The sequence below is a fragment of the Peromyscus maniculatus genome, chromosome 2 (genome assembly GCF_049852395.1).
Source record: "Peromyscus maniculatus bairdii isolate BWxNUB_F1_BW_parent chromosome 2, HU_Pman_BW_mat_3.1, whole genome shotgun sequence".
Classification (NCBI taxonomy): Eukaryota; Metazoa; Chordata; class Mammalia; order Rodentia; family Cricetidae; genus Peromyscus; species Peromyscus maniculatus.
In genome coordinates, this window is record NC_134853.1 from 147,330,718 (window position 1) to 147,399,523 (window position 68,806).

General features: G+C 51.8%; 2 protein-coding genes across 7 annotated transcripts in view; one reads left to right on the plus strand and one right to left on the minus strand.

The window, feature by feature from the left end:
* Window positions 1-11,657: 11,657 nt before the first annotated feature.
* Trim62 (tripartite motif containing 62) lies at window positions 11,658-39,795 on the plus strand. 2 transcript variants are annotated; one of them, XM_042271918.2, is made up of 5 exons: window positions 11,658-12,707; window positions 25,352-25,465; window positions 29,427-29,683; window positions 31,199-31,314; window positions 37,495-39,795. In XM_042271918.2, exons 1-5 carry the CDS (start codon window positions 12,300-12,302, stop codon window positions 38,043-38,045), a joined length of 1,446 nt encoding a protein of 481 aa, XP_042127852.1. In that variant the 5' UTR covers window positions 11,658-12,299; the 3' UTR covers window positions 38,046-39,795. The 2 variants fall into 2 exon arrangements, with proteins under 2 accessions (XP_042127852.1, XP_042127853.1); XM_042271919.2 differs by having other exon boundaries at window positions 11,659-12,707; window positions 25,370-25,465.
* A 19,894-nt stretch (window positions 39,796-59,689) lies between these two features.
* Azin2 (antizyme inhibitor 2) overlaps window positions 59,690-68,806 on the minus strand; it is a 35,280-nt gene continuing 26,163 nt past the window's right edge. For 3 of the 5 annotated variants that reach the window (XM_015989121.3, XM_015989123.3, XM_076563458.1), the window contains 2 exons: window positions 62,909-63,123; window positions 59,691-60,019 (listed from right to left, as the gene is read on the minus strand). In XM_015989121.3, coding sequence (XP_015844607.1) covers window positions 59,884-60,019; window positions 62,909-63,123 — 351 coding nt within the window. In that variant the 3' untranslated portion in view covers window positions 59,691-59,883. Of the gene's footprint in view, window positions 60,020-62,908; window positions 63,124-68,806 lie in introns of all 5 variants that reach the window. The other 2 variants (NM_001294180.1, XM_042270645.2) reach the window with 2 other exon arrangements.

Consider the following 68,806-nt stretch of genomic DNA (forward strand, 5'->3'; position numbering starts at 1 on the left):
GGAATTCTGGAGGGAAAACTATCAGTGTTCACTAGGACACAGAAATAAATCCCAGCACTAATTTCAGCTGAGACTCTGAGTAAATCATTGATGAGTATGTAGAACATTATTAAGTATGTAATCGAAAGGTAAAAGAGAGTTCTCAGGGGGGCTGTAGGGGTGGCTCAGCGGCTCGGAGCACTTACTGCTCATTCAGAGGACCTGCGTTCAGTTCCCAGGAGCAGTGTCAGGAAGCTCACAACCACCTGTAACTCTAGCTCCAGGGGATTCTGACATCCTGTTCTAAACCCCATGGGTACCTGAATTTCACACACTCACACACATTCACACCCCCACACCCCCCCACACAGAGATCATACACACATCAAACACACCACACACACCACACACACACACACAGATCACACTCACATCAAACACACCATACACACACACACACACACACACACACACACACACACACACGAAAAAAAATTTTTTTTTTCAAGACAGGGTTTCTCTGTGTAACAGCCCCGGCTGTCCTTGAACTCACAGGGATCTGCCTGCCTCTGTCTCCCAAATGCTGGGTTTAAAGGTGTGCACCACCACGCTCGGCGAAAAATATTTTTTAATCTTTTTTTTTTTAATGTGTGCTCAGTTATCCCACAGGAAGCAGCAGCAGGAACAGATACCATAGAAGGCAAAACGAGAGAAGAGGTTAATGCTAGTGAGTCTGGGAAAACTGCAAAGTGGGTCCAGCGGCTGCCAAGGAAGGCACTGCTGATGCCAGGTTGGAGAGAGGTGTTGCTAGGGCGACGCTCGAGGAACAGGAAGCCAATAGGAATAAGCAAGTCCCCTCTTCTGACCACTGCTTTCCCGGCCTCAAGCATCAGGAAGTGACTGTGGTCCTCTGAGCCAGCTCCAGCATCACACAACAAGGTATAGAAGGCAGATGTGGCATTAAGAGGCAATAGCTTAGCGAACAGAAAGACAGATTTACATAAACGAAGGAATGCTCAAACTTCCAGAACTAGAGGAACAGCTGAAAGGGTCAGAGAAGTGAGTCTGCTGGAAGAAAGACACCACTTAAAGCCTTGAGGGCTGGAGAGATGGCTCAGCAGTTAAGAACGCTGGGCCACACTTCCAGAGGACCAGGGTTCAATTCCCAACACCAGCTCTCTGTGAGTCCAGCTCCAGGGGAGTTGATGGTCTCTTCTGGACTCCACAGTCACTGTATGCATAGGGTGCACACACAGACAATGCAGACAAAACACCCCCACACAGTAAAATAAAAACCAGAGGCCCACCAGTGCTGTGCCCACCCCCAGGATGCTTCCCTCACCCGAGCAAACAGGAGTGAGCCCTGGCATCACCAAGCAGCCTGGCAAGCGGTTCACCAGTGGCTGTCCATTCCAGGATAGGTGGACAGCAGGGGAGGTCGCTGCAGGATCCAGATGGCGGCACTTAACACATCAAGAGCAACATGGATGCCGCCGTCACAGTCAGCAAGATCAGAAAGCCAAGCAAAGGCCCTACCCACAGGAATCTATGGGAGCCTGGAAACCCTGAACCGAGATCAGTGGGCAGTCCCCGGAGCATTGGTGGCCCAAATAGACCAAGAGCATGTGATCTGAAGGCCCGGGGAGCCACCACCATTGAAAATCACAAGATCCAGAGCCCACTGTTTGAAGAAAGGACTAGGTTCTGTTTGTCTTATTACTTTTTTTATTTTGTGTTGTGTTGTTTGAGACCCAGCTCTGGCTGGCCACACGGTCACTATGCACCTGAGGATGGCCTTGAACGCATATTCCTCCTGACTCATTCCTAGAGTCCTGGGATTACAGGCATGCCCCACCGCACCCAGTTTTATGCAGTTCTGGGGGTCAAACATGGGGCTTTGTGTTGCCCACTCTGCCTATTGAGCTACATCCCCAGTCCTCACATTTCTGTTTTTGGTTTGGTTTGGTTTGGTTTGGTTTTTTTTGTTTTGTTTTGTTTTTTTGTTTTTTCATTTTTCGAGACAGGGTTTCTCTGTGTAGTTTTGGTGCCTTTCCTGGATCTCACTCTGTAGCCCAGGCTGGCCTTGAACTCGCAAAGATCCACCTGCCTCTGCCTCCCGAGTGCTGGGATTAAAGGCGTGTGACACCACTGCCAGGCGTCACATTTCTTAATGTATAAAGACAGATTCCCTAATGGTAGGAAGGTCAAATAGAAACATCTAAAATTTGAGGGTCAAGGTGGGGAGGGAGAATGTTCTGGTAAACGTGCTTTCTTTGTTCATCCCAGGCACTTTCAGAAAGGACAAGCCGATCTGCGTCCACTGGGAACAGATGGCGCTGTGCGTGCCATCTTTCCCCAGCTATGTGTTACGGTGACCGGTGACTCTCACTCTGGTTCACTGTGGTGATCACATGCTCACCTGGTCTGACAGAGGGAAGCAGCAAGTGTCGTGGATGCCCTCTAAGACAAAGGCAGGTGTTGTGTGAATTTTCCTGGGTAAACAGGAACAAATAAATGTCAATTTACCCCAGATGGGATACCATGGGCAAAGCAAAGCAAGTAATTCCACTCTGGCGAGGATTGAACCACTGAATTTGTCTGTCGTGTGTGCGTGCATGCGTGTGTGTGTGTGTGTGTGTGTGTGTGTGTGTGTGTGTGTGTGTGTGTTTGTGTGCGCGCACGCGCACGCTCAGAGGAGGATATTGGGTGTCCTGCTTTATCACCGTCCCTCCTATCCCCTTGAGACAGTGTCTCTCACTGAGCCTAGAGCTAGGTCAGCAGCCAGCAAGTCCCAGTGATCTTCCTGTCTCTGTGTCCCACAATGCATTATAGGCACTGGCACAGCCACTGCTAGCTCCCCACATGAGTGCCAAAGATTTGAGATCAGGTCCTCACACCTGCATGGGTTCTCACGCCTGTACAGGTCCTCAGGATTGCACAGTCCTCACGCCTGCACGGGTCCTCAGGATTGCACAGTCCTCATGCCTGCACAGTCCTCACGCCTGCACGGGTCCTCACACCTGCACAGGTCCTCATGCCTGCATGGGTCCTCAGGATTGCACAGTCCTCATGCCTGCACAGTCCTCACACCTGCACGGGTCCTCACGCCTGCACGGGTCCTCAGGATTGCACAGTCCTCATGCCTGCACAGCAAGCACTCTTATGCACTGGGCCATCCCCTCAGGCCCAGTGGACCCAATCTTCTGTCTCTTTAGGGTAATTTTAGTTGCTCTGATTCCAAAATGGCAAAAGCCGTGTGATACTAGGACAGAATGAGAGAATGGGAGACGAAAAACAGCTGGGCTCTGACCCAGCTGCTAGGGACTGAGTGATCCAGGACATTCGGTAACAGCCCTTCTGAGGAAAGACAAACAACCAGGCTCTCTACTTACAACCTAGAAAGATACATTCAGTAGACTTCTAGGTTTTGAAGACAGGATACGCCCCATGTGAAAATGCTGCTCCAATCCATTTACTGTGTACACTGCATGTGATAGAAGTATCCTAGTACATAGAGATCCCCTGTGGGAGACTCCTGGGGTGCTGGGTGAAAGCACTGAGGGATCCAGGGATCAGTTGGTATCTGAAATCCAGTGCTTAGTGTTGCTTTTAATAGACACTGAGCATTTAGCCACAGAGGGACCGACCACGCAACCAGAACTTCCCATCTTAGGTTATGTCTCGTTAGCCCCGCCAAACCAGTCAGGAATGTGCACAGCAATCCAAAGCAGGTTGGAAATGGAGCCTGCAGAACCAGCCACCAAAAACAAGTTGTAGAAGTCAGATCAGCACCCCTGTGTTATCACCTCTGTGTACAGGGGAGCCTGTCCTGCCAGTTCACACCTATGACTGCACCGGGGATTCTTTCTGACCATTTGACCCAAGGAGGAAGTGTCTCTCCTTGGCTTCTGGAGTTTGAGAAGCAGAGGAAGCATGAGTGAATGTGTATTGTCAACATGGGCACAGCCATGTCAAGGTCCAAGGCCTCCTCCTATCCATGGGAATTCATCAAAACCTTCCTGCAACCTGGGGCTAGGCTCTGGGGGATACAGACTCCTCTGGTCCAAGTACGAATGTTGGTAGTGCGTGTGTGCGCGTGCGACAAAGCTAGCAACTGTAACTTTTCATCCCAGATGTTTACAGCTGAGACTGTTCTCCTGCAGACATCTCCTACCAGGACTAGCTAACACCTCCGGACCTATACTGTACATAATAAACTCCCTGAGTTCCCATGTTCCTGCGTAGTTGGTACCACTCCATCAGAGTGGGCACCACCCACCTGACCCCAGTTTTTCTATACATGTGTCTGTGTGTCTGTACATCCTTCATGTCCTTCTTGCTCCACATAGGTTTCAAGTGCCCAGCCATCATGTTGGATGTACTGGAAAGGCTAACTCAATAGATTGGTGGAAGACAAAAAGAGTTCTTGCTGCATTTAGGGTCCCTCTCAGGGACCCTAAAGAATGGTGGTCAGGGAAGATCCCCACCCCCAGAACTTCAAGCAGTGTGTCAATCAAATCGTCAGTTTGATATAGAAAGGAAAGCAGATTAAGGTCAGGACTCCTGGGCAGTTTGAATGGTATAGTCAAGAGTGAAATTTTAAAATTACAGACAAGGTCTAAAGAAGAAGCCCGTGGGTGCATCAGTGGGCAATGATACAGGTGTGTGAAGCTCTGTCTCATTATATTGTCTGCCAGAGACCCCTTGTTTAGTAAGCCCCAAGTATCCGGGTAAATGGAATGACTCATCCAGTGGAGATGAGCCTGCCTCTCTTCTAAACATCCCGGAGTATGCCCAACTGGCTAGTGAACCAAGAAGCCGTAGTGGCAGGAATAGAAGCTGTGTGCAGTCCAACAGCATGGAACCCCTGTCACCAAGCTGATCTAGGTATTGCCACCACCAAGTGTCCAATCTGTCAGAGCAGACACAGGTTGAGCTCTTGCCTCTCTTGGAGAACATCCAACTGCAGATGGTTGATTATAAGGGAGCAGAGTGCCCTGGAAGAACCATGACTCTCCTCGGACTTCATAGACTTGACCAGTTTGGATTACCTCCTCTATTCACAGTGTCTTGGATAGCACCTCTCTCTGAGCTCCCACAGGATGTGGGATTCTCCCAAACATGACTGTAGAAGAAGTGGGCACGTGACTGACACTCAGGTTGTCCTGCTGTATACCACCCACCAGCTGCCATCATAAAACCAAACAACCAACCAACATTGAACCAAGCGCCTGGAGGCAGAAAGCTGAGGCACCACCTAGAAGGAGGGCATGAGTTGTCCTTGATGCCCTTCTGTCCCTTGAGCCCACAGCACCATGGGTGGACTGCATCCCTAACTGGCAGCAGTCTGTAACAGACCCCTGTCACCTTTATGCTAACACCCTGCCTGGTAAATCAACACTCCCTGTCTCCAATGCTTCAGTCTGTTAGGGTGAAGATCCTAGATCTCGGAGGGGAGGGAGAGAAGAGAAGGCCTGTTCACAGCTTAACTCAAGTGGGTTCCATCTGCTCCTTGACAGTTTGGGGCTTCCCACAAACTCTGGGCAAAGAAAGAAGCCCGACACTGGCAATTTAAGTAACCTGTGCTGACCCAGGAGGGGAGAGAAGCAGGATGATGAGTAGTCTAAGCAATGGGGACTAGAGCTTGCCCTACTCGCCGCCCATTCCCCTACTTTCTTTCTCCTTCCCTCCCTCTCTCCCTCCCCCTCCCCCTCCCCCTCTTCTTTCTCTTACATCAGCATGAGCTTCCCTAATGCTGACCTGCAGGTATACAGGCTCATACAGTCCTGTACAGTCATACAGCCCAGCTCTTCTTTCGCCTTTTACTCTGTTGTGAATGACCGCCACCACGGAGAAGCGGTGACAGCCCGTGAACTTTCAATGGCTGTGAAGGAATCTGAGCAAGTGCAAGGGGGGAGGCCATAACAAATTCTGTCACTGCCTTGCCCTTATTGTTCACACCTGGCGGTGTATCCCCAAGAGTGGCAACTCCTAGCCCCGGAACTGCTGAGAGCTAGCTGGCTGTTGCTCACTGGGGTCACGGAATCACACACCTTTAAGATGCTGCCGCGGCACTCCAAGACGGCAAGGGAACACCTCCAGCTCCTGTACCTTTCTGGGGAAATGACTCTGAGATAAGTGTTTTGTACCATTGCCCGGGGCTTCCTGCAGAGCAACTTTCTAGCTGTCTTCTGTGATAAAAATGTGCCTTCCCTACCTCACTTTCCCACTTCACTATTCCAGTTATTTGCGCTCCCCCAAACAGACTGTCTTTACTGGAATCTTTCAATCTCAGCTCTTGGAAGAAACCACACTAAGGCACACTGGTTTAGAGAGAGAATACAAGACTGTTTTTAAAGATCTCCTCTCTCTCTCTCTCTCTCTCTCTCTCTCTCTCTCTCTCTCTCTCTCTCTCTCTCTCTCTGTGTGTGTGTGTGTGTGTGTGAGTGTGTGCGCACATGCATATATCTTCCTTCCGTGTGTGTCTCCTTTCCTCGTGTGTGTGTGTGTGTGTGTGTGTCTCCTTTCCTCATGTGTGTGGTGTGTGTGTTTGTGTGTGTGTCTCCTCTCTTCATGTGTGTGGTGTGTGTGTCTCCTTTCCTCATGTGTGTGGTGTGTGTGTGTCTCCTTTCCTTGTGTGTGTGTTACATGTGATAAAGGATATAATCCAAGTTTATGTCCTTCTGATGGAGGAGTAATGAATATTTAAATTTCCTCCGCTCTTTCCTTGGGTTTGTTTTCATACCGCGGCCCCTGCACATCAGAAGCTATTTTTAATTGGCAATTAGGAGATTATTAGTGAATTCAGTGGAGTCGTGGGCTGGCACACGGCATGGGAGGAGGTGCAGACGATTCTTTCAAGAAGCTGGGCTAGAGGCCGGGCGTTGGTGGCGCACGCCTTTAATCCCAGCACTCGGGAGGCAGAGCCAGGCGGATCTCTGTGAGTTCGAGGCCAGCCTGGGCTACCAAGTGAGCTCCAGGAAAGGCGCAAAGCTACACAGAGAAACCCTGTCTCGAAAAACCAAAAAAAAAAAAAAAAAAAAAAAAAAAAAAAAAAAAAAAAAAAAGAAGCTGGGCTAGAGAAAGGCCAGCAAGGGGTGGTGGCTGGCAGGGGAGACCATGGTGTGGGAATCGGGGAGTGTCCTTTGAGCATGTTTATGGCCTGAGGACAAGCAGCCAGTGACAAGGAAGGAGGCAGAAATGGAGTCAAGAAGGGGAAAATTGAAAGACACAGATCCCAGAGGTGGCCTGGGGAGGGAGTGCGGGGCGTGGGGGTGCAGGGGGTAGGGGTGGGGGGGCAGGGCTGAGGTGGAGGAACTCCTTTTGAACTTCAGGCCAGCTTCACCCTCTGCGGCTGGGGTGAACGAAGATAGAAGTGTGTGGATTCCATCTGTAGGTTCATTTCACACGGCCTCATGGCGCCCAGCACTTCCATGTTTCTATAGACACCTTGAGGGTTGGAAACAGAGAAGTCCCACACAGGGCTTTACTCTCTGTAGCAGTAGGAGGCAAGGTCCCCCACTGAGAAGCAGCAGGGTATCTCCCTGAATTAGAAAGGCCGGAGTAAGGCTTTGGGTAATGGGGAGCCCCACCTCAGAATTACCCTGTGGGGAGGGTTTGGGAACTGGAAGGCCACTTGGAGTCTTACAGAGTGGATAGGCAGACCCCCACAGCTAACTTGGTAGCACTTGCTCCGTAAGATCCTTCTGTCGCCTACTGGATTTGGTTTCACGCAGGCCACTTCGCAGCTCTGAGCAGTTTCCAGCTCTGCAGCTGCAGAGAAAAATGTCAGCTCCAGAGGGCTGCTATGAGATTTTCATAAAAATAATGGCACGAAGCACCCAGATCAGTGCATGGCCCAAGAGGCTCACTTAGACCTTCACCCTCCTCTTCCCCTGCCAATGGCCTGAGCCAGCATTACCTAGATGGAAAGGGACGTGGGTGTTGGTACCTTGCATTGGTAGGTGCTGTTACACATAACTGCTTTAAATACAGCCGCCTCTCACTATTCGTGGTAGTGACGGTCTATAAAGTCAGTGCAAGAACCGACTTTACAAATACTGAGTCATTGCCCTGAGAGGAAACACAGGGCTGCATTCCTGCAAGTCCCTGAGCACATTTTCAGCCATCTATCAATATGTAACTGCATTTTATGCACGTTTCTGTTTAAAGATACTTTAAATATCCAGCCATCCTTCAAGATCTTTGGGGACTCTCACGTTAACCAAAATCCACGGGTGTTCAAATCCATGTGTAATGACATCATATATAACCTATACATGTCTGCCCATAGATTTAAATCATCTCAAGATTGCTTATAGCATCCGACATATGAAAATGCTATGCCATTTTAGACTGTATTGTTAAGAGGGAAATAACAATTTAAAAGCTTGTTTGTGTTTAGCACCAGTGATTTTTTTTTTTTTCAAATATCTTTGATCTACAGTTGGTATCTCAAGTATTGGTTTTCAGGCCAGATTTTAAGAGAAGGTGAATTTGCAAATGTGAACCTTTAACGAGGCTCAATTAAATCCTTATTTTTCTGAATACAAAAAAAGTAGGGCTATATAATGAAAAAGTTAAAGTCTCTCACAATTCCAGCCCACAGCTGAACACACTTAGAATTGCTATGTGGTTCTGCAGAATTTTGGGTCTGAAATTCATGTCTGTGTGTATGCATAAGTCCACATGTGCCCATGTCTAAGTGTCTGCATATATTTGTGGGGTTGTTGTTGTTGTTGTTGTGGTGGTGGTGGTGGTGGTGGTGGTGGTGGTTTTTACTCAACAGTATCTATTGAAGAGCTCCCCCCTCCCCTCCCAAAATTCTTGATGTTATTTCTTAGAAACAAGTGACCTACACTATAGTCAGCTCGGTCTTAGCTCACACCATTCATTCACATCCATGTCAGCGGGTGGTCCCACTCCGCACAGTCATTCAGGATCCCAGGTTCCTTCCATATCTTTGCTCTGTTAGCCCTTTGAAGGATTACTGAAGTCAAGTTCCTGGCATATAAATGGTCCAGTGGACACAGCATGGAAGAGCAAAAGCTCGTTGCCTTAAGGTCTGTTTCTTCTTACAATTCACTGGGAAGAGCTGAGTTACAAAGCCACACTGTGCTGGGAAGGAAGCTGGAAAGTTCAGTTTCTGGCAGACCAGCTACTTCTTCTGATTGCTTCTCTACTACCATTAACAAACAGGAGGAGGACTTTTGATGGACAGCCAGTGATTCTACTCCGCTCCTGTTTTCTGTATCTTGGCACTTTCCTTGGTAAAATGGAGACCATGATCCAAACCAGTTAAGACTGCTTTGAGACTCATATCCAATAATGCTCTGTGTAAGTGTAAGAATGTGTTCTTGTTTTCCCATTGAGCCTGCAAAATGCATAGTGTATTTCAGACCCTAGTAAAAGGCCTGCGTGTATCAGTAAATACACACTGAACAACACAACCTGTTTTATACATCACCAAGCCTTTTTTTTTTTTTTTAATCATTTCTCTCCAGTTGTTTCAATAACTTAGACTCTGCTCTGTTTGGGGGGAAAAAGGGTGGTGGGGGAATATGTGTCGAAGTATCAGTCAGGATTCTTTAGGTTGCCAAGTGAGAGGACCCCATGGATCCTTCACTCTCCCTCAGGCGCTGGCTGCATGCTCAGACTAGGCACGGCACGGCTACTCTAATGCCAAAGCACGGAGAGACTCCTCCCAGAAGTCTCCCCTATCCTGAGTCTTTCTCTCTGGTTTTTCCTTTCCAAGTCAGAAATGACCAATCCATTACTGACAAGAGGGATTGCCACCATCATGATTTGGATCAAATACAACTCCCTCCTGGAACTGGACTGAGGTCTGCCTTCCTGGGATCATATTGGATAGAGAGTCACTCGAACGGAATCCAGCCTCTGAGTGCCAGGAATAGCTGTCTCCTGAGCAACCAACTCGTCTCTCACAAGGTGAAACAGGAGCCAGGTGAGGATGGTGGAGGGCGTACCAACAGAATTAAACATTTCTTTCTTAAATTGTACTTCAGGAAAGTTTAACTCCGGTGAACACACTGGTGGAAGAGGCGGGCACTGGGGAGCTGCGTAGTCATTTCCTTTGCATGAAATGTTCCTTCCAAGAAGGGGAGAGGCTCACAAGACCCCAAAAGTTAAATAAAACTCCCAAGGCTCAAGGAATGCAGACAGGCACAGGATTCACTAAGCCCCTTCCCAAGGGTATAGAAGCCTTAAAGCGACTGACAAGGAGAGGGGACTCTCAGGCGGGCTGCGCTACCCGAACGCTGTGCAGGGGTCCCTAGGGATGCAACTTTCACGAGCTGTCACTCATGCTGGGGTGGGATCCTCAGTGATGCAGCTGCCTTTGAGTCAGCCCCGCTCCTGTAACTAATCCCAATAAACTCACTGGTTCACCATGCCTTAGGTGCCTGTCTGGGGTGAACAAACCCTTGCTCATGTCTCCACAGGAAAGGTCACGCAATGTGCTCTCAATGCTTCCTCTCCACCACCCCCTTTTATCCACCACTAACTTATTAGGTGTCTATATTTTTAATCCCACGGCCTTCTCCTGACCCACAGTCATCAGCGGCCAAACTCGGAGCTGACCTCTGGCAGGCACTCGGACAGCCACCAGCTCCCCGGGACCTAGTCTTCCTAGCCTTTCCTCCCCCCTGCAAGCCTCAGCTTGCTGCTGAGCTCGCCTGTACCACTTGTGCCCAGCGTTGCGTGCATGGGAAAGGGTCCCTGCCTTCACTGTTCTGATGATGTAATGAGCATCCAACACTTCCAGAAACCCAAACCATGACAGGTCATTCCCTGCTTGAAAGCTCAACTTCTTCAGGAAATTCTTTACAAAGACCCCCATGCTTTCTACCTCCCCCAAACCTCTTCTCCATCCCACCCCAACAATACAGAACAGCATGGACATCCCCATGTGCTTCCCTCTCTCTCTGCCTCTCCCTCCCCTTCTCTTTCTCTCTTTCTCTCTCTCTCTCTCTCTCTCTCTCTCTCTCTCTCTCTCTCTCTCTCACACACACACACACACACACACACCTGCTTAGAAATCCCTTACCTCCTCTTTATCTGGCACAAAAGACAAGGTCTCCCATTATACTTTTTCCTTCCCTCCTACACCACACACACACACACACACAAATGTAGCAATGCAGAAGCATTTGATGGATGGCAAGAACCCTTGAGGCCAGACATTAGCCAGGGTTCTCTCCACAATGTTCTACTAAGAGCATTCCTAAGAAAGTGAAGAGGAAATAGGACCTGAGGGCTTAGGTGTGTGGCAGCTTTGAACTTAGCCTAAGCCAACATGGTAAGTCTCCAATTTTTTACCTACAATCTATGCAAACGTTATGTTTTATGCAGACTACACAGCATCGTCTTAACACTCAGTATTGTTTTCCTCAAATCTCGATCATCCAAAAATTGACCGTCCATTGAGATGGTCCTTACTTGGGCGCTGGCCTCTCACTTTTCTGCATTAGCTCTCCTCTTGGCCCCTGCCGCCAGAACCCTAAGCAAACCTGCCAGCTGTGCAGACCCAGAACAAAACAGCTGGTTTCCCTGTCCCTAGTGGCCAGAAGCTCTGTGGAGGCCAGGCGGGATCTGGAGCCTGGAGGCCCCGCCCCTCCCCCGCCCGCCGCGGGGGCGGAGCGGCTTGGGTCCCGCCCGCGGGGGCGGAGAGGGAGCCAGGGCGCCGGGCAGCTCGACTCGGCTGGTTCCGGGTTGAGAGGCTGCGCTGGACCGAAGCGGTGGCCGCTGAGCTGGTGCGGGTAAGGGGCCGCGCGGGGCCGGGATCTGCGGCCAGGGTCGGGCAGCTGAGCGGGCCGGCACCCCTCCTCTGCTCTGCCGGGCAAAGCCGCGGTGCGGCTGGGTCTGGCTGCTCTGTCCCGCAGAATTCCCCATCCCCAGCTCGCCCCGCTCCCAAAGCTGTCCGGGTCCCGGGATTCCAGCCCCACTGTGGCCTCCGCCCCCCTTCGGGATCTCCTTCTCGCAGCATCTATCCTTTGGGACTGTCTGGTCCTCTAGACCCTCCTCGCCTGGAGCCCCTTCCTTGGGACGCCCTCGGCCTCTCTCCTCCAGCGCCCATCGCTGGTGGACATCTAGTATCTCGAAACCGAGCTCCAGGGCTCGCATCCCGGGTGGCCCCCACTCGGCACCGAGCCACCGTGTCCCCAGCATCGCAGACAGCGCCCCCCGCGCTCCCCGGCGCCTGTTTCCCGTGCCCCCGTGGGCCTGGCCCCCGGGTGCCGCCCCCGATCGCGCCGCGCCGGCTGCTGGCCTCTCGGGCTCCGCTCCGCACCGCCCCCGGCGCCATGGCGTGCAGCCTCAAGGACGAGCTGCTGTGTTCCATCTGCCTGAGCATCTACCAGGACCCGGTGAGCCTGGGCTGCGAGCACTACTTCTGCCGCCGCTGCATCACCGAACACTGGGTGCGGCAGGAGGCGCAGGGCGCCCGCGACTGCCCGGAGTGCCGGCGCACGTTCGCCGAGCCCGCGCTGGCGCCCAGTCTCAAGCTGGCCAACATCGTGGAGCGCTACAGCGCCTTCCCGCTGGACGCCATCCTCAACGCGCGCCGCGCCGCGCGACCCTGCCAGGCGCATGACAAGGTCAAGCTCTTCTGCCTCACGGACCGCGCGCTGCTCTGCTTCTTCTGTGATGAGCCCGCGCTGCACGAGCAGCACCAGGTCACCGGCATCGACGATGCCTTCGAGGAGTTGCAGGTGCGTGGCAGGCAGGCGGGGAAGTGGGTGGGGTCAGGGTTCCGCTAGGGCCAAGGGCCCCAAGCCGACTTAATGCCAGAGGGGCGTGGTTGTGGTGAGGGGCGGGGCAGGGGGCGTGGTCCTTGGGCATCTCTATCGAATGGGCTCGAGACGTATCTGGGGTGGGAATCCGTGCCTCGGAGAGAGTGGGGTGGGGATGATGGGTAGAGAGGGAGTCACAGCTGGACCAGATGCTGGCTGAGGCAGAAAGAGAGACATCAGCTCCTCCGGGCTAGGGCAGGACCACTATCACAGCTAGCGCGGGATGGGGGCGGGGGAGAGGATGGGGAATATGCTATTCTAAATGCAGCCACAGTGGCAGGTTTGGGGGCATTGTGGGTGCGGCTTGCTGCTCCAGGTGATCATAGAGATCTAGAGTGAGGACCGGGCCTCGGCTGTGCCATGCAGGTGGGAGTTAAGCTTAAAACATGCAGATTGCCCAGAGGGCAGATTTGGGTGCCAAGTCTTAGGCCAAGGTGTGTGAGGGTCTAAGGTTGGGATCAAGTTCAAATATGGCAAGAACCGTTTTGTATTTAAACCAGAGAAGGGGCGGATTGAGAGTGGAACCAGGAAATGAAAATTCAAGATTTGGAGAATTAGACTCAAAGGTGATAGGGGAAGGTGAAGACAGGCCCCTAGGACTCACCAGGGCCTCTTGATGACCCCTGTTGACATCATCTACATGAAAATCTTTGAGTATTTAATTGAACACAGCCTTTAACTGCAGCTAATCTCCCTTAAACCTCCCTATTGTCACTGACAAGACAGCCAGACCCTTATCAGTGTCTATAAAACTCCCAAGGCTCCACTTACGACATCTTCCCTCCAGAGCTTCCCTCAAGCACCATGCTTGTATAGAAAGAGAAATGCATATCAAGAGAAATACAGATATATACACATGCTGAGACCTACATTTCCCTTCATGTCCTTTATCAATAAGTATGATATTTTATTTATTTTTAATTATTTTATTTTATGTGTATAAGTGTTTTGCCTTTGTGTATGCACACCATGTACTTGTGTGCACCTAAGAGGCCAGGAGAAGGTGTCAGACCCCCTGGAACTGGAGTTACAGATGATTATGAGTCATCAGGGGGTGCTGGGAACCGAACCCAGGTCCTCTGCAAGAGCAGAAGCTCTTAGCTGCTGAGCCACCCTCCAGCCCCAGGTGTGGTGCTTTGTAAGGAAGCTTTCCAAGGCCAGATTACTGGGATCATATTGCATATCTCCCTAGTCTCCCCACTAGAGAATTCTCGGTTTCACATTTGCCTGCTAAAGGCTTGGAGAAATCTTGAGTCTATTTAAGATTAAGTCTATTTAATAAAGTGATTCCCAAGCTTATTTGAATCATTTTTTCAAGCTGACCTATTTCAACCCAGCAATTCTCCTCCCTGGCTTTGGGATACCAATAGTAGACAGTTCCTCAAGGTTTCAACAGCTTTTTCCTTAGTAAGTTTATTGCCCCCCCCCATATGGTGGATGAATGAATAAATGAATGAATGACCAAGCTTGGTCTAATCTGGCCCAAACCAGAGGATTTAGAAGTAGAAGATATTTTTACAAAAAAAAAAAAAATAGCCAGGCAGTGGTAACATATATCTTTAATCTCAGCACTCGGGAGAAAGAGGCAGGCAGATCTCTGAGTTTGAGGCCAGCCTGGTCTACAGAGCAAGTTCCAGGACAGCCAGGGCTACAGAGAAACCCTGTCTCAAAAAAGAAAAAAGAAAGAAAGAAAAAGAAAACATTGTCAGCTAACTTTCAAGTAGCAAGTTCTCCATCCCTCAAGAACTTAATCAGGAAATAATTACCTCCCTCCCCGCCTGGACCTTGCTGTGGCTCATCCGGAAAGAACTTATTCGAAGTGTTGAGCCAGGGTAGGAGGAGCAAGCAGCACACCTTCCCGTCCTTCCTCCTCCTGAGATCTCTCAAGAACTCACACGCTCTCCTGGCCCAACTTCCATCTCCACCTCTCTCACCTGAGAAAGAGACTTGCCTCGATGTCCCCTTGGGACTTAGGCAGATGGTGGCAGAGAAACTTGCCTCCCCTCGCCGCCCGCCGAGAGGCCCCGCCCCACCCCATCTGCCTCTCCTGCCTCCTAGGAAAGCAGGTTCAATAACTATGCCAGAACTGAGAACGGGGCAGCCTCCACCCTCAAGCTCTGCTTCCCCCAGCAGCCAGTGGCCCCTGTGCTGGGGCCCCTACCCCAGAGCTGGCAGAGCCCGAGAGAGCACCTGGTGTGGAACTCACTTGCCAGATGGAGAACTGGTGGGGGGCAGAGGGAAGACTTACCCAAGGTCTTGAAGGCAGAGGAGGCCAGGCTCACACACAGCTGGGGTCTCCAGACCCCCTACCCAGAATTTGGCCTGCAGCAGTTACCTTTATTCTGAATCTTGGAGTGAGAGGATTAATAGCTTTGTCTTTGTCCTCAGGCTGCTCCACCCTGGCCCTGCCATATGCTGCCTGTGTGACCTTAGGAAAATGACTTGTTATCTCTGAGCCTCTGACCCCTTGACCTGCCATACAAAACTGTTCTGTACCCTGGATTCCAGGGGGTGCATCCTGACTGCTGCAGGAGTTCAGTCAGGTCACCTCAGTCGTCTGAGTCTCCAGGTGTCATCGATTACATTCCCAGGGAGGGTGTCGTAAAGGTTAACAGTTCTTGATTCGAAGTGCCTAGAACTGTGGCTGGCACAGTCAGCCAGCATAACTTTTAGACATCTGTACTTATTCTAATGATAATATGTACACAGGAAGTGGGGCAATATGATGTAAAAGGCCAAATATCCCTCATCCTACCTGTGGATAAGCCGGGCTAGAATTACTGTATAGTTGTGTAAAAGTTTCATGCCGGTGTGTGTGTGTGTGTGTGTGTGTGTGTGTGTGTGTGTGTGTGCACACGCGCGTGTGCATGCACCCCTCCCCCCACTGCTGATGAGCACCTGGACCACAGAGCAAAGGAGAGGGATGAGCTCATCTCCAAAGAGTTCGGGGTCCATGAGCCAAGGGCTGCCCACAGCTGTCTTGTAATGCGTCACGTGATCTTCACAACACCTGCTGTGGGTACCGTTGTGATTTATTCCTTTTGTAAATGGAGGCAGGCTTGCAAAGCTAAGTGATGGTGAGTGTCAGGGTCAGGACTTGGGGCCAGTCCACCTGGGCCACGTACAGCCTCTCTGCTGCCTCTGAGGGCCATTCCCTGGCCTCCCCATCCATCATTCAGAATTGTCTCCTGCCCACCCCGCCTGTTTTTGTATCAAGAGCACTTAGCACAAGACCAGACTAGGGACACAGTCTGTTGGTGCCGGCTGACACCCCAGGGCAGGTGGCTGGGATGTCACCCTGATCAAGCAGAGCATCCGGCTCCCTAGCCATCTCAGGTTCCTGACCCCCAGAGAGAGGATCCGATTCATCGGAGCGTCCCTTTCCAGGCCTCATGTGATCACTGGAGCTTTTCCTAAGGCGTGCCTCATGCCAACAAAGGCAGCAGGACCGGGCCTTGGATGGGAGCCTGACAAGCTGGGCACAGTGATGAGAGAGAGAGACAAGAAGTCAGCCCAGGAGGGAAGAGCGGGCTGGGGGGCGGGGGGGCGGCTCAAATCTCGGCTCTGACTTTTTTCTGCTAAGTGGAAAGCATGGACTTTCCTGTCCCCCTTCTGATCTAAGACACCAGAGTCAGAGGAAGACTGTTCACTTTCCGTGTAAAGAGAGCGTCACCGCCTCTCCCAAGGGTGACAGCCACGAAAGCGCTTATTTTGTACCCTGGTCAAGGAGACCGATGAGGTTTTCTGTCCTGGGGAAATGGCCCTCTGCCGTCACATCTCCTGGGAAAGGGCAGGGTTTTGTGCACACAGCAGCCTGCATGAACGTGAGGCTGGCGGCGCCCACACTCCTCTCCATGAAGCTGTCTGGGCAGCCAGGAAGCCTAGTCCAGCTGCACAGAGCTCAGGTCACAGGGTAGAGCTGAGAGTGGAAGTTGCCCGCCCCCCACCCCCAGAATGTTCATTTTCTGGAACAAAACTGTCTGGTGACGAGGTTGATAGTGGCAAAATACAAGTCTGAAGAGTGGAGTGGATTGGGTGTTTGTTTCAGGGTACCTGGTGCTGTGTGGCGGGCACAGTCCCTTGAGATAGCCCTTCCTGTCCCTACATCCAGAGAGGGTCGAGGCTCAGCAGCATTCTTCAGACACTCCCTGAGGCTGGGAGACTGGGAACGTACCCGAGTCTTTCCTATAAGCAGGCGGAAGAGGTGGAAGGCACAGCCTCTTAATCAGCCCTCTGTCTCCTCCGGGAGCAACCAAAAGTACATGAGCTTCGGACACCCTCTGGTCCACTCTCTCCACTTTATAGATAAGAAAATAGGCTTGCCAGAGCCCCGTATCCAGTCAGTCCAAGGCCACAGTCTGGCTGGACACCCCACCTTGAGCTCTGCTGGACACAGGGTGGGCATGAAAGATTTGGAGGTGCGATCAAACTTGGATTCAAGGTTGACTTTAATGTTTTGTCCTGGACTTAATACCTATATGGTTGCTGAGGGTTGGTCCTGTGTTGAACCCAGGACAAAGCTACCTGATCATGGCCCTACCATGGTTCTATGGGTCTGGCCCCCTCCTGAATAGGGAGCTGTTTCCAAGGTCTAGCCAACTCACCGAAGTAATGCAGGCCAGGGAGGGCGTGAGCAGAGGAAAGGAAGACATCCACAGCTATTGCAGAGGGCTGGGCACATACTGAGAAGGAACACACACACACACACACACACACACACACACACACACACACACACACACACTTTTTTGTTTGTTTGTTTTGTTTTTCAAAACAAGGTTTCTCTATGTAGCACTGACTGTCCTAGAACTCGCTCTGCAGACCAGGCTGACCTTGAACTGAGATCCGCCTGCCTCTGCCTCCCGAGTGCTGGGATTAAAGGCGTGCGCCATCACGATCACCAGGCTGTTCCCTCTCTTTTAATACTCACAACCATTGCCCCATGTTACGAATGGGGAAACTGAGGCACAGACACTGTGCTTAGGTCACACCACCAATGAGTCAATTGGAACTTGAATTTGGGCGGTGAATATGGCCGGGGCATGGATATGTGGGCACACATACAGATGGACAGTTGTTGGGGGAGGGCATAAGGATTGGAAAGAAGCTGGACTTGCTTAGGATGGGCCCTGGATGTGGATGTGGCATGGGGGCAGGAGGGATGCTTCAAAGGTTAGAAGTTGATCCTGAAGATGCTGGGGAACCGGAGGCAGGTGTGAGCAGACCGTGTAGCCTGTCAGTTCCACACCTGGAGCTGTGCACGGCCGTCTGTGGGAGGCCAGGGACAGGAGAACAGCTGTATTGCCAGGGACCGTGAGGCTCCAAGGGGCTCAGGGAGGGCTTGCCCTCAAAAATATTGATGCCAGAGAAGAACTCGTGTCTGTCAGGAAGAGCAGGAGCACCCAGGGGAGGGACTGAGCAAGTTGACTCTGGGTAGGACCACAGGCAAGCAGTGTCAGGATTCTGACTCTGAGCTTGTGTGGCCTCCATGGAGATGAGAAGGGTCCCTGAGGCCAGAGTCAAGATGGCTTCTACAGCATCTTTCTCCGCCGCCCCTCCCCCCCCCCCCCCCCCCCCCGAGTCAGGAAGAGAGACAGCTTCATAGTAGAGGAGTCTGGGCCTTTGAGCCCTGGTTCTGTCCTCTCCGTAATCACTTCCTCTGAACTGATCCTTCCGAATAGATGGAGAGCCCCGGGGCCTTCCAGCTGATGACAGAGCTGTACAGCTGTGTGCTTATGTAGTCCTACACAGTACCCCACCCCCATTCCCTATCCTGCGGTGAACTAGCTCTGATGAACTGAGGACTCCAACTCTCCCCAGATGACATCCAAGGCCTCCACTCCAGCCCAGCTGGCCCTAGCCAGCCTTTCCAGTTTGTGACTCTACCCACCTGTCACCTGCCTGACTCTGGCGACTTCCTACACACATCAGGTATACCCTGCCTGACCAGTCCTTACCACTTGGAATGGCCAGGGGAGCCCGGTCACCTGCCTTCTCTGCCCTCCCATCAGAAATGAAGGTGGACTTCAGTGTTCTTGTGATCCAAGGTCCTGTTTCTCTCACTCTTAGGCTGACAATTGCGTGACTTTCCCCGGTGTTGTGTCAGACAGAGGGGCAATGGCAAACCAGAGAAATGTCCGCACCCAGCTTGGTGGACCAATGAGTTTAGGCTCCTTTACTGGAGAATGGGTGAGAGGTTGCTTATAGAAGTGTGGATGGCTCCCAGAGGCACGACATGGAAATAGCGTAGGTGACGAGTCACATAAATGGCTTTGTGGCTTCTCCCTTCTCCCACCTCCTGTACACCCCCAAAGCCGGGGCAGGGTTAACACAACAGAGGGAGCAGGAGGCGCTGGGTGGCTGGACTCTCACGTGAGAGTCCGATGACCCCCCTCCCACTTCTGTGAGGGAGCGCTAACCTCCCAGTCTTGAGCAGACCATCACAGCGTCTCTGGTTTCGAGACGACGGTGGCCATGGCGTGCCTGGAGGACAGGGTTCCACAACCATGACAGCCCACCCTGTGTGGTGGATCATGCCAGGAACCGAGCTGTTTAATGGTCCCAGCAACTCTCCGAGGCCGATGCTGTTACAGCCTCACTTTACAGGTTGGAAACCCAAGACGGCGGAAGGTGCCACCGACCTGGCTAAGTGGTGGCAGCTGTACTGGATCCCAGGCCGACCCCCATGTGAACTCTGCCCTCCCTGACACCTATTCGAGATTTTGCCTCTCCAACTAGCTGCAGACTGACTATTCGATGTCTCTACGGTTAGGGCCTCACGTAACCCTGATGCCCAGTGGCTGCTCTGGATTTTGAGGTACTCGGCAACTCTAAAGTGTTGCTGTTGAATAAAGGGAGTAGAGAGCTCAAGGGTCAGTCTTGAACGTGTTTTTGGAGTCACCCAGAACCTTGGCTCTCTCTTAATAGCTTTGTGACCCTAAGCAAGCTGCCTGGCCTCTCTGGTCGTCAGTTCCTCTCTCTGTAAGATAGAACCTTCTAGACTGTTGCGAGTACTGGGTCACAATGAAATGCCTGTACAGTTCAAACTCAGACCACACTACTCCCAGCTCTGGTGGTTCCAAGCCTCCCTACGGGCAGCTGTGCTCACCGTGTCCTGCCTCTGTGGCTGCTCTGTCACTTAGGAGTTTATTGACAGTTTCCTGTTTGCTAACTGGCCTCTCAACTAGGAGTGAGTTTTCTGGCTTACTCTCCCCTGGCAAGCTGTGTGGCCTTGGGCCAGTCAGTCCCTCAGATTTGTTTCCCGTCCTGGCGAAGGCAGGGGTTGGAGCAGATGGTCCCTCCCACCCCTTCCTGCTTTTGCCATCTCAGGAAGCAGGGAGGGGCCGCCTGGACACAGCCTGGGACGAGGACATGAAGCGGTGACAGGGGCCTCGGATGGAACGCAGTGACAGCATCCCAGGCACCCTGTAAATGCCAGGTTATGTGCCCTGGGGGTCTAAATACATCCTCCTGTTACCTCATTTCACTGTCCCCACCCTGGGACCTATGATGTATCACCATTTTGCAGATGAGGGCCTTGGGTCTCAGAGAGGTTAGAAGACATCACCGGGGACACACAACTGGCAGGTGACTTTCTCACCCACATCTGTCTGATCCGGAGCCGGAGAAGATGCTAGAGTGCCGAGTGGCACAGCTCAGTCTGCCTCCTGCGCCTACCCGTGGGCTCCAGCTTTGGGCTCCCTGGGTTAGCCGTTTCTGAGGCTGGCCCAGAGCTGCCCGCCCAAGTCCCCTGCCTTTCTGTCTCCAGTCCTGGTCTCTGAACAGGTTCACCTAGCAAAAGTCAGAAGCTAGATGTGTCTGGCCCTGGCCTCGGTACTAAGGGTGAGAACAACTCCAGGGCATGGCCCCTGCCCTCAGGAGCCCAAGATCTAGCAAGGGAGACTGATAGGTAACCTCACAGTTAGAATACAGTGTGTGGAGCTTGGGAATGTGGTTCCATTAAGAGAGGACTTACCTAGTATGCGTGAATCTCTGGGTTCGATCCCCTGCACCTCATAAGCTGGATGTGGTGTTGCACACCTGCAGGAGGATCGGAAGTTCAGGGTCATCCTCTGCCCCTTAGTGAGTTTCAGGCCAGCCTGGCCTCTGTGAGACCCTCTCTCAAAGGGAGAAGAATCCATTTGCAACAACCGTGTAAGGATGGGCCCTGCACACAGAGGGGATTGTCCCACAACAGGGGAGGGTTCGGGAGATGGGCTCGCGCAGGACAGATGACCTCTGAGTCACATGAGCATCCTGAACAGAGGCCACACTGAGCAAGGGCTGGGATGCAAACGCCGCACGGTATTTAGGGCTGTCTAATTTAGAACTTTCTGGAACACCGGAGAGTTCTGCATCTGTATTGCTTCATGCAAACTGGCTGCCAGCCCTCAGCGGCTGTTGAGCCCTTGAGATGAGATGAGACCAGCACGGTCAAGAAATTGAATTTTCCACTCCATTTCATCTTCACCCAATGCAAATAGCCGCATGAGGCTGGAGGCTGTCGTGCTGAGCAGGTGCAGGTACAGACCAAGAGATGGCTAGAGATGGCGGGGTTGATGGAGAGGGCTTTGAACGCTGCACCCCCCGCCCCAGGCCTGTGCCCTTCTTCCCAGACTCTGAAGACATCTTGGGGGTTTGGAGAAACGCTCTTATGTCCACTGAAGCTTCTGTGGGGGGCATCGGGCACAGAACAGAGAGGGGTCCTGAGGTTGGAATTCAGAACAGGGATGATGAAGGCAAAGCGGGAGCTGTGGGTGTGGCCATCGGACCAGACTCCACAGCAGGCCTGAGGGCTCTGGCCAGGATGGCGTCAGTGGGTACCCTTCCCCCCACAGAACCACCTCTCCTCAGGAAGGAAAGGCAGGTGTGACGCCCCCAGCACTGTCCCTGAGACCACTGTGGTGAGTTTGTCCTGGTCTCTCCCCAGTTCGCCCTGTCCCTTGTCTCTCTGTCCCCAGCCCTGACAGTGCTGTAGGTGTCCTAGGAGACCTTGGTGTGTATGCGCAGAGAGGTGAAAGGTCTCCACTGCCCCTGGATGGATGTAGGAAGAAGGGCAAGTCAGTTCCTTGGACCCTAGGTTCAAAATCAGTGAGGCGTGTGTCCACATTCCCAGGATGTTCTGAACAATGTGACAAGTGGGGTTTCCAGAACCTTACAGGACCCATGGGGACCACCGTGGGGGAGAATGCGGCACTAAGCCCTTTCCCCAAACATCTGCTTCTTGACAGATTCCCAAGCTAGATTAGACCCCAAGCTGTCAGGGGGCCAAAGGAGCCACATTCTGCACCTCGGTGCAGTAGGCCCGCCCGTCGAGGACTCGGAGGCTCGGGAGCCTTTCAGCTGGTGACTTTTGGAGTCACCGTTGCCTCATACGGAGACGGCTGCTAGAATTCCAGCCATTGTGTCTGTTGAAGCTCTCTGCTCTCACAAAACATGCCACCCCCATATTTTTTGTTACCCCTATTTTCATGGCTGGCTTTATGCTTGTGTACCTTCCTCTGAGTAGACCTCCCCAACCTCGGCGTCTAAATTGGCCTGCCTGGCACACACTCGGCCATCTTCTCTAGAGCATGGACCATGTTGGTCATGCCCTTGCTCGTTGTTTATCTTTCCTGTTTGTTATCAGTCTTTCTCACTGGACTGGAAGATCCCCGCAGGTGGAAAGTGCATCGGCCTTGTTCTCTGTTGTCTCTCCAGACCTCGGGGTCTCCAGACCTCAGGGGTGCCCTTTCCATCGTAGCTGCTCAGTAAACCATTGGAGAACGAGTGAGTGGTGGTAAGCCGAGGAAATTCTGTGTTCTCCATTCCTCCTTCCTAAGTCATCCTGGCCATTTCTCCTGTCGGTGTTTAGTGGACCAGCTGTTTGTCGAGGATCCTCCCTGCTCTGACAAGATGGATAAGTAAGAGGGAGGGGAAAAATAGGAACCAGCTGGGTAGTGGTGGTGCACGCCTTTAATGCCAGTGCTCTGGAGGCCGAAGCAGACAGATCTCTGAGTTCAAGGCCAGCCTGGTCTACAGAGCATGTTCCAGGACAGTCAGGGCTACACAGAGAAACTGCCTCAAAAGGGAAAAAAAAAAAAGGATCCAGTACCTCAGCCTGTCTGGCACTACTTGGCCTAAGCTGACTGGGGTCCCTGGGATTGCACAGGGTCTGTTTTCATGAAAATTCACTGACACGGCCCCTTCCTGGAGCCCCAACCAGTACCAGATAGCCACTGGGTGCAGACCACTGAGGGAGATAAGTAGTCAGGACCTTCATGGAGAACCCAAGGGCTAATATGGGGAAGGTGGAGGGACAGACAGGAGGACACTTGCTTATGATACAGAGGCTAGAGGCTCAGTAAGTGCAGACAGCTGGACTCCATTGGGGACCACCCACCTCCACCCCGATTTGTTTATTTGACAAATAAACAGACCCTGCCATGTGCTCCTACCACTCTGGGCACTGAGGATACAGGAAGCAATAACAGCAAACAAACTGCACAGGATTCCCACTCGTCAAAGTCCGATCGCAACGAGTGAGGCGAGCAATACACACCCAAGCCGTGGACGAGCCTGGTCCCTTCTGTCAAGGAAAGGTACAGCGCAGCCCCCCCAGACTGTGTGAGGGAGCTGCCTCTGCCCGTGGGGGGGTCAGACAAGACTCCAGCCGATAGTGGACGATATTAAGCCTGAGCAAACAGTGAGTGCAAAGTCCCAAGGCTGGAGGGATGAGAGTGTGGCTCCACTGTGGTATGCTCGCCTAGCGGGCCCAAGCTGGGGGTGGGGAGGTGGGGGTCCATCCCTCCACCACCACCGCCACCAAAACAATGTCCCAAGTGTGAGTCAGCTCTAGATGATGGAGGAGAGCCATTTTGGCTGGATGAAGGCGAGAAGGGAGGATGGTGGAGATGGTGGTGGAGGCAAGGGGCAGAGGAGGGAACTGCAAGGTGGAAGCAGATTCCAAATACCTCAGGGGTCTACATAAATAACACCCAATACAATATTCTTTTTCAAACAAAATTAAGGCCAGAAAACCTATAATGAACAAACTATCAATGTTTTAAGCAAGGTCATCATAAGTGTCCTGCTGAGCCAAATGGAACTCCCGGCAGAGGAAAAATCACAACACTGAGCCTGTTTTTTGTCAGAGGGGGAGGCATATTTGTGTGTGTGTGTGTGTGTGTGTGTGTGTGTGTGTGTGTGTGTGTACATGTGTGTGTACATGTGTGTGTATGTGTGTGCGCGCACACGCACATATGGAGGCCAGAGGTCAACCTCACCTGTTGAATCTCAGCAGCAGTCCACCTTTAAAAAAAAAGCTCAATTGTCTTTGTTATTGTTCTTTTCAAGATTTAAATTTTTTATTTTATGTACCTGAGTGTTTGCCTGCATGCATGTCTGTGTACCACATGCCTGTGCGATGGCCACAGAGGCCAGAAGAGGACATCTCATCCCAGAAACAGAAGTGACAGACTGTGGCAAGCCACTTTGTGGGCGCCGGGACTGAACCTGGCGCCTCTGGAAGAGCAGCCAGTGCTCCTCACAGCTGAGCCCTCTTTCCAGCCCTCCACCTTTTTTTTTTTTTTTTTTTTTTTAACAGGATCTCTCATTGGGCTAGGGCTCACCAACTAGGTTGGGCTGGCTAGCCAGTGAGCCCCAGGGATCCCCTTGCCCCATTCCTGGTTCTGGGGTTGCCAGCATGTGCTACCACAGCTAGCTTTGTGCATCAGGGCTGGAGACCAAACTCGGGGCCTCCAGCAGCATGGTGAGCTCTTTCCTGGCTGCTTGTCTCCCGGCTCCCAGTCCTGTTTTCAGTCCGAGAGTGGTGTCTTGTCTGCCTGGATTTGTTGCGGTGCGTCATCTTAGATTCGTCATTGTAGAAATATGTCACCTGGCTTTTTAAGCTTGCCGGCTCCAGCTCACCGTGCTGGCCCTGACCGGTATGCGCAGGCTGTATGTCTGGGGCCAGGTTCTTGACCTCCTCGCACCCTTTTGCCACTTGAAAATGGGGGTAGCAATAGTGCTACAGAAAGGCTGCAGTGACTTAGTGCCAGCAGGGACTGAGAGCAGGGTCCAGCCAGGCAAGCAGAGACCGTAGGCGGTGAGCCGGTGGCGGCGGCGGGCTGTGCTGCCGCCATCTGGGTCCCCACCAGAGCGTCACCCGGATGTCAGCCAGTGGCTAAGGGGCAGGGAGGGTATGCAGAGGTTGTTTGGCATCAGGAGGACCAGAGAGCGAGGTCTGGTGACTCATGACTGTAACCCTAGCTACTTGAGAAGGTAAGGCAGAAGGATTGCCGCAACCTGGGCTGCACAGTGAGTTCTGGGACAGCGTGGTCTACAGAATAAGACCCGATTTCAGAATAAAGAGAGGTCTAGGATATGGCACCATGACTGAGTGTTCTCTCTTGGATTTAGGAAACAAATCAACATACTCAGCAGAGTATAATGGGTGAGCTATAATGGGAGGTGGCCGTTGGGGTTGGGGGGTCAAGGGCAGGATAGGCCCCAGCTGCCAACAGAGCTGGGCTCTCCATCATCGAAGACTGCCCTGGCTGGGTGTGGCCTGCTCCCCCATGCAGGCCCTGTGTGTGTTTCAGAGGGAGCTGAAGGAGCAGCTTCAAGCCCTTCAGGACAGCGAGCGTGAGCACACCGAGGCGCTACAGCTACTTAAGCGACAGCTGGCGGAGACCAAGGTGAGCCTGACCTGTTGTGGGGACGGACGGGGCGGGCAGTGGTGAGGTCGGGCTTTGAAAGATGGATCCTCCTGCCCTCTGAGGAAACCTGGCTTCCGGGTGCGTAAGCGTGGTGGGAGAGAGGCAGGGTGGGCTGGAGTGGAGCTTCTGGGAAAGCGAAGGGGAGTAGGACCCACCCCCAACGCCACAGAGGGCTTTGGTGCCTGAGTGGGGCCATTGCTCTTCAGCTGCGACAGGCATTGGGGTGGGACCAGGAAGCGCTGACAAGGTCTACTCAGTATCTCTTTGTTCTTCCCTTATTAAATGGGCCCACTGCCCAGGAGCCGACTGTGGCATGTCCCCTCCAAGCCACGGCTCCTGTCATCTCCCCTCAAGCACGCAAGCATAGAGATAAGGACTCTAAACCCAGGTGTCGTGAGACACACCTGTAATCCCAGCACCGAGGAGGCTCAACAGAAGGATGTTGAGTCTCAGGCTAGCCTAGGCTACATGGCAAGACCTGGAGAGGATGGGGGGACCTGACTCCAACGCTGAAAAGTAGGGCAAAATTCTGTTCTGTGGTCTCCGGCTACAGGGATGGGGTGGAACCTTTTGTCCCTAACCTGAGAAGAGTGCTTGGGTCCAGTCCTAACACTGGCCATGTGACATTGAGTAAATCGCATTCCTGGGCTTCCTTATCCAAACAGTGGGGACGCTGGCCGGTTCAATCCAGAGCTTCAGGTCTGGGAGGAGAGCTTCACACACGGGGGAACTCTAGGGAACGACTTGGGGCTGACCCTGCTCTACAAGATAAAAGCCACCCCAGCTGGGGCAGAGCCTGGGGGTTACCTGGGCTGGAGAAGCCATTGGTAACCCACATCTGTGTTCCAGCACGGCCACCAACCCGCTGCATGGTCTTGGGAGGGTCATGACATACATTCCTTCAGAGGACATTCCAGAGGGCCTCTGAGCAGGACCCCTCAGTGGGTGACAGATGAGAAACAGCCACGGGGGTGGCGACCTCAGTGCTCCTCACAGCCTTGGTTTCTCTGTCTATCTGGAGGCTCCACACTGCTCCCGTGAGGAGAAACAGATGGAAATCTCTCTGGCTGGGCGGGTGTCTGAGGGTCTGTTCTCCCTACAGCTTCACCTCTCCCCCACACACACACTCCTCCCCTCCAGTGACCTCCTGCCCACCTTCCCTGTCCATCTGTGTGCTGCTGGGGGGCCCGCCTCCCCTCCCTTTCCCCAGCCCGGCTTCCTGTCTGGACGGGTGTATTTATATAAGAAATGCTGATGGAGGCTTTGAGGCCATATTTCACCTGGTGCCTGACTGGTTCCTCTGCAGCGCCTGCCTGCCTGCCCTCCGATGGCCCTGCCTGGGGGCCGTCTGCTCTCCCTCCTCCTCCGACGGTGTTTTCCTTGGTAGGCTCTGAGATGGATGACACATTCTTGGCAGAGTGTTTCTGAAAGGGCCACAGCTGCCCCAGACCCAGTGTGTGTCTGGGAATGTGGTAAGCTGGGCTGCCTTCCCCACCAAGGAGCCAAAATGAAAGGCAGGGCAGCATCGCTCCGCTCGGCCCTAGGATTCGATAGAGTGGTCAGGGAGGGTGGTTGAGCACATTAAAGGCGCTTGCTGCCAAGGCTGACAGCGTAAGTTCAGTCCCCGGGACCCCGTGGTGAAAGGTGAATCCTGAGAGCGGGACTCTCCAAACTTGGCACAGCATCTGATCCGTAGCAAGGAGTTGTAGAAGAAGTGTGTAAACAACAACCATAATAATAAATCTCGTTTGGTAGTGAGAAAGTGCAATCCCACTCTGATCAGAGAGGAAAGTTCAGCCGGGAGAGACGGGCAGACAGGCCTGAGGCCCCATTGTTTGTTTTAGTGGCAAGATGTATGACTTCGTGAAGTTTGGGAAGACCCAACAGGGCTCTGTACAGAACTCCTGGGCTGTCACTCTGATATGCCACTTCCTGGTCCCCTCTCTCTGCCTCTCATCCTCTTTCTCTATCCATCCCTTCTTGTCCTGGGACACTGGACACTCTAGCCTGGAAAGGAAATGGAGTCTGCCTTCAACGCTGTGACATAATCTTAAGCAAGTTCACCCGTCCATCCATTCCTCCCTCCCTCCCTCCCTCTCTCCCTCCCTCCCTCCCTCCCTCCCTCCCTCCCTCCCTCCCTCCCTCCCTCTCCCCTCCATCAGTGATGCTCTCTGACCTCCAGCCTGCACCAGGCCTGGGGATGTACACAAGGACAGGGAACATGCCATTCCTCCCTAGGAAGAGCCCGTGCACTAGCTGGAGAGACATTTTGTGGAGGAGGCAGCAGATAAGAACCCTGGCTACCTAACAGCTGGAAAAGTGAGAGCGCCTCTCGGGGGGGATCCCTCCCCCACCCCACTAGCCTTGGGGAGGCACAGCCTCAGAAACAGAGACAAACCAAGACTATCAGCCGCCACTGGGTGGACAGTGCTACGGGGCAGCTCAGTGGGAGCCAGGCAGGGGAGCCTGGAGCCGGGAGGCCCTGGAAGATGGCTCTAGAGGACACAGGGAGGTGGACCCCATCCTTTCGGCCGCAGCAGCCTGAACCTCCCTGGGTTGGGGCTCCAGGAGGCCCCTGGCAGCCTTTCCCTCCATGCCCAGCCTCTTTTCCTCTCCTTCTTTGTCTTCCCGGGCGGGCCGGGCGTGTTGGGTGGGCATGCGCGGGGAGGCTGGCCTGCTGCCAGCCGTTCTTCCTGCAGGCCAGCAGCCACCACAGGAGAGAACAGGCCCTAATTGAGCCTTTGTGGAGCCTCCCACAGAGCCCCGGGCACTGAACACAGTGGGGTCTCTGACTTTGTGAACTGCCAGCCAGAGGCCCACAAAGTGAAATTGCAGAGGCAGGCCCCACATGCGGCCACATCCTGTGTCGCCTGACTGTCAGCCTTCCTCAAGCTCCCCCCTCTGCCTACCCGCCCCCACTGCCACCGCCATGCCCAACCGATGCTCCCCCCATCCCTGCAGCCCACTCAGAAGCCACCTCTCCGTGTGGACTCCATGGGCATGCCCGTTACAGATCATTCCTTTGCTGTACATCAGCTTTCCCTCTGCGCCTGGGGTTGCACCCCGTTTGATGAACATCTCCACCACACCCCTGCAATGTGGCTTTTGTAACCCCTCTTACAGATGGGGAAACTGGGCTACCCAGAGCTCAGGTAGTTGAGGCCACCACAGCTAGAGACCCAGAGTTGGGACCTTTCTCCAGTCACTCCTCTGCCTCCTCCTGGGTCGCCAGGAAGGGAGAGTCTCTAGGTATGTGCAGACCTCCCTTGGCGGTGGCCTTGTTCCTAGAGTGAGCACCAAGATGTGCCCAGTCTCTGCTTGTTTATGAAGGTCTCTGGCCTCCATGATCCCCTTGCATTATCCTTTGAAACCTATAGATGAGGTGTTTAAAATACAGACCCTGGCACATGCCTTTAATCCCAGCACTCGCGAGGCAGAGCCAGGCGGATCTCTATGAGTTCGAGGCCAGCCTGGGCTACAGAGTGAGATCCAGGACAGGCTCCAAAGCTACACAGAGAAACCGTGTTTCAAAAAACCAAAAAAAAAAAAAAAAAAAGAAAAAAAAAAAGAAAAATACAGACCACTAAATCCCGGGCTGGGCACATAGACATGCCCCATGTAGCTTTTCCCATCCCTCCTTCGCTCGTGCGGGGAATCTGGGCAGTATCGCCCATTCCAGCCTCTCAGCCTCGTTGACTCCGCTGTACCACTTCATTCGTCTCCTGAGGGACCCCCATAGAACTGCGAGCCCTTCTGTCCTGGCCAGGTCCCGTCTCATCACCTTGCTTCTCTGCGTGCGGTACCCAGCCTGCACACAAGGCCCCCTCCCCCGTTTTTGTGTCAAAGCCGCCCCCTCCCTCACTGGCAACTGACCACAGTGAGATCCACACTGGGTCCCACCTACGCTTCCCCATAACCCCTGATGGTCATCCCCCCACAGTCCTCCACCAAGAGCCTGCGGACCACCATCGGGGAGGCCTTTGAGCGGCTGCACAGACTTCTCCGCGAGCGGCAGAAGGCCATGCTGGAGGAGCTGGAGGCTGACACCGCCCGCACGCTGACGGACATAGAGCAGAAGGTCCAGCGCTACAGCCAGCAACTGCGGAAGGTCCAAGAGGGGGCCCAGATCCTGCAGGAGCGGCTGGCCGAGACGGACCGGCACACCTTCCTGGCCGGAGTGGCCTCCCTGTCTGAGAGGTAAGAGCCACCTGGCTCCAGCCTCCCCCGAGTGCCTCTCCCAACCCAACCGAGGCAGTGAGGGGGGTCATGGGAATGGGGCTGCCAGCAGATAGTTCATCCAATCATATTTTCATCATCGTTTATAGGAATCTGCCATAGATAAGCCAGAGCCCAGGCTAAAGGCCTTCCATGTCCATACTATTCTGTATATAATATATTCTGTCTAAGCTGGGTGTGCGTGGTGGCTGGCGCTTGTAATCACAACCCTGGGGATATTAAGGCAGGAGGTTTGTGACAAGTTTGGGGCCAGCCTGGGCTACAGAGTGAAATCTTATCTCAGAACAGTACCGATATTGTAACAGCATAAGCAACATTTGTTGGTGTTTATAGTCATTCAACACACTTTTGTGCTGTGTGTCACTTATGTATTTTATGTATTTGGGGAGATGGGGTGTGCATTTCATGAGTGTGAAAGCCAGAGGACACCCTCAACTGTCCTTCTTCAGGTATTGTCCGTTGGGTTTTTTTTTTTTTTTTTTTTTTTTTTTAGGATTATAGCTATGTGTGTGTCTGCTTAAGTGTATACCACGGATGTATGGGTGCCTGTGGAGACCAAAAGAGGGCAAAGTCAGATCCCCTGGAGCTGGAGTTATAGGCAGTTGTAAGCCACTGGACATGGGTGCAGAGAAACGAACCCAAATCCCCTGAAGAGCAGTAAGCTCTCAACTCTGATGCGTCTCTGTGACCTCCACCTTGTCTTTTGAGATGAGGTCTCTCACTGACCTGAGCTCTTCAAGCAGGCTGTGACTGGCTGGCCAGCGAGCCCCCAGGGAATCCTCCTGCCTCCACCTCCCCAGCACTGGGATTTCAAGTGCCCACCTGTTTTTATTTTGACGTGGGTTATAGGGATTGAACTTAGGACTTCATACTTGCAAGGCAGGCGCTTTACCAACTGAGCTATCTCCCCAGCCCCTTACTTATGATAACATTAATACTATATATCATTCTTTAGAGACATTATATTATTGTAACTTCTGAGCACAATACTCATTTCACAAGTATAGAAACTGAATCTCAGAGAAGTTAAATCAGTTGACTGATTGGTCAAGGCTACTTGGTCTGGTGATAAAGCCAGGATTTGAACCCAGGCTTCTCAAAGCTCCCCTTCATGGCATCACTTAGTATTGGCTACTGGAGATTGACACTCACCACTGACGTCATGTGCTTGATGTTGGCCATGAGCGAGCCACTGAGCTAAACATTTTCTGTGAATGACTCCGTGAAATCCTCTCAACAAGCCTCGAAAGGCAGGGCTAGCACAGTACCCCGCTGCACTTGACTTTGGCCAGGAGCCTGAGAAACAACTGCACAGTACCCATTTTACAGAGGTGCAAACAGACTTAAGGTAAGAGAGAGCTCCGACGTGGCAGAAGCAGGCACGTGCGTCTAAGCCCCACAGACATCCCACTCATGACCTCGCCCTGGAGTTGGGTACCGGACCCCATGAAGCCTTCTCTTCTGCTGTCCTTCCAGGCTCAAGGGGAAGATCCATGAGACCAACCTGACATATGAAGATTTCCCAACCTCCAAGTACACGGGCCCTCTGCAGTACACCATCTGGAAGTCTCTTTTCCAGGACATCCACCCAGGTGAGGCTCCGCCCGTCTTCCCAGGGAGACAGGGGGAAGTGTGGATTGCCCAGCTGGGCCAGGTGTGACAGGTGGCCGAGCAGGAAGTGGGCAGAGTGCCTGCTGATGTGCTTCTGCTCTGTCTTTAAGTGCTGTATGTCACCGTGGGGGTACTTAGCACAGTCATCGCATGTCGCACGTGTAAAATTGGAGGCTCAGAGCTAGAGCAATGGGATGGGTCATCTGCTGGTCCCCAGAGCCTATGCTGAGCTCACCGAGGCCCCAGAAAACCCTCTCCAGCAGGTGCCATTACTGTGCCTGTTCCCCAAGTGGAGGGACAGACGTTCCCTGTCCTGACATGGGAGTCAGACCACCTGGATGGATTCATTAGTCCATTCTACAAACAGTGACTGTCCCTCAGTTTGAAGAGTCAAGCCAAGTGGCCAGACCTTGGCAGTCTAGTGGGGCAGGGCTCTGACATGGGATTTGCACGTCATGGAAGCCTAGGGGGTAGGGGTGAGGTGGGGTGGGGAGGTGTGTGGGCAGGGTAAGGGGGGCAATCAATCAGAAGCTCCACATGGAGCAACCCGGGGAAGCCCAGGTTTGCATTGAGTACTGGGGAGCGTGGGTCACCCCAGGATGTCCTCAGTTGAGCCCCATCAGTGATGGAGAGGGCCTGGTACAATTACCGATGCTGGGCCACAGAGCTGGGGCCCCCCTTCAGGTGACAGGCCTCATCTAATATGTCATTCCTGCTGTCTTAGACTTGAAGGGGGGGGGGCTAATTAACAAAAGCAACAGTGGTCGTGGGGAGGGAACATTTTCTAGCGAACTCAGCTGCCTTCCTGAGGTGTGCTCCCCGCCTCGGAAGGACTTTCACACTGAGCCATATGTGGGTGAAGCCGTGTACCTCAAGGAAGACGAGAGCCCCAGGATCTGTTTTCTCCTCCCTGGGACCCAGGGCAGTCTAGAAGCTGTCTCGAGTGGGTGGCTGTCCGCCTCAGCTGCCACCTGCCCCTTCCCTGTCACAGGAGCCTCACCCAGTCAGTCAAAACCCTCCAAGACACCACAGTCAGCTGTACCGAGCCATCTCCAGCCTGGGCGGGAGCCAAATTCTCCCTCTTCTGCACAGTTTGCCTGGAGACCTTGGCACCGTCTTGGTATTTGACGGCCAAAACTCTCTCCTTTGTAGCTTCGACTTTAAACACCTCAGCTGAAACGACTTGCTGGGTTTCCTCGGGGAACCTTGGGCTTTTCTGATTGCAATGCCTGATCATAGCCTATGTGGCTTGCGCTCTCTCTCTCTCTCTCTCTCTCTCTCTCTCTCTCTCTCTCTCTCTCTCTCTCTCAACTCTGAGTTCTAAAGGAGAGGCTGAAGTCAGCTTCTAGAGCAGTTCCTAGTATATCCAGCAGGTACTCAGTAAGTGTTAAAGGGACTTGCTGCAGGTCCTTGGATACTCCCTTTCTCCTCCAGCCCAGTCATGTCCTCTGAATGATGGGGACCATAGTGTCCCTTTTTTGCCTCCATCACAAGTGAGCAAGTGATTGCTCCAAGCAGAGAGAGAGTCTCCATCCTCTGCATCACTGACCCACAAGGTCTCGCTGGAGGCCCTGTCCTACACACAGGAGACTAGCAGTCTCCTCAGTCTCTACTCACCAGATGCCACGGGCCCCTCCCCTCCGTTAGAGCAACCAAAAGTGTCTCCGGCCGTGGTCAGATTTCCTTTGGAAGCAAAATTGTCTCAGTGGAGACCACAGGCCTTGAGAACACTGCCTGCAAGAGGCCTGAAGGGCAGGTGTGTGACCTGAGCACTCTGCCCTGAGCAAAGGCCCCTGGGACTTCAGACAACGGTGACCTGGTTGGCTGGGCCCTCTCTTTGTCTGTGGGACCTATGAAGTCACTCTGGCTCTTCAGGGAGCACTGGAGCCTTTTCTGTCCAGATGGGAGGGCGGCTTTCCCCCCAGGGACCTAGCTGCGGCTTCTGGTGGCTTCCTGCCTGCCCCTCCTTTACAGCCTGAGCTTCCCATTGGGTCATCTGAGAACCCCGTCCAACACCTGTCGCTCCTCTACTCTGGAGCATCCACACTGCATCACCGCCAGCCGCCTGCCCACCCCCCACCCCTTCGCCCACCGTCCCTCTGCCAACCCAGCCCTATCACCGGCTCCCAGGTGCAAACCTCCCCAGGGAGCCAGGCAGCCCATTATCCCAAGGACACCAGACACTCCTCTCCCGCTTCAGCCTCCCCTGCCTTGTCTGGCCTCTCCCCCATTGCTACTCATCTGGATCTAATCATTTAGAGTTCCAGAATGTTCCCTGCCCCGCTGTGGGACCCAAGGCAACCTGCCTCCCCTCCCCCCACCAAGCACTAACATACACACACACACACCCGCACCTCTCACACCCCCTGAAGCTGGGCCTCAATTTCTTCACCTACACTTTAGAGATGGTCCTAGTTGTTGCCCAGGGTAGATAAGAGAGAGAACTGATTTCTCTGTGAAGATGATCCCATCATTTAGCAAGGATGCTTACTATTGATTATTATGAATCAGACTCTTTGCCCATCTTGCTGGTCAGATTTTCTGGGGCCGAAGAATGGAAGGACACCATGTAAAGAGACCCATTCACCTTCCACCCCGGGTAGAATCTAAGCAAGCCACTTACCTCGGAGAGCCTCAATTTTCTCTTCCGAAAAATGGCTGCAATCATGGAGACCCTGGGACGACTGTGACTCGGGAGCAATGCCTATTCTGTGCAGAGACCGTGAAGGAAGCCGAGGGTACTGAGGGCCTGAGGAGGTGTGAGACCTGAAGGGCTAGATTTCCTTTTATTAAGGCCTGGCTTGAAGAGGAAAATAAAAAAAAAAAAAATACAGACATAGTTCCTGTCCCATCAGACCCCTACCATACTGGAGAACAAGAGTCACAGGCCTCCCGCTGCCAGGCCGTGTCCTGGGCTGGGCATTTGGGAGGCCTTTCTCTGCTGCTTGTGATAGTGGAGGAGGAACAGGGAACATTTTCATGGGACTTGGAAGTCTGTGACCCTTCCTGGGTGCCTTTTGATCCAAGGTCTTGGAGACGTTTTAGAGACGCAGCACACACCTGGAGAGGAGAGAGGCCTTGGCCCAGCCTTTGTTTATAAATAAGAGTGTCACAGCTAGAGGTGAACTCTGACCTCTAAGGCAATGAGCCTGGAGAAAGGCTTTGGTTTCACTGGGTCTCATCACTATCCTGAGGGTACAGGCTTCTTGGGGTGGAGGAAGGAAGGGGAGCTGCCATGCCAGCGTGCCCCTCATGGCCCCTCTCTTTGGACTGAAGGTCACTTCTCCTGCCAGCCCCAGGGAGGGTGCTGTGAGACCTGGGGATGGGACCCTCTGTTAAAGACGAGGTGGGAGAACTTATCGTAGCCTCACATTCTCTGGAGTGCGAACGCCAGCCCAGAGTCAGGCCATACCTCTTGCCTAGGGGAAATGCCAGGCTCACAGCCCAGGCCCTGCCCCCCAAGAGCTGGCCCCACCCCCAGGGAATCAGGGTCTGCACGGACGATGGATGCCCCTTGGGGTCAGGCTTTCCTCTGCCCACAGATTCTTCATTGTCACGCCCGTCTTAGAACCGCCGGGAGCCCTACCCACTCAGCAGAGGCTCCGGAAGTGGCCCACAATGCCCTACACAGACTTAGAGTCAGGCTGAGTCTGCATGCTGCCTGCCAGTATCCCCTTAGCTGTTCCTTGAGCCTTGGGGTCTCCCTTTTGCTGGCCTCCCCACAGTATCCCAGGTGTCTGGGATGTGGGAGTCTGGCATTCTCAATTGCTCCTGTTTTCCCTGGGACCCCAACACCCACACATCACTCCACCCCCAGTGTATCCCACTGCCTGTAGTGTCAGCGACACATCTGTATCCAATTAGACACACACACACACACACACACACACACACACTTCCCTCCAGCCTTTCCCCTCACTGTGGGAATTCTTCACACTGCACAACTTTCTTCTTACCCACTACCCAATGACTGACAGAATGCAGGCAAACGTTCATGTGTGGGTCCATTAGCCCCCCCCCCCTCTTTTATGTCCCTGGACAAGGGACTGTTCCATGGGCCTCTCTATACCCAGGGCTCCTGTTGACACACTGCTCTCTTCATTCTGAAGACAAGAGATAAATGTGAGGTGCAGAAGTGGATTACCGTGACCTAGCTCATGGAAGAAGCTCCATGCAGGTCAGCCTCTTGGGGTTGCATGATGCCGGGACCAGCCGTGGCTGCCTCGTGGGATGGTCACAGGCCGTGGGTACAGCCTACAGAGGCACTGAGTAGGAAGTAACAGGGGTCCAGTCTAGAGATCATGTCCCTGCTCCAGCTAACAAGGAAAGCGCCAGCGAGCTGGGCAAAGTCCTTGGCCCCAAGGAACAGTAGCAGTTCCCTCCCACTCTTTCTCGCCTCTGTCTTGCTCTGGCCTGCAAATGCTCATCTAGCTGAGAAGTCCCAGGCTTCCTCCACTCCTTGGGGGGGTTGTCAGAATGAGCCGGAAGAATAAACAGATGTCTTGACAAGAGTTCAAGAGATCGTCCAATCAGACCTGCCGAGCCAGTATGGCCAGTTCAGAGCAGGTGACCCAGCCTACACCACCCTCCCTCCGGACGCTGTTGGGCAGGGGTGAATGCATTCGTGTGACCAGAAGCCTGTCCATGCCAGGCTCCGTGCTGGGCACTGAACTCTCAAGGGAGAGAGAGTTCACTGCAACCCAGGGAGTCCTCCAGTACAAAGGCTTCTAGAGGACTGGCCTTTGAATAGAGTGGGGATGGGGGAGGCATGACACATGAGCAAAAGTCTAGGCCTGAATCAAGAGGTAGACTGTGGCCAGGTACCAGGTGGCCTTGAATAGTCCTAGGTCTGCCACATTTTTTGATCTGTGATTAGTCAGGGCTCCTGGGGGTCTTGATTTTCCTATCTGTCAAATGGAAGAGTCGGCAGGATTACAGATTTCCAACATTTTGGGACATATTGTCTATTTTTTTCATAACAAATAGAATTTTAAATCTCAGATCATACATATGAACTTTTTAATATATATGTATATACAGTAATGTACACCTGCATGTGTAACAACTGACCATAATATAGAGGGAAAATAGAAGATTATTTGTATTAAACGTCTTTGAAGACAGCACTTCCTGCCTCACAGCCTAGCCTCGAATTCGCTGTGTAGCGGAAGATGACCTTGCGTTTCCGGTCCTCCTGCCTCTACCCCTAGAGTGTCGAAATTCCAGGCACATACCACCATGCCCAGTTTTATGAGGTGCTGGGAATCAAACCCGGGGCTTTGTGCATGTCAGGCAGAGACTTTGCCAACTGAACTATATCCGCAGCCCGTAATTAAATATTTTGAAGTTCGGTATATAGAAGCTCATTCAGACTGACGTTGGGAAACACAGCCAAGCCACCGTTAGGTGCTCACAGTGTAACTGAAACACCATTCAGGAGACTGCCTATGTCAACGGCGTCATTCTTGGAGGTGTATTTTCCAAAAGAGCAAATCATTCTTGGTTCTAAACAACAACAATAAAATGTAGACCCCTCGGTTTGGTCGTTGCGTTCCAAAATCCTCTTTGTGGTTTTTTTGTTTTTGTTTTTTTTGTTTTTTTGAGTCCTCAATGTGTTTTTACATTATGAAAGTGGTCTCACATTTATACATATACAGCAGTAGGTTTACTTTCGGATCCGCATATAAAGATTTCTCAACCACATGGATGTGTGACGGGACATCTGGAGTTCAGTGGTGGGGGTGAACGATCCCTGATGAGGCCGGCCTGCCCCAGGCTCCGACCAGTCTTGGAGACAAGTGGCAAACGTTTCCAGATTGCCCTCTAGGGGGCAGTATCATCTGACTAATCTTGCTCCTTCCCAGCTCTGAAACTCCCGTAATTCTGGACCTCCTCTGGGCTTTGCCCTGGGAGTCATTCCGTGACCCTATCAGCTTCCCCTCTGCAGCCAGGTGTAGAGATAGCAAGCAGGGTGTTCCATTTTTCAGAGGAGGAAGAAACAGACAAGAGGACAAGTTAATATTCATTTATATCATGACACAGTAGGTCAATAGCATCCTGGAGACCAGCCAGGACCCTCTCCTCAGGGAGGCACTGGCTAGTGGACCCACAGCCTTCTCTCCACTGATCTTTCCACCTCCTCCTCTCTCTCTCCCACCTAGTGCCAGCTGCCCTGACCCTGGACCCAGGCACCGCCCACCAGCGCCTGATCCTGTCTGATGATTGCACCATCGTGGCCTACGGGAATCTGCACCCACAGCCCCTGCAGGACTCCCCAAAGCGCTTTGATGTGGAGGTGTCGGTGCTGGGCTCCGAAGCCTTCAGCAGTGGTGTCCACTACTGGGAGGTGGTGGTGGCCGAGAAGACCCAGTGGGTGATTGGGTTGGCCCACGAGGCGGCCAGCCGCAAGGGCAGCATCCAGATCCAGCCTAGTCGTGGCTTCTACTGCATTGTCATGCATGATGGCAACCAGTACAGCGCATGCACAGAGCCCTGGACGCGGCTCAACGTCCGTGACAAGCTTGACAAGGTGGGTGTCTTCCTGGACTACGACCAGGGCCTCCTCATCTTCTACAATGCCGATGACATGTCCTGGCTCTACACCTTCCGAGAGAAATTCCCTGGCAAGCTCTGCTCCTACTTCAGCCCTGGCCAGAGCCATGCCAATGGCAAGAATGTCCAGCCACTGAGGATCAACACTGTCCGAATCTAATCCGGGCCGAGGGAGACCAAAGCCTTCTGGGTCTGTGACCACCAGCAAGAGCCTTGCCCAGCAGATGGGAGCCTGGATTACTCAGACCCACCGTGGCCACCCTGAGACCGCAGGCCAGTTGTTTATCCCCCAGCCTCTTCTGCCCTGCCTGTGAGCTGGAGATTGTGGTCCATGGGTAATATCCTGTGGCTCTGATCATAATGGGATGTGACGTGGCTTCTCCCCAGGGCCGCCCTTGCCCAACCCATCATCCCTATTCTCCCAGGGACAAGAAATCTCCCTCCTTCTGCCCAGGTGACCTAGCCTCGTGACAGATCAGATGAGATCACTAGCTAGCAGCCCAAAAGATATACAGAATCCTCTTATGCTCGTGGCCTAGGACGTGACTCGGCCCTGACCAAGAGAGTAATGGGCCATTTTACTCTTGAGCCAAGTCCACAGGAGACCCGGGTAGGAGCTGATCCTAGGGTTGTCTGAGGTCACCCTCTCCTGCCACCTCTGCACCAAGCCGAGAGCTGTGGGTTTCCTCCTCTCCCACTAATCTTCAAGTCAAAGACGATGCTGTGGCATTTGACAGGCAGCTCACACAGTACAGTCACGCCACTACCTTCCAGTCCATGGACTCTGGGGCAGGGTGAGGAGTAAAGGCCCCAGAAACCAACACAGAATACTGTCAGGGCAAAGCACCAATGGACGATCCATGTCCCAGCCAGCCCTCATTAGCCAGGCCTCTGTGACCTGCTATGGGGACAGAGAGGGCACTGGTTCTTTGTATCAGGACCTGCCTGAACCCTAGGAGGGCTGTTGGTGGGGTCCACCTTGGGCTTGGCATCTGACTCCCACAGGATCCTGATGCACAAACAAGAACCACTTTAGGTCCACAGGATCCTGATGCAAAACCCCTTTAGTTGGCTTCATCAGACAAGAATTCGAAATCAGCTCCCTGGTGGCTTGCAAGATCACTGGAAGGGCTGGAGGAGGAGAGCCTTGGGGTTTCCAGGAACAACTCCAAATAGCTAACGGGATCGCGTCTCGAGTAACCAGGAAAGCTGTTTCCACGTGCACGGAGCCCCTGCCTCACAAGCTGCTCGCTGCCACCGTCCATGCCAGCAAGTGATTGTCCGAGCCTGCCTCTCTCTCTCTCTCAACTCAGGTTCCAAATCAACATCTTTCAGAGGGATCCCTTTGGGGAAACCTGAGTCAGAGCCCAGACTTTGACAGCAAAGAAGTCTGGGAAATGTAGTTTTTCCAGCCTCAGCCATACAGAAAGTTAACATGGAGGTGGAACCGGCCCATCTACAGTTTCCTTGCCACAGCATCCAACTGTGCAGAACTCAGGAGAATCCACGAATCCACCTCAAGGCCTTGACTTTGAAACAGAGCTGCTAGAGACGTCCTGCTCCAAGGCTCTGTCCCTGCCTGTCCCTGCCCAGAGGCAACAACCTCAGGAGTAGGTAGTAGTAGTTAAGAGCAACCAAAATGGCCCCCCAGCCTCGCTGTAATCCTGGGACTTCAATCCTGTATTTGGGATTCGGTGAGCATACCCATCTCCAAGGAGCCAGAATGGACGAACTTGAGGGGCTCCCACTTACAACTGCCATGCACTGGGGCCTCCCTGAGCAAGAGGAATCCTGAGCCCTATTCACGCCCTCAACTCCCAGACTCCAGGCTACTCCTGACAGTATTTTTATTTAAAACATTGCCCTTTTTGTGCATTATGATCAATTTGTATTAAATTAAAGTTACAGGGCACAGGTGTCTGTTCCGTTCATTCTGATGAACACAAAGCCCCACCCCAGAGAGGCGACACTCATTAGCATAGCCAGTCCGGTCCCCAAGGCAGCCCTGCTGGACACAGATCAGGAGCACAGTGAGGTCCAAAGACAGGATGTGAGTCGGAGAAGCCCACAGCCTACACTGGACAGTAAGAACCGAGTTCTAGGCCAGCGCCCACACCACAGCCCTGCGAGGACAGCCCCAGGCAGGGCAGACCTCTCTGCCTCGAGAAGAACGGGGCAGCCTTGAAAGCAGGAAGGGAAGCCCACAGGGCAGCAAGAGTCTCGTCTCTTAAACTATATAGGCCTGGGCTCTGGATCAGGCTTTACTTTAGGAAAAACAGCTTAACCTCCCAGGGCCTAAGTTGCTCCCCTCAGAATAGGGATAATAGCATGGACTTAACATGATTTATTGGGAAGCTATAAAATGAACAGTCAATGGGGCCTGTCTCTCCTCCTGCAGTCTGTGCCTGAAACTACATTGATTTCCTAAACTTCCACGCCCCCTTGGCCCCTGAGAAGTCCATCTTCCTCCTGCACCCCGTGAGGAGTGTGGAACAAGGTAAATAGGGAAGTCCTTAGGTTGCTATGGAGACAGAAGTCCATCCTGCCTCCAACTTATGGAGAAGCGGCCTAGGCAAAGTCTGCCAGGCCCTGCCTGTGCGCACACAGGCTGTGCCCACAGAGAAGAAGAAGGTTGCCTGGTCCTCCACAGCTCTGTAATGCAAGAACAGGAAACGTGGGGTCTAGTCCTGGCTTTTCATTGGTTCGCGTTGCCTTGAAGAGTCCTTGCTTCCTTCCCTCACCTGCAGAGCCTAGAGGTGGGATGGGGGAGAAGGACACATGCCAGGCGCTGGATTGTTTGAGTTCCTCAACTTTGAAACCTAGCAAAGTGCTAGTACATTTTACACTTTAACCACAAAGAGGAGCCCATGAGGATAGTGTCATTACCTCAGTGTCAGGGCCACGAGGCAGCGCTGCCCAGGGGATCCACAGCTGTTCCTTGGCAGAGCTGGAAGTGCTGAGGCCACACTCCATTGGACCTCTCTGGAGGGACCGTTCTCAATTCTGAGGACCATACAGTGATGGGACAGCCACCAGAACTAGGATCCGGGGCTTTGACGAGGGACCTTACACCATGGGTCCCCTATGGCTTAAAGATGGGCTCTGAAGCCCCCTGTGTGACTTTGAGCAGGTCCCTTGTCCTTGATGGCCTCAGATTCTCCATGTCTACTGGGGAGAGCTTAGAGGTCTACTTGATTACCAGGGTAAGTGTAATGTTGGGTCCCACAGCTTGGGCCACCCGATCCCCAATAAATTAGGCTATTATCTCTGTCCCTCTCTCTGGGGTGGTGGCAGAGACAGAAAACAACAAAGATAAAAGTCTCTTAGCAGTAAATAGCTCACCTCGGAGACTCTGGGGACAGGCCCTTCCCCCACTGCCAGGGAGGCCATCCCAAGAGGCTGACTGCTCACACCTGGACAGATTCCTCTCCTCCTGCCTGGGTCTCGACTCTGTTCCACATCCCCAAGCTCACCACCAGCTCAGCTCAGAACCAGGACCCCCACACCAGAAGGTCAGTCGCAAAGGCCTGAGTCACAGGCTTAAATGCTGGGGGCCACATGAAGGCCCCAGGGAGGGGAAGGGCGCTGGCCAAGGTGCTGAATGGGATCCTGGCTGTCCACCAGGTTCTTATTCTGCAAATCCTGGACCACCTGAAGAAGGAGGGATGGTGGAGAGCAGAGCAGAAATGGGGTGCACAGAAACATAAAAAAAAGCAATGCCTTTCTTTTTAAATGTCTTCACTTTCCTGTTTTCATCTTCTATCTTTATACAAGTGGGTTTGTTTTTGTTTTGTTTTGTTTTGTTACCCTAAATATGGAACAGTCTTCCAGGGGTTGGAGAGATGGTTCAGTGGACAAAGCGGTTGTTGCGCAAGCATGAAGAAGCAAATTTGCATCTGCCTCACACACCTCAAAGCTGAGTGTATCCACATACTTCAGCAGGCCCGGCACTAGGGGGAGCGAGTGGGTGAAGGCAGACAGATCTGGGTTTGGTAGGACCCTATCTCAAAACTAAGGTGGCACACAACAGAGGAATACAGCTGGCCCTGGCATCTGATGCCCACACTGTACTCATGGGCAAACACACATGCACATGCACACATACAACATACACAGCGTTTTTATCTGCTTTTGAGTTTTTGACAGTTCTGTGGTTTCTCTTATCATTGTAAAGTGCTGCTCCCTTACCCTAGGAATCAGGTGAAAGGAGGAAAGCATTGACAATTTGGGCCGGATGCCTGGGGGAGTCCTCCTCTGATGTCACAGCAAGTACAGCCTGTTAGGAGGGCGGACGTTAAAGGCACAAAGGGCCGGGTCTCTATGCAGCTCCCCCAAAACAATGGTCCTAGGTGTGACTGAGTCTGAATCCTGATGGAGCCTGAGTGATCCTCTGACCCAACCTGAATCCCAGAGAGGGTTAGCTTATAGCTCAAGATTCACAGCCTGGGGCAGAGCTAAGACCAGAATCTCTGTGCCCTGATTCCCAGGAGGCTCACAAAGGCAGCTAAGAGGGCCCCAGCTCAGACAAGCAGGGGAGAAGCAAGAGCAAGCTCAACATGGAGGCCTGCCTATCAGAGTCTGGGAATGCAGCACCCGAAAGATGGAGAAGGACATGGGGGTGACAGGAAGTCCTCTGGGTGGAGACTGACCATGGATGGGCTCTCAGGACAACTGGTATACAGCTTGAGAGGTATCCATCTCCAACCCATTTGTATTTATAATAGAGACACCTCCCAGAAGATTGACAGCTGGTGATGGGATCTCAGGTACTGTGGTAAGCACCGTGGGATAAAGATGACATCGGGGTTGCATATGAAACTGTGCTGGTAGTGGCAGCTTCCACTCTTCTGTCCCAGACAGACTGGGAATACCAGAGCTTTTGTCAACCAAGCCAGCCCGGCCCCCAGCCCTTACTCCTCCTACCAGCATCCCTGGTAACACATCATGGCCCAGCAGTTCCCAGGGGCCTTCCTCCTGAGGGGGAAGATGCTGTGCATACAGTGGCAATCCCAGCACTTGGGCCATTGAGGTCCCTAATACAGTGGACAGTGTGCTTTCATTCTTTACATCTCTGCTTGGGGAAGACTCTCCCCCTGCCTAGAACACCCCCCCTTTTTTCCTTCCTCTTGAAACCTGGCTAACTGGCCATGTCTGGGTCATCCAAGGCCAGCAGAGTCCATTGCCCTGGAACTAGAGTGCTTTTGGTCTCCCATTGTGGTACATCTTACAATGGAGAACACTTCTGCCAACTGCAGACAAAAGGGGAGCTCAGAAAACAGGCATTGGCTGGGGTCCTGTAACCACCATGTCTCTGAGTTGCAAGAAATCTTAGGGACCAGAAACAGAACTCCACCCTGGAAGCTGGGCTGCCAGGAAGCACCTCGCTGGTCACTCCAGCCAGACTCAGCTCAAGGAGAACCAGGGGGACGTGGAAGAGACTCAGCAAGTGGTTTGTCTGCATTTGCAGCAAATTATAAAGTCACTCACATTCATTTTCAAACAATCAGGGGCTGGTGAGGTGACTCAGTGGGTAAGAGCACCGGCTGCTCTCCCAGAGGACCCAGGTTTAGTGCCCAGCACCCACATGGCAGCTCACAACTGTCTGTGACTCCAGTCCCAGGGGATCCAACACCTTCCCCTCACAGAGACATACTTGCAGGCAGAACACTAGTGCACATAAAATAAAGAATAAATAATAATAAATATCAGACAAAGAGAAGAACAGAATTTCCTTCATCTTGCATTTAGAAATCATCAGCTACTAATAGTCTGTTGCATTCTTCCCGGCATTTTTGCCTGTACATTAACAAAAAAATAATCATTTTTTTTCTGAAAAAGCATTATCATTCTTTACACTACTCCTCTTTCTCCATATTTTTTAATTAATTAATTTATTTATTTATTTATTTATACAGTGTTCTGTCTGCATGTATGCCTGCTGCCAAAAGAGGGCACCAGATCTCATTACAGATATTTGTGAGCCACCATGTGGTTGCTGGGAATTGAACTCAGGACCTCTAGAAGGACAGCCAGTGCTCTTAACCTCTGAGCCACCTCTCCAGCCCCAGTTTCTCCATATTCTGTAGTAGATTCCTTCTAATGGAGCTGTGGGTCAAGAGGTCTGCCCATTTCTTTCCTAAGTAAATATTTTTCTTATATGCATTATGGAAAATAGAGTCAAGATGCCCAAGGTGAAACTCACCCGTTATTGGCTACTGTTCAAACACTGATACAGCAATTTTGGCAAAAAGGTTTAGTCTTTTCCCTAAGGGATTATATTTTACAAAAATCAGGGTGCTGGGAAGATGGTTCAGTCAGTAAGGTGGTACTGCTCACACATGAGGACCTGAGTTCTGATCCTCAGTATCCATGTAAAAAGCCCAGTGTGATGGAGCCACCCCTAGAACTGGGAGGAGAGATAGGCGGGTCCCTGGAGTTCATTGTCTAGCCAGCCTAAACAACCAATGAGACACTGTCTCAAAGGTTAAGGTGAAGGAGCCAGTGAGATAGCTCAATGGATAGGGACACTTGCTGTCAACCCTGATGACCTGGATCTAGTCACTGAAACCCATGCATTGGAAGGAAAGGACCAGTTCTATAGCATCCATTTAATATGGTGTTTGAGCTGCATCTGCTTGTCCCGTCCCGTTCTGAGCAGGGAGTGTGCTGCCGCAAGAGGCTAAAACCTGTCCATCAGGGTGACCACTTCCTGCCTGCTCCCTCACAGGAATGAAATACCCTCAAAGATCCTGAGCACCTGCCATATCCGGCCCTCCTGGGCAGAAGTGCCACCATCCTCCTGATGGGCACGGTGTCCTCCTACAACTTCTCCTCCACTGCTGCCCACCTGTGCAGTAAGTAAATGCCAGCCCTTGCCCCTGCCACTTCCTGGACTCCGGGGTCCTCAAGCTTTGCTGCCAACCCAAGACTCAGCATGGGAAGAGGAGCTGATGCTGAGGCAGGAGGGTCTCTGGACTCAAGCTAGGTAGGGGAAGTGCTTTGGTACCTTGACCAGCTTTCTCTCAGCCTGGTGGGCTGAGGCAAAGACAAGTGACTAGCAGGTATGGGACAGAGGAAGCGATGATCCAAACGGTGTTGGACTGAGTGTGATTTGGGGCAGGCAACTCTTCTCTGCCCCAGCGACTTCCACCTCCCCATAGTTATATAATGGGACCCATGGGCCATGTGGTTCCTAGGGCACATCCCCCACTCAAGAATGCAAGGCTCAATTCAAACCCGTGTTTTCTTTCTTCTCCAAATCCCAGCATATCTTGTAATTGGTTTGATCCAGTCACGCACCAGATCTTGAGACATTTTTAACACGGTAATTATTAGCTGTCACCCCATTCAGCTCTCACAATAAGCCTAAAACAGGAGGTGCCATTTTTATCCCCTTCATTACAGAAGAAAACAGTAAGTTCAAATTTTGCAACTCAACAGAAGAGTCCAGATCCTAACCCAGAGCTGTGCAGGGCCCAGACACACGCTCCTGGGTAGCCGCTGATGGAGAGAATTCTTTCCTGCAGCTGATGGAACAGAGGCCAGAAAGGAGAGATGACCTCCTCCAGAGCACACAGCAAGGCCATGGCAGAGCTGGGAGAATCCAGGCTCTGTGCCCTCCCCACCCCAGCTCACCCTCACCTCTTGCCCAGAACTAAGTGTTCAAGAAGGGATGATGGGAAAGCGGAGGAAGCCTTGGACTAGAGTCACGTGGCCAGGGTTGCAGGAGTGGGAGCTGTCAGCTGAGAAAGTTGTTTGTTCAGCCCAAGATCACTTCAGAGAAGTGTTGACTTTGGCCGAGTCCCCAGATCGGGGCCTGTGGGGCGGGCAAGGGCTAGGCCAGGAAGCTTCTTTCTTCCCTCTCTTTCTCTGACAGCCCACAATGGCCTCCCCCTTTTCAGTCACCCACGGCCCAGATCCCCATCTCACACCTACTGTGTGCTAATCACTGAGATGTGCAACCACAGATGGGGGGCTGGGTTCTGTCAAGGAGTACGCAGTGACCAGACCATCCCAGCGCATATGCCGAGGGCTGTGGGAAGGTGGGCTTACTGGAACCAGACAAGAGGTGCCCCCTGGAAGCTGAGGCCCGGAGGATGAGGAGGAGCTAGGCAGAGTGTTTCTGGAAGATGGCAGCCTCTCCAGGGATGGGAAGTGGGCAGGAGGTCAATGCTAAGGACTGAATGTGAGGGCGTTCTCCACTTTTGTGTTGATGTGATAAGCACTCTGACGGAAAACAACTGAGGAAAAAGGGGTGTAGACAGACTTTTCTTTGGGGGCCACCAGTTCACAAAAAATGACACAGAGACTTATTATTAATTATGAAAGCTCAGCCTTAGCTTAGGCTTGTTTCTAACTAGTTCTCATAACTTAAATTAACCCATATATTTTAATCTATGTTCTTCCACATGCTCCTTACCTCATCTCCATTTTGCCCATCCTGATTATTCCAGATCTGGCTGGCGACTCTGCCTGTCTTCTTCCCAGAGCTCTCTCTGTCCAGAAGTCCTACCTGTACCTCCTGCCTAGCTATTGGCCATTTGGCTTTTTATTAAACCAGTCACAGAGACACATCTTCACACAGTGTAAAAGGATTTTCCACAACCAAAGGGTCTAGGTGGCTTACACTTCCAGGCCACAATCCATCACTGAGGGAAGCCAGGACAGGAATGGAAGCAAAAACTACAGAGGAATGATGCCTACTGGCTTGGTCTCTAGCTCATGCTTAGCCAGCTTCTTATACAGCCGGGGTTGGCCAAGCATGATGTTACTCACAGTGGGCTGGACCATCCCATATCAATCACCAATCAAGACCACCTCTCACAGATAAGGCCATGAGCCAGTTTGATCTGGACAAGTCCTCCGTTGAGGTTCTCTTGTCCCAGGTGACCCTAGGTTGTATCAAATTGACCACAGGCATAACCAGTTCAGAGAGCAAAGGAAGAGCAACAGGGACCAAGGGGAACGCGGGCATGGGTTGTGCCAGGCTGTGGGCCACCCCGGGGACAGGGACAGGGATTTAAGGACAGGGAGGGAGCCAGGACAGGGTTTTAAGCAGAGAGAGTGTGGAGTCCTAGTGTGCAGGATGCAGCAAAGCTGGAGACAGCGAGACCTGAGGGAAGACAGCAGTGCTTGGGAGGTTGAAGCCTGGGGTGATGAGGGATGAAGTAGGCGGCCAGGGATTTCTCCTGGGAGTGCTGGGACTGTTTTAAAGTCAGATTGCTCATCCTCGATCCCCTGTTCCCCAGGCCTACCAGGTACAGTACCTGACCCCTGCCCCACAGCAGAGCCCCCCACATATGTTCCTGACCCCACACAGCTCTTTGGATACTTGTGATCTCAGGCTCCCACACCACAGTGTCCCTGGGTAAGCGTGTGTGACGATGGAGCTCACAACCATGGCCCACGACTGCTGTGTCCACCGGCCCTGGCCCTGTCCTCTGAGCCCCAGACCGGCTTGATCTCCTTTCCATGAAAGAAGGCTTGCAGGGCCCTCTGGTAGTTCCCTAGACTCCCTGTGGCTGTTCTACGGAGTAATCCGAGGCAGAGCAGACCTGGAAAAGGTGGAGCCAGTCTATGTTTGAACCTGACCTTGCCACTTTGCACCTGGGTGACCTTGAGTAAGACACTTCACATTCCCAGCTTTAGGTTTTCCATCTACCCTTGGTACCCACGAGAGATCTCAGCAGGTAAAGGCACTTGCTGCCAAGCCTGATGGCCAGAGTTCAATTCCAGGCGGCCCAGAGGTGGATAAGCTCCTAGAAGTTGTCTACACACACACACACACACACACACACACACACACACACACACACACACACACACACCATGGTATGCATATGCCACCAAAAAAAAATTCTTTTAACTAATTTTGTTTTGTTTTGTTTTGAGACAGGGTCTCTCTGTGTAGCCTTGGCTGTCCTGGAACTCACTCTCTTTCTAGACCAGGCTGGCCTCAAACTCACAGAGATCTACCTGCCTCTGCCTCTGGAGTGCTGAGATTAAAGGTGTGCACGCTCACACCTGGCCAATAATATGTTTAATGTCTACTTTTGTTGGTTTCTGTGCAGACTGAGCCCATCTTCATAACAATAACACTTAGTGATAGCAGAAGTTTTTGAGGGACTCTCGGGAGCCAGTGAATCCTTCCTGGTCTGGGCTACATGCCTGGCTCGTGGTCAGTGTTCAGAATATGCTTGGGGGGAAGCACATGAAGAACACGAAGGCATAGAAACTTGAGGATCTGGGTTGGGGTCCCTCCTCTGCCCTGCAGCTTCCCTGGCTGGTGAATAGTGCTAATGGAGGTGGCTTGCTGGGTTGGATGGAAAGCATGGGGTGTTACTGTCACGCCTCCTCGTTTAAGTCAAAACCTCTACCAAGCACCTGCCAGGTGCCTAAACATTCACCCCAGGTCCCACAATCTTTGCCTCCAATCTTTGCCTATGTTGTCCTGTACCATGCCCTCTCCATGACATGGAAGTCTAATGTTATATAGGACATGGCTGCAGAGGTCAGGGGCACAGCCTGCCTTGGGAGAGAAATCCACCTGATGCCCCATCCCTTTGTCCAGATAAGGGCAGCCTCCAGGCTGCGATAATCATCATCCCAGCACTGAATTCCTTGTCCACGCTGCTGGTAGTCAGCTGCATCTTATGGAAGACATGCCGACGGCGGTCCCGACTCACCTATCCCAGCCCTCCATCTCCATGAAGGATCCAGGTAAGCCACTCCAGGACCATGATGGCCATGGTGATGCATACAGATAATCCCAGCACTTGGGAGGAGGAAGGAGGAAGCCAGCCTGGGATGCACAGGAAGAGCCTGTCTGGAAAAGAGGTCCACTATAACAGGGGGGACCCATTTCTCCTTTCTTTAGTTTCATCGTGGAAAATACTCAATAATTGCCAGGCGGTGGTGGCGTCCCTGCCATGTCTGCACACCTGTGACACTGGGGTGTGACATAAAGAGAGGAAATTCTCCTGGCCTTCTCAAGGCAACAAGTGATGACGTGCTCTGCTGCCTTAAGTCTCACAGAGGTCACAGCTAGGGTACCTGACTCTTAGATTCCACTGCCCTGCCAAGGCTCTGCTGGGCATTCCTCAACAACCCCTTAGGTCCAGAGGCATTCGTACAGTCACCCTAGCTACTGTGGCCTTGATGACTGTGAGCCATGTGCTACTACCCTGCAGCCCCTTGAGTGTGTGTGTGAGAGAGAGACAGACAGACAGACAGACAGAGACAGAGAGACAGAGAAAGACAGAGACAGAGAGAGAATGGGGGGAAGGGGAAGATGTGCCTGTGGGCCCACATTACATGGCACACACATGGAGGAAAACTTTGTGGAGTTGATTCTCTGACCTGGACCAGCAGGTCCTTCCTCAGTGACAGGTCCCTGAAAGGAAGGACCAACCATAAAGTCAGAAAATAAAGAAGATAGGAAAGCAAGGGTCAGGAGGTCGTATACAAGCTGTCTTATGCCAAGCAAGTTTATTAAGAAGTGCAGCATCGCTGGGCGGTGGTGGCACACGCCTTTAATCCCAGCACTCAGAAGGCAGAGGCAGGCGGATCTCTGTGAGTGTGAGGCTAACCTGGTCTACAGAGTGAGTTCCAGGACAGCCAAGGCTACAGAGAAACGCTGTCTTGAAAAAGAAGAAAAGTGCAGCATAATATGTACAGTTTTCAGGGGAATGAGACAGAGTCAGTGGGAAGCTAATCAAGCAGTGTGCACAAAGGGACCAGAAAATATCTCAGAAGTGTCACAGGAGCACACAGCTGCCTTGGGACTGAGCACCGGAGCTTCAGATGGGATGACTGAGGTCTCAGGATGAAGTCACAGCTCCCCCAAGGCCCTGGCCCCAGGCCATCACTGGTTCCAGGCTTTTGACAAGTAGCTATGTCCCTTCTCCATACACCAGAGCCTCAGGAAAAAGCTCCCCTAAGACTCTGACCCCAGGATATTACTGGCTCCACCAAGTGTGTTCCTATCTTTAGACAAGGAACTATACTCTTTCTCCATCCATCAGGGCCTTGGGGAAAGCCTTGGATCATCTGGCTCCGAACAGCTCACTCCCTCACCACCTTTCTGTGGGTTCTGTGCACTGAGCTCAAGTCATCAGGCTTGTGCGGCAAGCGTTGCCCCGGCTCAGCCATCTCATTGGCTCTAGTTTCTGAGCTTTCAATGAAGAATGAGCATGTGCGTGCAAAACACACACACACACACACACACACACACACCGGTACGAGGGATACAACTTTAGGCTTTGACATGCTAGGAAAGCACTGTACCACTGATATATAGATTGATAGAGATGATAGAGATGATAGAGATGATTGATAGAGATGATAGAGAGAGATGAGAGAGAGAGAGAGAGAGAGAGAGAGAGAGAGAGAGAGAGAGAGAGAGAGATAGCTATAGATAGATATCCCCAGACTTTTTTATTCCTGAGACCAAACTGTCCAGGCTGGCCTTGAACTCATGCAATAGCTTTTGCAGTTTATGGTCCTCCTGCCTCAACTGCCTAGGCATCTAGGACTACAGGTCTATGTCACCCAGGTCAAGCTGGGGGGAAAAAAACTTTTATTAGAGCCGGGCGGTGGTGGCGCACGCCTTTAGTCCCAGCACTCGGGAGGCAGAGGCAGGCGGATCTCTGTGAGTTCGAGGCCAGCCTGGGCTACCAAGTGAGTTCCAGGAAAGGCACAAAGCTACACAGAGAAACCCTGCCTCGAAAAAAAAAACTTTTATTAGTTAAAATTAATTAAAGAAGAGAAATGAAACTGGTGAGCACAGCTTTAGTCAGCATAGCACAATATACATATGAGACATATATATATATAATTTTAGACTTTCTAACTGCCACATTAAAAAGTTTTGTAAGTAAAATTATTTTAGCAATATATTTAACCAAATATATACCTATGATTCTATTTCAGTGTGTAATTGATACTTTAAAATATTAGATGTTTTTGCAGTCTCCTTTGAAACTGTTTCTTTGACATTGTTATGTATTTTACACTTGCGCACCTCTCACCTCAGACTAAACACTTTCCAAGTGCTCCTCTGCCACAGACATGTGACTGATGCCATGGATGACATAGATTTTGACCCTCAGGACTGGGTGGAACTGGCTTAAGTCTTTCTCTCTGAAGCAATGGTATCCCTTAAGGAGATTCAAACAAGGAATTCACATGGTTAGATCTGACTTCTACTTAAAGGCCAGACTGGAGAAGAGCGAGCTTGGGAAACAGGTCACAAGGCACCTGAAAACTAACTCCAACTGAGGCGATGCTGTCTGGGACTTGGCAGTGGGGAGATAATGTCTAGAACTGACTGGGGGAGCTGAGGCAGCAGACCTCGTTGTGATCATGGCCGTCACATACTAAAGCTGGCTTCCACCTGTCTGCCCTTATACACCCCTCCTCTGCCCCATCCTAACTATCTTCCTTTATCCTCTCTGGAAATGAAAATGGCGACTCCTTCCCAATCCCCTTGGTAGATAACGCACATAAAGTGGTTCACAACAGGAGATAACAAATGCTTCTCTCCTCCCTCAGACTTGTCAGTGCCATCCCACACTTCATCCCCAATCCAGAAATGTAAGAACCTGGAACAATTCTGGTGCCCCCCCCCCAAAAAAAATATCTAGGATGGGGCAGAAGGTCTGAAGTAAGAAGTCCTTTCAGTTGCATGGATGTATTTAACTGGGTTGTGGTTCGGCTAAGACAGTCCAACAAATGAAAGAGAGGTGAGGGAGTTGAGGGTTAATGCAACAGAGTGATTACAAAGTCTACCTGTGGAATTGAAGCTGGTATAAGAACCTTCCCATGCTCTTCATAACTGGTCCGGCTCTCCCACCTCATCTCTTTACCCTACTTCTAAACATTGAGTAGAAAACAGTTTTCTGACCACTTTAAGTTGATTGTGGCCATGTGCCTGATTTGGGTCAATTTGTTGGTGATAAGTCCTAGATGGAGCAACTGCCAACAAGACACTCCCAGGTTCACTAATTCTGACATCGTGGCCAGCATTATTTGAAGTGTTGGCTTCTTCCATCACAAGAGTCCCTAAAAGACTGTTAGTAGAGCTCTCAGAAGTCCCATAGTGCTTAAGTAGTACAAACAAGAAATAAAAGCCCCCTTTTAAAATCTTAAAGTCTAAACCACTGAAATGTAGGGACTCTTTGTTACTGCAGCACCACTTAGCCTATCCTGACTAAGAGAACTGGAAGAGAAAGTATTCACATGGTGAGACTTAACACAAAATGTAGGATGATTGCAGTGCCTGGTGTTGATGAGTTGGAGTCAGATTACAAGAGATAATAACTGGAAACACAGCAAATGCTGTTCAGAGAATTGGATTTATGACACTGTCTAGCACATGGTGTTGTAGTGAGTGGCAGAAACAGAGAGGGCAGGATCTTCGAAAGAGGTCTACAAGCAGGACGACAGCATTGGAAGGCTCATCTGTGTACATACCAAAGTCCTCAAAGTTTAAACCTGTTACACAGCCTGGGAATGGCACCCGCAAATTAAAAGTTTTGTTTCTACCTGAGACCAAGTGATGAATGCAACAAGGGCAAGGATTTTTGTGTCCCCAGTACCTGAAACAGTGCCTGTTACAGAAGACACATGGTCAATACATGAATATGTGATCCGATGAAGCAGCATGCACTACCACACACACTTGGGTAAGGAGATCTCACCAGGAAAAGAGTTCTCTCTGGCACTTACCGTCTCTGTTCTATTTTTCTGCACTCTATCGTCTCTGGACCACTGTGGCTGTTTTCTCTTTGCCCACCCCTGAGTCTTCACTGTTGATTTATCTTGTTGTAACAGGAGATCTCGAGGAGCTCCTTTTAAAACTCATCCCAGTGTGCTGAAAATGCTTCGGATCCCATCCCGAGTGCTACTAAACACGGATGCCATTCTCTCCTGTCTTCCCCTTTTGTTTCCATCTGATCCCACTGACAAGTGTCTTCCGTTCTTTTTCCAAATGTACCTCAGTGTCATCTCCTGCTTTTTACCCTCACAGCCATTGCCTAGTCCAAGTTTTATCATCTCTGCTCTAGTCCTAACCTTCTTGCATACTCTGTGCATCTGATCTCTGTAGAAGTGTCTATTGTGTGAAATTTTTACCTTGAAACTAGGCAAAACTTACCACCCCTGTTTCTGTGAGTCAGGAGCCTACAGATGGTTTAGCCAGGTGCCACTGCCATGGGGCCTCTCACGTGGCTCAGTCAGCTGTTAGTGCTGCCATGATCCCAAACCCAGCCTGGTGGCAATTCCACTTCCATACTCACTCATATGACTGTTAGAAGACTTTGATCTGGCCACTGGTCAAATTCATCCCTTCCTGGACATACACACCTTCCCACAGCAGAGCTCATAACATGGCTGATGTCTTCCCCCAGCAAGAGTAGGCACCTAAGATGAAATCTAGTCTTGGTCATGATGTCATCGCTTCTTTTTTTTTTAAGAACTTATTTCACTTTATTTTTATGTGCATTGGTGTGAAGGTGTCAGATCACCCAGAACTGGAGTTACAGACAGTTGTAAGATGCCATGGGGGTGCTGGGAATTGAACCCGGGTCCTCTGGATGAACAGTCAGTGCTCTTAACCACTGAGCCATCTCTCCAGTCCCGATGTCATCACTTCTAAAGAACATACTCTGTTCTTTAAGATGCGATCTATAAGCTCTGCCCCTACTCCAGGAGACAGAATTGAACCAGGGTGTGGATACAGGGGTGCAGGATCGTTGATGACAATCTTAGAGACTGCCTGCCACACTTTTCAGGCCTCCTACCCCATCATCTAAAGTGTAAAGATGACATCTTCTCTCCCCGCTCAGAAATCCTGATGACTCATTTGAACACTCAGAACATCCTCTTTCATAATATGCCCCCCAACCTCCAGCCCATTCACACCTTCCGTTCTGCACTTGAACTCCCAAGACTTGGAATTAGCAGGCCACTCTTCCTGTCACACGCCATTCCCTTGAAATGTCACTGCTTCTTAGCAAGTCAGCTCTGGGCTGAGCAGGCAGTTACGTCTATCTCCAGCTAGACATCCTTTGGAGGTCTTGCTTTTCTCTAAAACAACCCTTAGCACACCAAATTACAGCTCTCTCCACTTGACTATGCCATGGGATCACAACCTTAACATGTTCAGGAGCCCTTTTATTTCTCCCCTGGGATTTAGCCGGTGTTTCACCTTGAGCCACCTCTTCCCATTTCTCACAGAAAGCTGGCCCCTGGTCTGGTTATACAAGACCTTCACCAACTCCACTGGTGTTCAAATGTCTAGAGAACATTCATTTGTGATAGGGTGCTAATAAGTCAGTACACATGCGACTAATAAAGGCAATTATGCTCATCAGCAGCTGCCTACACACACAGGAAGAAACTGGGTGAGTACAGTTTCTCTCTAGGGTTAGGCAAAGATGCTTCCTAACCTGCCTCTCCAGTTACTGTCTATTCTTAGACAAGTTACTTCATATTTAAGCTTCTGTTTCCTCATTTGTAAATGTAAACAACTTAGGTAATCACTAGTGGTTACCATATACCAAGAACTGTTCTGTATGTTTTAAATATGTTAATCAAGCAACACATAAATCAGGCACTATAATCCCATTTCACAGACACAGAAATCGTGGCACAGAGTAATTTAGAGTGCAAGACGCTGCTAATAAATGGTGAAACTAAGATTATGATACAGGCAGTGAGGGCGAGAATCTTTGTCATAAAATTCACTTCACAGGGTTGTGTAGGTAAAATGAAATAATGTGAATTAAGGCAAGGGCGAGGCAAGGCAGGGCTGACAGTAGGTATTCTTTTAAATGCCAAATATCTTGGCCTGGAAACGAAGAATTCGTTCAAAGCCTCCGGCTTTCTGCAGGAACTCAGCAGAGACATCCGCACTGCTTTAAGGTTCTCGACCATGGAAGGCTCCTCCTTAGTTGGAAGCAATGGTAGCAGATGGATAGAAGGCGGCTTCCAGCAGGGCCTGGGTTCCAGGCATCTCTGAGCTGGCAGAGACCAGGTCGACCCTGCCCCACGCCGCTCCAGTCCCGGGTTGACAGGTTTCCCGTGGGAGCTCCGCCCTCGGCGAAGGCTCGGGTTTCCATTAGTGGAAATTGGGGGGCAAAGCCGCATCCCTGGCTCTCAACCTATGGATTCCGCAGTTTTTCAGACCGGTAAAGTCGATTCCTCCTCCCGGCAGGCAGAGGGCGCAAGAGCACAGGGCTCGAACCGAGGCGTTTGTTGGGTACAGAAGTGACGTCACGAAAACGGAACTCTGTGGGGCTTGGGAGCGATGTTGAAAGGTTCCCCGAAGCTGGCCTCCCTCTCACTTTTGGTTCCGCGGAGCGGTACTTAAGTGTGTCTTCCAGCTCTGACAATCCGGTTTATATTTTCAGATGAGAAAAGTCAGTGTCCTAGATAAAGGGACCTCTCCTATTCACTCAGAGCTTCCCCCACTCCCCCTCCGAGAGGAAGGAGAACCCCGAGAAGAGGGTGGTGCTCGACCTAAGGAGGCCCAGGCCGGGTGTCTCAGTGACTATCCAGACTCATGGAGGAAGGGACTTCAGTGTCGAAGGAGTGGTTTGCTAGGTTAGGGTTGCTCGAGTTAGCAAATAAAACGCAGGACGCCCTGTTAAACCTGAATTGCAGATAAAGAAGTAATGTCTTGGCCTAAAAATGCCTCAAATATTGCACAGATGGACACACACAAAAATTATTTATGTACATTTAAACTTACCAGGGTGTTCTGTGTTTATCTGGCACTCCTACCCCCAAGGCCACCTAGGAAGCTGCACTAAGACTTCCTACATGCCTACAAGTCTCTCATAGTGTTTATAGTTCAGTTCTGCCCAGGTGTAACCCTGAGGTTATTTGTAGGGCTCCCGGTCTATCCCATTGGTGACTGCACACTCTAAAGCTAGCTCAGAGATCAAACTTCCAAAGACAGTAGGGAACTGAAATGTGACCGTGGCCTGAGACGAGGTGGAGAGCTCAACACAGAAAGGGTAATATATCTTTTATTGGCATCTCAGTGGGAACCAGCTGAAGGATTTTCAGCAGAACTGGGAAATCACCCGAAGGGAAATTGGGACTTGTATTTCATTTCCCTAATGGCCAGGATGTCATAGCTGGTGATTCTACACAGAAAGGGGGGGGGGGTGAATGCCTCAAAGGGGTGAGAGTTTCCCTATACTATTGCCTCCCCTGTGGTCTCTTTACTACAGGAAGTAGGCTAGTTTGGACAGGTGTGTTTGCTGGGATTGGGGTTGGACTCTCAGGACAGCATATCTCCCTGTGACTTCATGAAGCTCCCTGGCTGGGCCTGCTTCTCCCGGGCTGGAGGAAGACGAAAGTGAGGAAAGGCTCCTACTGGTCTCCTCCCACTGTTCTTTTTAAACACCATCTTCCCAAGGTCTCGTCACATATGTGTTTCAGAAGTATGTAGGACTCCATACTCTGTCATTCCCTATTGCCACTGTATGTTACTAGAGGACATACAGGGACTGATCTCGGCATCGCCAGTCTCCACCACGAGTCACAGGCGTATTAAGTGTTGAATGAATGCTGAAGGAATCACCTTCAATGTAAATGCTAAGCCTTGGGCTGGAGACTTGATAGCCATTTACTTCCTGGGAATGATCCTCTGAGAGAAAGATACTCAGTGGTCATTGTTTTACAAGCGAATTAATAGATTCAGACAGGTGAGGGGCCATCTGTTCAGCTGCCATAAAATACTTCCAAGCACTTGCTCTGATCTGGGGGTGAGAACACAGTGGACAAAGGAGTTCCTGCTGCCCGGGAGCTCACCTTCGAGGCAGCCTGAGAGATGATGTACAGACAAGCATGCTGCCCTGCCCAGTGCACTGACAGATACCAGAAAAGGAAAACCAGCGAAGTGGAAGGACGTCCTGGAAAGTGCTGTTTTTCAGAGGTGGGTCTTAGAAGTCTTCACCCAAACAGAACATTCTAGAAGATCCTGAATGAAGTGAGAGAGCTGCAGGGAGATTGTTCTGGGGAGAGGAGTCAGTAGATACTGACTCAGTTGTGGGTGTTTGCCCTGGAGAGGAGGCTGGTGTGGCTGGGACTGTCAAGAGGGGGTACAGTACAGGAGTCAGAGGTAGTTGGTGAGGGATTTGGGTGTCATGCGTGGGGAAATGAAGCCACAAGAGTGACAGGATCTGGCTTCTGAGTGAGAGAGAAAGGGAAGAAACCAGCCTTTAGATGGAGAGCTTGGGTGTCTGCTTTGGGCAGTAGCAGGTCTTCTGACTTCCCGGGAGCAAATGAACGTGAGAAGGCAGGGCTGGGAGTGGAGAGCGTTAGAAGGAAGATGTCCCTCAGTAAGGTCCTAGGACAGAAGGCGTCTGTGAGGACCACTGGCAGTGCACCACTCAGGACAGTACTCCAAGGGGACAAATGCCTGTGTGGCCAAGACTCGGGGAATTCCATGTCTATGATCAGTTTCCTCAACACTGACCCAAAGTCCCTTACCACTCTTTATGTTTAATGCTTTTTTCTTTCTCTTTGGAAAAGGAGGTAAGAAACAATGGAAGAGAAATGATTCCTGGGATTGGAGAGATGGCTCAGTGGTTAGGAGCACTTGCTGTTCTTGCAGAAGACCAAGGTTCAGTTCTCAGTACCCACAGGGCAGCTCACAACCCCTGTTTCAAGGGATCTGACATCCTCTTTAGGTCCCTATGGGCACTCTATGCATGTGGTGTGTATACATGCATTCAAGCAAAACATTCACACAAACCACATAAAAATAACAACTCTGTTTTGCAAGAAAAAAATGAGTATTAGTTAGTATTATCAAGTAAGTCATATCAAGGCCTGCCCTCAGAAAAGGAAATAGGACATAAACAGGCAAAAGGTGCCAGTGAAAGAGAGAGCTTTTCAAGCTTCATACCAAGCTGGAAGTCACTTCAAAAGCCACCAAGACCCTCCAGCGAGTCAACAGTTAGCCCTGAGCTGCAGCCCAGACAGCCATGGCTCCACAGGGACCCTCCACCTTTGGGAGCAGATGCTTGTTCCAGAAGGAAAATGGCCTGTGTGTCCCCCAGGTGCCCTCAAAAATGAAGCATGAGTGGGTCCAGATCTGCTCAGACAGCGGGTGGAGTCATCTCAGAAATGGCCGCCCAGATGCTAAGCCAGCCTGGGAGTCCCTGTAAAGCCTGGCTCTGGGTGGCTGAGGGAGCAAGGGAGCGGCTCCCAGCAATGTTCTGAGTCCATGTCCTAGGCTTTCAACCTGTCATCAAAATACAAAGACTAGAGAGGGAGACCCCCCTGATTTTGGTGGACACAGGCACCCTGACTCATTAGATGACCTCAAAGCCATGTACAAGCCCCAGACTGACTGAAACTCTGAAGCCAAGTAGCCAGGCTTATCCCGAGAAATGTTCCAAACAGGCAAACACTGTCATACTGCATTGTCCCAGGTGGGCAAGGCACAAAGATGGCGAGAGTAACATTGCCAGAGTGGGGTGGGGTGGGGGGTGTGGGCTCAATGCTAGGAGTACACTGAGGAGTGTTCACCCTAACTTTTGTTTGTTTTCAAGACAGGGTTTCTCTGTATAGTTTTGGTGCCTGTCCTGGATCTCACTCTGTAGATGAGGCTGGCCTCGAACTCACAGGGATCCACCTGGCTCTGCCTCCATTTAAAAGGGTCAGTGGACTTGGCCCAGTGAGACAGCTCAGCAGCTAAACCTGCTGCCAAGCTGACAACCTGAGTTCAATCCTCAGGACCCACATAGTGGAAGAAAAGAACCCCCAAAAGTTGTCCTCTGACCAACACATGCGTGCACACACGCACACACGCGCACACACACACCATGGCACATGTGTGCCTGTACACATCACACAATAAATAACAAGTTTTCAAAAAAAATAAAAGTAAATTTATGGCATTTGTCTCTGTCCCCATTTCCCTTAACTCAGGAAGAAGAGGCTTTAGGAAGCCTACAGGAGCTGGGGGAAGTCTAAATTTGAATAACTTTGCTCAGCACACACACTACAGCCCAAGACCATGAAAGTATGCAGGAGCCTGTGTCCCGGTAAGAACTGTCCGTCTGAGGAGACATCGGGACCCGTGGTGCTGGACACCACAATGCTCTGGGGCAGCCTTGTTCTAACAGTTGCTGCCTGAGCAAGCCACACGTGAGGGTTACTCTGCCTTACCAGCTTACAAGGAGGGTAAGGGTGCACAGTCCACTCAAAACCTCCTAGGGGCAGGGAAAGGGAGCCAGAGGTGTGGCTCAGTAGCTGAGCACCGGCCTGGCATGCACAAGGCCCTGGGTTCGAGCCCTCGTAGAGCAAAACAAAACAACAACCCCCCCATTCCTTTGCTCTCTCTCTGAAGAGTCTCTGGGCCAGGCACCTCATGGTGCATCACACAGAGGCCACAGCCAGTCGTGAGTTTAGGGGAGGTCACAGCTCTGACCCCCGCCTCAACCGGGCAACTCACCCTGCCTCGTGACCCCAGGCGTGGAGGCCTGCGAGAAAGACAGGGGTGAGTCAGAGAAGCGAATGCCAGAGGGTGACGCCCGGGCTCAGGAGCAGGGACGGGGATGAGGCGAGGGACCGGTTTCCACATGCCAGGTGGGCCAGTCTCTCCCCCAGCCTTGCCCAGGCTGCTTTGTGAATGATTCCACTGAAGAATTTTGTTTTTAAAAAAACCTAAATATTTATTTGCTTCGTATTTACAAGGGTGGAGAGGAGACTGAGAGAGACCCCCAGCACACCCCCCACGCCTGGCTGGCCAGGCCCCTCACGCTGCAGAGGCAGGACACGACCGGAAGGGACAGGATTTATGTTGCATACTTGAACTACAACGAGTGTAAGACCGGTCCTAATTTACAGGGCAGAAACACTACAGGTGGAGCGTGGGCGTGGCAGAGCGAGCACCAGAGCCCTGGCCAGAGGCCAGGCCCACCTCTCCCGAGGCATCTCCTTGGCCCCGCTGGGGTTCTCCGGGAAAACAGGCCCGCTCACATGATGCTTGCCGGGGTGAAGACAGGGCCCACACACAAGGTGTCCGTGATCTCCCAGCCGCAGGACAGAGGTTTGCACACATCCTCAGCATCCTGGTCTTCTGCAGGCACCAGCTGCCCTCGAAGCGCTTCCCTGAGAGCAAGAGACAAATGGTGAAGACAGCCGGCATGGGGACAGAGGCCCAGAGCTTCCTGTGGCCCCTGCTCCCATAGTCCGGCCTCATTACACACAGGATTCTCACCTGAGCCCCAAGCCCGGGCAAGGGCAAGAACAAGGGAGGCCCTGTGGCCCTTGTCCCCCCTCTTCCTCCCCTGTGGTTCACACCACCCAATAGAGGAAAGGTGCTCGTGTTTATTGAGATTTTCCGTGCATCAGACATTGTGCTCCGCTTTACACCCCATACCCATTACCTAAGTTCTTTCTCCCAAAGCACAGTAGGAAACCAAACCACCTACTTTCCCACAGAGGAAACTGAGACTCAGAAAGAAGCAGCCTGCTCAAGACACCTCCCTAACCGGTGGGGAGACTGGGACTGAGCCCAGCTCTTATCTCCACACCCCAGGTGTATAGCTTAAAAAATAGCCCATTGCCTGCCCCGCCCCAGTCCCACCAACTGGTCCTTATCCTCCGTCCCCATGTGGATGAGCAGTCCCGCCATCTGACCAGCTACTCCAGCCCACACCCAGCCCAGCTCTGCCAAACCCAGCTCCCAGACGACACCCTCATTCATCTCCGTCTCCTGCCGGGACCCACCGCCATCCCTTCCCTGATCCCGCCCCTCCGGACAGACACAGCACAGATAAGCCCATCTTTCCAAAAGGCAAACTCTCCTCTCGCACCTCCAGCACCTCCTGCCATGCTCGTATTCCACGAGACTGGCCCGGTGTATCCCCGGGGTTCCCTGTCTCACACATCCCTTCCCAGTGCCATGCTGGCCCACGTGCGTTATCCACCCTCACTGACTAATTCCTCCTCAGCATCCAGGTTGGGAGCCCTACAAACACTGTGGACACCTCTCCTTGATATCCAGGGTTCACTGTCTACAGATCCCTGGCATCCCTTCACTGACAGAGGGCAGGGGATATGGCTGAATCCCTCATGCTGCAGGAGGCTGGTACCCAACAGTCACTTGCTGGGCAGACAGGGGTAGACGCTGAGAGGACCCTGGGTGAGGAAACAGTACAAGGACCATGCCAGCTTACCCTTTACCTCTGGGCTCTACCCTCCCCCTTCCACCCAGTCCCCCCCCCCCAATTCATTTTCCACACTTCCAGCACATTCCAGTCCCCCATAGGTGGGAAGGCCTGATTGCTTCATACAACAGCAAATCAGAGGCGGAAGGAGGCTCTGCACCTTCGCCTCCTTCTCTGTAAAGACGGGTTGGCCCAGTTTCTTAAAACCCTTCAATGGCCCCCTTCAAGGCCAAGTCCAGGCTAGGCCTCCAGGGTTCTCAACTCAGTCTTCCCTACATGCCACTGCTTGACCATGGACAGAAAGAACTGCTGGAAGTCTGTGACAGAAGGACCCTCTCAGGCCTCCTCACTCTTCAGCCACCCTCTTGGCTGTCCCGGGCACCTGGGCTTCCAAGGCCTCGCTGGCTTCTGACATGCTTCCAAGCACACCCCTTCCCAACCCACAGCTCTCCCTCCCCGGGGTCCTTCCCACTCCGTGCCAGGGTCTTTGGGTACAGATATGCACCTTGGCTCACGAGACATGAGACACTCCTGTACCCTCAGAGCCTGACACAGAATAGGCCTCAAAGCAGACCATGTTAGAGGCCCCTTTGACGGGGGCGGGGGGGGGGGGGGGGACGGGACACGTCTTTCTCTACGTCTTTTTTGCCCACTTCTCTACGTCAGTATTTTTGTTCCCGGTAATGAATGCAGGGGACTCTCTGCCGCCTCATCCACCTGTAGTTGCTGGTGACAGTCGGGAACTCACAGGAAGCCTGCATGTTGTTTTTAGTTTGGGGTTGGGTTTTTTGTTTTTTTTTTTTTTTTTTTTTTTTTGTTGTTGTTGTTTTATTTTTGTTTTTGTTTTTTTGTTTGTTTGTTTTGGCTTTATCAAAATACACCCCAATGGCAAAATGACTGTATGGACCTGCCCTGTACCCCACTCAGTGGAGAAACAAGTGTGTGGAATGGATGAATGAAATGTGACTCTCCTGTGCCCTGTCAGACCTGGCATTTGGTGATGCTCCTGGGGGTTCTCGAGATTTGGGCCCCACTTAGTCTGGTGGGGGCTGCATAGAAGCCTCTCCCAGCTGCCCTGCCCTCCGAGCCCTACCGTAGCCTGACACCCGCTGTGTGACCTCTCTGGAAATGACACCGACCCTCACAGAGTTTTGTGGGGTAAACGGAAAGAATGTGAAGTGCCCAGTGCGTGGTCTGACACGGGGGCCGCACGGCGTTGGCAATTTCCACCTCCCACACCCCTCACCATGTAGGAGATAGGCAGCATTGGCATTACTGCCCCCTTCCTAGATAAAGAGACCGAGGTATTAACCCAGCAGGTCTTTCCCAGGTCACAGAGCTGCCACGTCCACCCCACATCTGCTCACGTCCTCCTTCCTGCACCCACAGTTAGAACGGTCTTTAGAAAATGCTGACCGGACCAGACCAGACCACGCTTCAAGCCTGTCCTTGCTCTCTGCATCCTTCACTCTGCCTCCAGAGCCTCCCCAGGTCTGACCCTGCCTCCACATATAGTCGCAAGCAAACTTCATTGAGGAATACACCCCATTCCTTCCCCCGCCTGCCTGCTGCCCCTCACCTCCCGACAGGGCCCCTCACCTCCCGACAGGGCCCCTCTGTAGCACAGCACCAGCCATGGGACTGTGTGCCCCCTACAGGGCTCAGCTTCGCCTGTGACCATAGCCAGGTGCCCAGCACAGGCCTCACCTAGGCGCCCGGGAGCTCCTTATTAAAATAGATCCCAAAACAGCAGCTTCTCAGCTCTGCCTCCCTGCTGCCTCTGCCCAACTTGTCTCCCTCACCCCACTTCTCAGCAGGACCCCCTTACCAGGCTAGCCGGGACATGGCATAAGTGATTCTGTAGGCCTGGGTCCCCCCGAGGAGGGACTTTGTGTCCATGGTATAGGCACCCATGTTGTCAAAGACCAGCCAATCCCCTACGTGTAGTTGCGGCAGCCACAGGCCCTCAGCCACGGGGTCACAGCCATCAACTGCTGGCCCCCACAGGCTGCTGCTGTACAGCGGCTGATCCGCGGATGGTTTCTGTAAGAGAGAAGGAGGATGCCTCAGCCCCGGCACACATATCAAACCCTCAAACTCTGCCATCTCTCCCAAAGCCACCAGGATGGGCTGGGTGGTATTCAGGGGCTCTCCAACTTCTCTGCCCTGGGGCCGTTTACACTCTCATCCAGATTCCAACACGAGCTGTGTGACTTCGGGCAAGAACATCAACCTCTCTGTGCCTGTGCTTATTTGTAAAACAGGAATAACGTGTCAGTTTTACAGGACCACTAACAGGGTGAAGGAGTCAGTGCCCATGGTAGAACGTGTATGAGCAGCTGGCAGAGGGCACCAGTCCGTGGAGTTCGCACTGAGACCCCCATTGCTGCTGCTGATGTCCCCAGGCCTGGGCTCCCGGCTGCACTGGCCACTTTCGGGCCTCGGCTGCATCCACACCTCTGCAGGCCTCCCACTCACCCATCCCCAGCCTCTCTTCCAGCCCAGCCCTGGAGAGTCCTCCTCTAGGATGCTTGGCCTGGAGACAGAGGCCAGCCCTGGAGAGTCCTCCTCTAGGATGCTTGGCCTGGAGACAGAGCCCAGCCCTGGAGAGTCCTCCTCTAGGATGCTTGGCCTGGAGACCGAGGCCAGAAGCCTTGTCTGGAGAGTAAGACCTGTCCTGACTCAGGTCCCAATCCAACAGGCCATCACCGGGTGGCCTGGCAAAGACCACAGAGAGACCACAGAGAGCCCAAGGGCCCATGGGTCAAAGACATTGATTCCCACTTCAGTGAACTGAGGTTCCGAAGGCTAAGGATTTGCTCCAAGATATGCTTCTTTGGTTCTTTTTTCTTTCAAGACAGGATTTCTCTGTGTAACAGCTCTGGCTGTCTCAGAACTCGATTTGTAGACCACACTGGCCTCGAACTCACAGAGATCCCCTGCCTCTGGGATTAAAGGCTTGTTCCACCACTACCTAGCAAAGGCAAGCTTTCTTCCTTTTTTTTTCTTTTTTTCTTCTTCTTTTTTTTTTTTTTTTGGTTTTTTTTCAAGATAGGGTTTCTCTGTGTAGTTTTGGATCTCGCTCTGTAGCCCAGGCTGGCCTCGAACTCACAGAGATCCACCTGGCACAACCTCCCAAGTGCTGGGATTAAAGGCGTGCACCACCGCCACCTGGCAGTGGCAGGAGTGGATACCGAGAAGGAGGAAACACCGTTTCCATACGCAGAAATGAGGTTCACACGCCTGACGAAAACTGACAACTGATCAGTCCTAGCATAAAGAAAAGCATGCATACTTTGTCAAGGTCCAGAGTGAGAGCTAGCCTGCGTTTGTGAGTTCCCGCACTCACTGAGCACTTACTGAGCACCTACTGTATGCCAGGCTCTGATCTAGCAGATATGAATAGAAGTCAGCAGGAATGAGCACAAAAAATTAAAATTAAAGGAGGAGATTAATGTATCCTTGCCTGTTTAGTTTTTCCCATATTCTTTGGGGGGTGGTTTGGTTTGGTTTGGTTTGGTTTTTTGAGACAGGGTTTCTCTGTGTAGCTCTGGCTGTCCTGGAACTTGATTTGTAGACCAGGCTGGTCCTGAATTCAGAATCTGCCTGCCTCTGCCTCCCAAGTGCTAGGATGAAAGGCATGTGCCACCACTGCCCAACTTAGCTTCATATTCTTTTTTTTTTTTTTTTTTTGGTTTTTTGAGACAGGGTTTCTCTGCGTAGCTTTGCGCCTTTCCTGGAGCTCACTTGGTAGCCCAGGCTGGCCTCGAACTCACAGAGATCCGCCTGGCTCTGCCTCCCGAGTGCTGGGATTAAAGGCGTGCGCCACCACCGCCCGGCTCTTCATATTCTTATTACAAGCATTTTTACATGATTTCTTATTTCTTGATTGCTCTGAACTCTTTCCAATCTAGAAAACATTAAGTTGATGGCCTGAAGTCCTGAGGGATGGTGCTCTGTAAACACATCCACAGGACCTCTGTGAAAACACTTTTTAAAGGCTCCTCCACAACGAAGAGAGAAGACACATTTGGATAGCAGGTTAGCATCCTCTTGCTTGTTAGTGGGACAAGCTTGAAAACAGGGAAGGAAACAGCTTTGATGTGTGTCCTGTGTGATGCCGTGATGCTGGGGTCGAAGGCGGGGCTTCGTGCACGCTAGGACAAACTCAACCGCTGAGCCACACATCCAGCCCTTTTATTCTTTATTTTGAAAGAGGCACCTTATGACTGTTTTCTGTCTCTCATTCATTCATTCATTCATTCACTCATGCGTTCATTTTTTGTAGGACTAAGCACTGAATCTAAGCCTGGCACATGCTCTACAAGTGCTCTACCACGAACTGTATCCGCCGCTCTCTTCGTTCTGTATGTTTAAGATGGGGTCTCCCTCAGTTATCCAAGCTGTCCTTGAACTCACTCTGTAGCCCACATGGGCCTTGAACTTGATGTTTGAGCAAGACTGTCTCAAAAATAAAAATAAAGATGGTAGGGGAGGGGTGGGCATGTGGCACACGAGGACCTGAAAGCTGGGCATGCCAGTGCATGCTGGGAAGGCAGAGATGGAGGATCTATGGCCAGCTACTCCTGCTGAATCAGTGAGCTTCCGGCTCAGGGAGGTACTCGGAAAGGTGGGGTACATGGCCTTGATGGGGGCCTTGTGACTTTTTTAAGTAAATAATTCCTACACCATATAGAATATTCAAAAAATATTTACAATAGAAAAACCAAGTTGGCAGGACAGCACACAAGAGCTGAGCCGACACCAGAACCAAGACCTGCGATCAGAGTCCTACCTGTGGCCGCGCAGGCAGAGGCCCGACAAAACATCCCAGCTCATCCAGTCCGTCCTTACAAAGAGCCAAGCAGCCTTCAGTAACCCAAAATTTACCCCAAAAGGAAGGAGGGCAAGACGCACAAAGTCCACCTCTGTCTTTATCATCACACAGAAAGCGCAGGTCTACAACTCAAACTCAGTGTCCAGGACAGGCCAAGCTGGCATTCAGCAGCCTATTGCAGATTCTAGCTGCTCCATGAGGAGAGTCTGTTTTAACCAATGCGCTAACCCTAACTATACGGAGATATGCTAGAATAGCCTCACTTGGTACCAGAAGTGCCTTCAGGAGTCAAAGGTCGGCCTCCTCACTTTCCAAAGAGAGAAACCAGAGTGGCAGGCTTCCGGGTTATTAACCTGCCTGGGACTACTCCGCTGCTATGTGGCAGAGCCGGGTCTCAAACCTGCGTTTTCTGACTCTGAGTCCAAGGCTTTCGGTCATCATTACTATTTTATACATCATGAGAAATGCTGGCAACAGCTAGAGAGGGGGTGTATATAAAAATGAAGAACTAAAGCACTGCCTTACAGACCGTCCTACCCGCCTAGAAAGAACATCATGTGGAGCTGACAAGCTGAGAACCAGGTAAAGGCGCATGCTGCCAGGGTGGAGGTGAGAAGCAACTCCCACAAGCTGTCCTCTGACCTGCACACACACATGCTCACACACACATGCACACACATGCACACACACATGCACACATGCACACACACATGCACACACATGCTCACACACACATGCACACACATGCACATACACACATGCACACACATGCACACACACGCTCACACACACATGCACACACATGCACACACATGCACACACACGTGCTCACACACACATGCACACACACATGCTCACATGCACACACACACACACATACACACACAGTAAATAAAGAAACTCGAAGCTGGGGAGATGGCTTGAAGAAATCAGTAATCAGTCTTAGCATGCAAGTCGGTGTCTCTGCTCAAAGAAAAAGGAAGTTTCCATTCACAGAAGGAATGGAAGCATCAGGTTATAAAATGATTGGATTCATTTGGGTCACACTAATACTTAATCAAGGAAAGTAATAAGAACCTAATGGAGAAACAAAATACCTGAGCTATACCCTCTCCTAGCTACAAAATTTTAATAAAGCTTCTCAAAGAGTATCTATAAGATAATGATACTGTGGTTAGTTAATTCACACAAAGCTACCTTATATCACGTATAAAATATAAAGAATATCGGTGTGCTTGCCTGCCCCCTAAAGAAATGCAGTTTCAGGCCAAGGGGCTGGCTCATGTCGTGATCTCAGAACTCCAGAGGCTGAGGCAAGAGGGTCACGTGATAGAGACCGGCCTGGCTGCCATTCTGTGAGACCTGTCAAAGGCTCTGTCAGAGAACAATTATTAAAACAAAGTCAAAAGGGAAAGAATGTAAACTTTCCAGTCTCTTCGAAACTCCCCGAGTGGCTAAGCACACCCTTCCCTCCCTTTCTAGAGTGGCCACCATTGTGTTCCCCATTCTCTTGCTTAAAAAAAAAATCCATGAATGTACCCGACGTTAAATGATAGGACTCATTCTGCATGCTTTTGACAGTTACATAATGGAAATTACGGAGCATGGAATCTCCGAGATGCGCTTTCTTGTTGAAATTTTCTACTCCCAAGACGCATCCCATCGACATCTGTGACCACAGTTCACAAACGCGCTGCACAGAGTTCTCTGTGTGGAACATGCTGATTTATTCACCCGTTACCCTGCTAACAAACGCTAGGTTCCTCCGGTGTTTTATGCTGTACAGACTGCTGCTGGGAGTGTCCAACACATCTCCTCAAACCGGGACGGAGGGTCCACACGCGGCTTTACCTGATACTGTCAGCGTGGTTCCCAACAGACACTGCTCACCTGGCAGTGTCCAGGACACCCGGCCATCGCACACCCTACCTTCCATTCACACTAGTGTCAGGATACAGGGAGGGACGTGGCTGCGGTGAGCAGCTTTCATGCTCAGTTTGACTCTCCTCTCCCATGAACTGCCAGACAAAATGGTTTTAATATGTCCTTCATCGGAACATAGACAAACACCAGTCTTACGGCAGACACAGTAGTGCACACTTGTGATCTCAGCACTTGGAAGGCAGAGGCAGGAGGATTGCTGCAAGTTCAAAGCCAGCCTGATCTATGTAGTGAATTCCAGGCCTGCTGGTGCTACATAGTGATAGACTGTTGTAACACATACACACACACACATGCTCGTGTGCGCGCGTGCGCGGACACAAAGCTTTAAAGTCTTTTTCTATGTGTTTGTACTTTCCTCATTTTCAGGTGTTGCCACAGGTATCCTGTGACATCACAGCTGCTCAAGTTTCAGGTCACTCTGTAGAGAAAAGCCATCCTTCAGTCCTAAGTTCCTTCCTCATGTACTTCCCGTCATGACCAGAGGTGGCAGTGTTTACCACACTTAGCAATTAGCTGGTGTGGGGGAGGGTGTTGTGTGTGTGTGTGCGCGGACACTGTGTGTGTGAGAGAGAAACAGAGAGACAGAGACAGAGAGAGGACACTCTGTGTGTGTTGTGAGAGAGAGAGAGACAGAGAGAGAGAGAGAGAGAGAGAGAGAGAGAGAGAGAGAGAGAGAAGACAATTTGTGTGTGAGAGAGACAGAGAGATAGAGACAGAGAGAGGACACTGTGTGTGTGTGTGTGAGAGAGAGAGAGAGAAAGAGAGAAAGAGAGAGAGAGAACACTGTGTGTGTGTGCATGTGTGTGTGAAAGAGAGAGAGAACACTGTGTGGTGTGAACACTGTGTGTGTGAACACTGTGTGTGTGTGTGTGTGTGTGTGTGTGTGTGTGTGTGTGTGTACAATTCTTTCTTTCCACTACGTGGATTCTGGAGACTGAACTCAAG

Bases quoted from the DNA above. Each gene is read 5' to 3' on its own strand.
- Trim62 (XM_042271918.2), top strand. From the start codon at position 12,300: ATGGCGTGCAGCCTCAAGGACGAGCTGCTGTGTTCCATCTGCCTGAGC. The intron at 25,466-29,426 runs GTGAGCCTGACC...ATCCCCCCACAG, and splicing joins GACAGCTGGCGGAGACCAAG to TCCTCCACCAAGAGCCTGCG. The intron at 29,684-31,198 runs GTAAGAGCCACC...CTGTCCTTCCAG, and splicing joins GTGGCCTCCCTGTCTGAGAG to GCTCAAGGGGAAGATCCATG.